At 35.8% G+C, this 72089-nt stretch overlaps 2 pseudogenes; both read right to left on the bottom strand.

Annotated features, from left to right (window-relative positions):
- Positions 1 to 38155: 38155 nt before the first annotated feature.
- On the bottom strand, positions 38156 to 38751 carry LOC149572800 (protein CIA1-like; annotated as a pseudogene).
- A 73-nt stretch (positions 38752 to 38824) lies between these two features.
- LOC149572799 (zinc finger protein ZOP1-like) lies at positions 38825 to 66097 on the bottom strand (annotated as a pseudogene).
- Between the last annotated feature and the right edge of the window lie 5992 nt (positions 66098 to 72089).

Below are 72089 nucleotides of genomic sequence, written 5' to 3'. Positions count from 1 at the left end.
GGAGCCTACAATAGTAAGTTGTAGTTTGAATTCATGATTAAATATGTTATAAATTTAGCATGCTATGAGTTATAATTTTATAGTTTAAATTGTAGATTCATCTGACAAAGGTATTTGAACATATACAGCCCACAATCACAGAGGTACCAGCATTGTCGAGGGCATACGAGAGGACTCCTGACCGGTGTAGGAGGTCGACGAGAGAGGTATTTATTATGAAATTTTGATAGTATTAATCTCCAATATGAAAAAGATCATTATGCATTTGAGTAATTCAATGTTAGATACGTAGAATCATATAAATTTAGTAGTCTAACTTTGGGTTTTCCTTTTTTGTTTACGTAGAGGCATCTGATCCACCTAGTGCAGCGAAGAGGCTGCATTTTGATCATCCACCAGCACCCTAGGACAGTATAGTTTTCATAGGATGCATCATGAGACATTTTGAGATGGCATATGCCACATTGTATACAGAAACATTGATATTATACACATTCTGATGGCAGGATCAACCACATTTTTTATATGGATCTATGTATTTTGATATATATATATATATATATATATATATATATATATATATATATATATATATATATATATATATATATATATATATATATATATATATATATTTGAGTTATTTTTCTATGGATACATGATCTTTGATATATATTTGTGTAAAATTTTTTCTATGGATACATGTATTTTGATATATATTTTTGTCATTTACGTGCACAATGATATACATATTAATTTAGTATCTAGTATTGTTCAATTTATCGTGGATCATGTGTCATGCCCTAAATTTTACTAGTAAAAACACAACATTTTTTTTTTTTTTTTTTTGTAGCTTATGAAGTCGCATAAGAAATTACATATTGTAAAACAAGGTTATCATTGAATAGGAGTTCAAGACTCATGTGAATAGTGTGAAGGTGTTAACATTTTAGTCACAGGTGGTTTTCAAATAGATTGGATGACAGTCTAGTTCAAGTTAGCGTCACGAGTCAAACGAGAAAGTTCAAGATACAACACGCATAAATTAGTGAGGTAATTCATATCCTAACAAGCCTCTGATACTAATATTCTATTAGGGTCTGTCAGTTGTATCATATGGACTAGGTCGTGATTCTAGCATGTAAGGGAAGGGGATCAGAATTACTTATTATCCTCATTACCAATGTACACACATTCATTAATCATTACAATATATATTAATGTGACAATTACTATATTACTATATCCTCATTATCTATCAACATTGCTTCCTCACCAAACTAGCACTCACTACAGTTTTCTAAACACAAAAATTACTATTTCAATACATAAATTAAACTCACTCTAACAAAAGACAATTACTAACTATCTAGCTCATCAACTACTAACTAATCTAGCTACATTGCCATGCTTTTACATTTACTATTTTAATTACTATAATTACTATACTATTACATTTACTTTTTACATTAAATTACATCTAACTATTCACCATAAGCTCACTTTCTCACTATCAATATTATTATTATCAAAGCATGTTAAGATTCAAAGTAGTTTCATAGTACGAATTAGTAAGCACATAAAATGAGGAACTCTTAGTAAGTCTAAGTGCCAATTCAAAATACTTAACTCAATAATAATTCACGATATGTATTTAAACACATCCTACTACACTATCGTATTGAGTGTGTCAATTTAAATTTGTTAGATGAATTGTTTATGCAAGGATTAGGTGCAAGCGTATAAATAAGTTTTGTATATAACATACCTTATCGTTCTGACATATATGTATCAATGTATCAATGTGCTTTATTGACTAGATAAAACTAGATTTGAGTTATTATTTTAATCCACCATCCATCCTTATCCTTGATTCTCCAATCCCATCATCCCGACAACTTACTTCATATTAAAACCCTATTATATGTACATCCAATCAATCTTGGCTTTTATTTTATTTTTGAGTTAAATATTTAAATTTTTCATATTCTCTAACATGCACACTAATATGCCTTTATTTATTTAATTACTAATTTATTATTTGAGTGTTGGATGTGACTTAGAGGTCACAAGATTGTATTGTGTACCATTCTGTCACTTAAAAAATATATTAGTCTAGGACACTCATTAGTCTCTATATGCTATTATTATTTTTATTTTTATTGGATAGCAGTCTAGAATCTGGGAATATTCTTTAATATTTTATTGCTCTGTATTAAGGAAGGGATTTATTTGCCTTTACCATACATTTTCTAGAGAGCAAAATGCATGCCTACAGCAATGTATCTCATAGATTTTATTATGTCTTCTCTTACAAAAAACTTCATTTTGTTATATCATAAAATTAATTTGATGATTTTCTTGCTTAGAATTGCATTAAGCTTGGTAATTAAAATCAATGTTATCCATGCATGTGATATGAACATAAAAATTTCCTTCCAAATTATTGATTGCACAACAAGATTGTAAGCAATCTACTAAGTTTTAAATTTATACAATCAATGGTATCACATAACATCTATGGATTGTTATTATCAACTAGTCATTTACAATACCACAAGGAGAAAACTTTCTTTCACATTTTCAAATGATAACAATGATGTCAAAGAAAATCTGTGACTCGTACCAATGCTTTCATAAAAATATAAACTCCAAATGAAACATGCATATACAACCTTATCAATTATTTCTTCTACACGTACATTAGGTAACAATGATACAATCTCCTTCCATCACAATGGGGAAACATAAGGGACTTTTCAAAATCATAAGGAACATGGACATTGAAAGATATGGACGATGAGTAGCATGAACATTGTCCAACATGATTGTTGAGAACATGAACAAGCTGGTGAATCCTCCTTCACAAATGAGGGCACAATGTCAAGTTTTCTCATCCAACATCAATCTACAAGATGATCATTCCAAGCCATTTCCATTTCTCCCTTGGACACAAATCTACATATGCAACACAACAAAATAACAAGGACCATGGGTGCTTTCCACCCAACCATAGGCCTCAAAGAGACCACCCCCGTGCTAGGGAACAAGGCTCAAATTGGGATACACATACAATCTTTCAATGCATAAACATTACATTTCAAACTTGAACAATTTCCCCCCAAGACTATTTCACAATGGCTTCATATATGGAATCATAAACATAGGGTGAAGGTTTGTTCTAAAATGGAGACTTGCCATACCAAACCATATTTGCAATAAACAATTTTCATGCCCTCTCGGGGCTATCATAATTCACCAAATTTGATGTCCTCTCGGGGCTATCATAAATGAACCATTTAATGCCCTCTCAGGGCCTCCACATTTCCTCCTCCAAACCCACTACCATCAGTTGTAACTCCTCAAACTTCCTTTCTACACCATACTTTCCTTATCACCCCCAGCAAGATATGAAATGTTATGGCATACAATGGAGCCCATACTCCAAGGTTCTCAATACATTTTTCGAACCCAACTTAAGCCCTTCACCCTAGACTTCTCTTCCCTTCCCACAAGGGTGAGTGTAATTCCCACGCCCATAACAATACTCAAGCACAAAAAAAGAAAACAAAACCAAGTAGAAATAAAACAAGAAATTTTCAAGAGCACATCAAATTTTCACAACACAATATCAACACCCATAATACAACAAGGAAATAGAAAAAATCCAAACCTCATACTCACAATACTCCACACAATACAACAAGATGCACAATGGTGTCACACTAATCTACATGGAATGAACACCATTGAAGCACTCACATGAATGCTACTCCACAATGCAATGCAATGCATACTCCATTGATAAACTCCACACTTGCATATTTTCTTAACCATGCTAAAAGAAAGAAATGGAAAAGAAGCAAGTTTGAGATACCAACCTTGGTCCAAGCTAGGGTAAGGATAGTTGTAGTAGAGCTCCCCTAATCTTCCTCCAAAACCTACGTGTCTCTAAAATTAGAGAGTGGGCAAACACCCCACTAGTTTGGCCAAGACCCTCTAATAAAGCCTTCCCACTAACTTATTTTAGCAAAAACACTAAGCCACTCCATCCTTACGAACTTGTCTCCTCTAACGGTTCATCGATAGCCCTCACAAGCTCTGAGTTATGACCCTCGAAGGATCGACCTCAAAATGCACTTAGAGCACCTTGAAGACTCCTCAGTACGAGGTGGCCGCAAATGATGGATGGTCTTCGTGGCCAGAACAAGGGTGTCACTAGGGTTCACCCGCCCATTCGGAGCTAATGGCACTAACGATTCGATGCCAAGATCAGCGGTTTCAAAGTTACGTTGTGGTGCACCTATGAACTGAGGCACATTGTGAGTTTTGGCATCGAGCGAGATCATTGTGCTGAATCCAAATGGAATGTGATCTCTCAAAAATGAGATAGGTTATTTTAGGCCTCAGGATCACCATCCTGTAGCATTTGATAGTTCATCGATAGGCCTCATGAGCTATGAGTTATGACCCTCGAAAGATCGACCTCCAAATGCACTTAGAGCACCTTGGAGACTCCTCGGTACGGGGTGGCCACAAATGATGGATGGTCTTTGTGGCCAGAAAAAGGGTGTGACTAGGGTTCACCCGCCCATATGGAGCTAATGGCACTGACGATTTGATGTCAAGATTAGCGATTTCAAAGTTACGTTGTGGTGCACCTATGAACTGAGGCACACTGCGAGTTTTGGCATCGAGCGAGATTGCTGTGCTAAATCCAAACGGAATGTGATCTCTCAAAAATGAGATAGGTTATTTTAGGCCTCTAGATCACCATCCTGTAGCATTTGATAGTTCATCAATAGCCCTCACGAGCTCTGAGTTATGACCCTCGAAAGATCGACCTCCAAATGCACTTAGAGCACCTTGGAGACTCCTCGGTACGGGGTGGCCGCAAATGATGGATGGTCTTCGTGGCCAGAACAAGGGTGTCACTAGGGTTCACCCACCCATCTGGAGCTAATGGCACTGACGATTTGATGCCAAGATCAGCGGTTTCAAAGTTACGTTGTGGTGCACCTATGAACTGAGGCACACTGCGAGTTTTGGCATCGAGCGAGATCGTTGTGCTGAATCCAAATGGAATGTGATCTCTCAAAAATGAGATAGGTTATTTTAGGCCTCAGGATCACCGTCCTGTAGCATTTGATAGTTCATCAATAGCCCTCATGAGCTCTGAGTTATGACCCTCGAAAGATCGACCTCCAAATGCACTTAGAGCACCTTGGAGACTCCTCAGTACGGGGTGGCCACAAATGATGGATGGTCTTCATGGCCAGAACAAGGGTGTCACTAGGGTTCACCCGCCCATTCAGAGCTAATGGCACTGATGATTCGATGCCAAGATCAGCGGTTTCAAAGTTACGCTGTGGTGCACCTATGAACTGAGGCACATTGCGAGTTTTGGCATGGAGCGAGATCGTTGTGCTGAATCCAAACGGAATGTGATCTCTCAAAAATGAGATAGGTTATTTTAGGCCTCAGGATCACCGTCCTGTAGCATTTGATAGTTCATCGATAGCCCTCACGAGCTCTGAGTTATGACCCTCGAAAGATCGACCTCCAAATGCACTTAGAGCACCTTGGAGACTCCTCGGTACGGGGTGGCCGCAAATGATGGATGATTGTTTGAAGACTACTCCATGTGTCACTATCTTTCTTGGAAAAAAAATTGCTTTTGAACATCAAGCTTGCAATATTATCAATTATTGTGAAACTTTTTCAACCAAGTCAAAAAGTCAAATGCAAATATTTGTTTGCATTTTTTGCTAAGGGGAGTTTCATAAATTGACTTTGATTTTCTATGTCTCTAGTGCTTGAACATGCTTAAAATGGCTCTTTGGTCTTAGAGCTATTGGTATTTTCTAACTTCATGGTCTATGATATGCATACTAAGAATTTCTTTCCCTAAATGGTTTCTTTGATCTATTGACTACACTTAAATTTGTTCACTTGTCATCTCTCTTTCTATATGTTCAATACAAAGAGCTAGAAGAGACAAATAATATTTCTTACCTTCATCTCTCTAAGCACATGATAGAAATCAATTCTAAACTTGAGAAAAGGTTAGAGGAGAATATTGCATTCTTAAATTAATCTCCCTTAAGACCTTTACATACACACGGGGCATTCTTAAATTAATCTCCATGGAAGAAAATTTCATAAAACTAAAGATTCCATAGTGTTGAAAGATAAAATCCAAGATCTCATTTATGATGGGATTGTTGATACCTCTAATGACTCATCCACTCATAGCCTTCATATCCAACTTCATATCATGTCATTATGCATGTGCTATCTTGCTTATTGGCTTTAATTGCTTATCCTACATGTTATCTTCTTTCATGGATTTCATGGCTTATCCCAAATGTGCTTCATACAACTTTTCAATATGAAAATCTTTCAAAACATTATACAATATTATGACTCTTTATGCTTTCAAATGCTATGATTGGTTGCAAAATAGAAGAAATCAAGTATTCTAATTGTTCATTCGTACTTTCTAGATTTTTCTTATTTGATTAGTTTAATAAAAATAGTTTTAATAATCATAATGTCAGCTTTATGTCAAATAAGGAAAAAACCAAATTTGTAATAAGATATCCGCATGCAATTATCTTTCATATAGTTATAAATGCTCTTAAAATTGTCGTTATAGCCTTGTATCACATGCAAATATGATTTGGAAGAACTTGTTCAATATCTTCCTCTTATAATTCCTTACAAAGAACCTACCAAAATACAAAAACCATATACAAAAAACTACACATTTTACATCATAATACATCATAAATTTTAGAAATTCTCCCCAATACCACCCCCCTCCAACTCTTCATGATGTACCTACATTCCAATATCATACAAAAATTAGTAACTTATTGTATTAAACAAGATAATCATCAATTCATTAAATCATTATGAAGAAAATAACATAAGAAGTATATATACCTAGTCGAGTATTCCAATAGGGTCCTCTCTTTGTTTTAGGGTCTCCAACAAGGCTTCATGATCAGCATTAGCAATAGTAAAAAGTTCTTTTACTTTTGGTCTTCCTTGATGTTTCAATAACTTTACATTTGTTGCTATAATAAGTTGCGAATATATGAGAATTACTTTGTGCTTCTGATAGTCTTCGAATGCAGAATTTTGTTCCTTCTAAGCATGTATGTTCGCAGCTATGTTCCAGCAACAACCACTGAACCAGTAGGATACGTGAATCCATCATCATCTGTGATCGGTTGTGCAAGTTTTTGTTTGCCTCTTACACAACGTGCTAACCAATAATCGGATTTCTCATCATTCCCCTATGGTGCAACCAATGCAAAGACATGTCCTGGCTGAAGTAGATCTGATAGATGGTTATGCTCAAGTGAACTTTCCATGTCATCATTTTTGATAGAGGGTATGATAGACAATGGAGTAAGATAATGTGGAGCCCATGTGTCCACCCACTCACTTGACTCACAGTGATCCCAATCACACTGAAAACAAGTACGACAAAAACAAGCTAGTTGTCGTGTCCAAATGGTCCATGTACTAGAATTAGAGCTCCGAAATGAATGCATTTTTTATGAGTCTCTCACTGTAGCACAATCTGATCTATCACCTATGGACCCTTCCTCAACCAACCAAAAGAACCTACGTACCACTGAATTAAGAGTCCCCCCCTGTGATAATGCTAAACTACACCAATCAACAATGCTACAAGCATCAAGAAGCTCTGTTGTTGAAATCTTCAGTTGCTCCTTAACTAGAGCTCTCTTCACACATGCCCCTGCTCCATCATGTTCCCCTTTTCCATGGCCGGACTCAAAAAAACCCCAAATATGAGGCACCCCTCTCTCTATGTGCATCCTACACAACCAATAAAACATGTGAGCATTCTTGAATTGACCTGTACAGTTATCTGACCAAATGATATGTCTATCCATATCAATTGCATGCTCGTGTAAGAAATCAAAAAAATTCTTGAAACAATGTTGCACAAACTTGTGAGAGTGAGATCTATCATCACTCATATAAAAATGATACTCTCTAATAATCTTTCGATTATCTTCCGCACAATCAAGGGCATGTCTATATGTTATGTGAACAAAAATTGCAATCTGAATAGAGTTGTAATATTGAGATTGTGTCTCATTTTGAGGTTGCAATGTGTAGTTCTCAGCAAAATCAACAACTAATATAATAGTGCCAATGGGAAAAGTCTCCTTACACGTTTTAAATTGTTTATCCAACCACTGAAACCTGTGACTATGTCTTGCATACTTGTAAAAAAGATTTGCCTTGAAATCTGAAATAAAATTAGCCACATTGATATCTTTTCCAACCAATTCACATTTAGAGCTCTCACTCCCACTCTTCAATATGTATTTCACCATTTCATAGACCCTTTTTTTCACTATTGTCTTTCCAAGATCTTGTTCACACCCCTCATGGAAACATGTGTCAAACTTGGATAAGCCACCACATTCTGAACACTTCTCATTTAAGCAAGCATTTTTATAAAATGAACAACCATCAACTTTACGACATAAGAGTTGATCTAACAAGTCTCTTGATGATTTTGGAAGTCCACTAGCCCCACAATCCTCCAACATTTCTTTACTATGCAAAGTAGAATGGATTGAGCGTAATAGTTCATGGTGCATAGAAAACTCAACGTGATATTTGCAACAACATGTATTTCAAATTTTGACTGGCACACAATAAAATGGCTTCAAAGATTCAAAAGCCCTTTGTGATATATGAACACTTGGATGACTCTCTCTAAATTGTTTGAACAACATAGTTTGACTTACCTCCAAATAGTGTTTAGGATGTGGCATGCGGTCTCTGATGCCAATTCTCAACTTTAAGACATCTTTAGCATCGTGATACTCGTGAGTTAGAGTGCCAAAATTGTATAATTTCTTCTTTCACATCATCGGATAGCTTCTTATCAAAATGTGGAAGTCTCCCACCAAATGCCCATGTTTCATTTTGAAGAGGATCATCAATTTTCTCTTTTCAACTAAGTGCTCTTCTCAAAGTAGTATGATTTAGATTCAAATCAATACAAGTTTGTCTCATATATCTAACCTTTCCCAAATGATGACTTACCAAAGAGGTTGTAATAACCCTTCGAGCAGCTCTATTATCCTTCTCTCTGCTATTTTTCCCAACGCTATTGAGAGCACTGAAAAGATTCTTCACAATAATGGCATTTCTTTTCAACTTTTTATTGACATGAATTTTCAATTTGTAAAGCATAGGTCTCATCTTTTGCATCTTTAATAAGTGCATGAAAAGCTGACATTGCTCTACCACTGTCTTGTTGCCGAAAAATATCTGATATAGTCTTGAAGCCCATAACCGAATGGTTCTTTCTGATTTTTTTCCTTCCAAACTAGTCATAATCGTTTCACCAATTTCAATTATCCATTTTGGTGTTTTAGAACCTTCATGTCGATTATAATTAGGAGATATGTAAGGTTCTTGTGCATTAGGTTCCTATGCATTGTCATCTTCGACATGGTCAATTATGCAATTTGGATTATGACTTGGTGGCATTTCTTCTTCAAAATTTTCAATCTCTACATTTTCAATTTCCGCATTATCATTTTCAATAGGTACATTTTCATTCCCCAACTATACATTTTCATTATCTGACTCTATGATTTCACCTTCTATTAATTCATCATCAACTTGATTGATATTTAGCATACCTTGTCTTTTTTTCGGTGTTTCATTTTGTCCTTTTCCCTATATGCCGCAATGTCTTCATTGGATATCTTCCTTTTACGTTTATTCTTTCGACGACTGCTGCTCCCCATTCAGATGAAAAATTTGAACACCTAAGGTTATATTTTCGAATCCTTTTCGATTGGTTGGGCCCCAAAACGCGACTTTTTACAAATCCTGTGAAAAAAGAGGTTAAAAAGTAATGTTGTTGGGTCTGTAGGGATAGCCAAATATTTGAAATTGATGCCAGTAAAATTGGATATCTGATATAGCAAAATGACTTTTGGGGGAAAAACTTGCTAAGGTTTCCCTCCTTTGCCACAATAATATTAATATTATGAAAATATTTGGAGGCAAACGACATTAATTTATAACTAGGTTCATAGTATATTAGTATTAGTATAAAATATCAATAATATTAATATATAATAGTATTAATATACCTATACTATCAATATTATTATTATACCTATAATAGTATTAATATTATTAATATAGATATAATAGTGTAAATATATAGTGTTTATTTATATTAAGCTACAATATATAGTATTAATATATATTATTATTATAGCTATAATAGTATTATTATTATTACTATACATATAATAATATTAATATTTAGCGTTTATTTATATTATAATTATTATCCTAAAATAGTATAAATAGTATATCCTAAAATATTACATTATATATACTAAAATATTACATTATTATATAGATATACTAATAACATACATATTAATATAATAATATTTATAATATATATTATATTTAATAAAAATATTACGTTTTTATATATATATTATATTATTATACATATCAATATAATAATATATAATACAAAGAGGGTCGTCATTTTATATTATTACTATATGACCGCCTTTGACCCATATTACCCATTCGAATATGTCCTTAGGGGTCCGAGGACCCCTAGCGACATATGTCGTCGATTAATGGGTCAAAGAGGGTCATAGGTCACCATATGACCCCCTTTGACCCATATTACCCATTCGAATATGTCCCTAGGGGTCCTAGGACCCCTAGAGACATATATCATCATTTAATGGCTCAGCGAGGGTCACAGGACACCCTATGACCCCCTTTGACCAATATTACCCATTCGAATATGTCCCTAGGGATCCTAAGACCCCTAGCGACATATATTATCGTTTAATGGGTCAGAGACCCCTAACAACATATATCTTCGTTTAATGGGTCAGAGAGGGTCATAGGTCACCCTATGACCCCCTTTGACCCATATTACCCATTCGAATATGTCCCTAGGGGTCTTAGGACCCCTAGAGACATATATCATTGTTTAATGGATCAAAGGGGGTCATAGGTCACCCTGACCTCCATTGACCCATATTAACGATTCGACTATGTCCCTAGGGGTCCTAGGACCCGTAGGGACATATATTATCATTTAATGGGTAAGAGAGGGTCATAGGTCACCCTATGACCCCCTTTGACCCATATTACCCATTCGAATATGTCCCTAGGGGTCCGAGGACCCATAGGGACATATGTCATCATTTAATGAGTCAAAGAGGGTCATAGGTCACCCTATGACCCCCTTTGACCCATATTACCAATTCAAATATGTCCCTAGGGGTCCTAGGACCCTTAGAGACATATATCATCGTTTAATGGGCCAGAGAGGGTCATAGGTCACCCTATGACCCCCTTTGACCCATATTACCCATTTGAATATGTCCCTAGGGGTCCTAGGACCCCTAGAGACATATATCGTCGTTTAATGGGTAAAAGAGGGACATAGGTCACCCTATGACCCCCTTTGACCCATATGAACAATTCGACTATGTCCCTAAGGGTCGTAGGACCTGTAGGGACATATGTCATCATTTAATGGGTCAAAGGGGGGTCATAGGTCACCCCATGACCCCCTTTGACCCATATGAACGATTGGAATATGTCCCTAGGGGTCCTAGGACCCCTAGGGACATATGTCATCGTTTAATGGGTCAAAGAGGGTCATAGGTCACCCTATGACCCCCTTTGACCCATATTACCCATTCGAATATGTCCCTAGGGGTCCTAGGACCCCTACGGACATATGTCATCATTTAATGGGTCAAAGGGGGTCATAGGGCACCCTATGACCCCCTTTGACCCATATGAACGATTCAACTGTCCCTGGGGGTCCTAGGACCCCTAGAGACATATGTCATCATTTAATGCGTCAAAGGGTGTCATAGGTCACCCTATGACCCCCTTTCACCCATATGAACGATTCGACTATGTCCATAGGGGTCCTCGGACCCCTAGGGACATATATCATCGTTTAATGGCTCAACCCCTTTAACCCATATTACCAATTCGAATATGTCCCTAGGGGTCCGAGGACCTGTAGCGACATATGTCGTCGTTTAATGGGTCAAAGAGGGTCATAGGTCACTTTATGACCCCCTTTGACCCATATTACCCATTTGAATATGTCCCTAGGGGTCCTAAGACCCCTAGAGACATATATCGTCGTTTAATGGGTCAAGAGGGACCTATGACCCCCTTTGACCTATATGAACGATTCGAATATGTCCCTAGTGGTCCTAAGACCACTAGGGACATATGTCATCGTTTAATGGGTCAAAGAGGGTCATAAGTTACCTTGTGACCCCATTTGACCCATATTACCCATTCGATTATGTCCATAGGGGTCCTAGGACCCTTAGGGACATATGTCATCATTTAATGGGTCAAAGGGGTTCATAGGTCACCCTATGACCCCCTTTAACCCATATGAACAATTCAAATATGTCCCAAGGGGTCCTAGGACCCCTCGAGACATATGTCGTCCTTTAATGGGTCAAAGGGGGTCATAGGTCACCCTATGACCTCTTTTGACCCATATGAACGATTCGACTATGTCACTAAGGGTTCAAGGACCCTTAGGGACATATGTCATCGTTTAATGTGACAGAGAGGGTCATAGGTAACCCTATGACCCCCTTTGACCCATAATACCCATTCGAATATGTCCCTAGGGGTCCTAGGACCCCTAGAGACATATATCGTCGTTCAATGGGTCAAAGAGGGTCATAGGTCACCCTATGACCCCCTTTGACCCATAGAAACAATTCGAATATGTCACTAGGGGTCCGAGGACCCCTAGGGACATATGTCGTCGTTTAATGGGTCAAAGAGGGTCATAGGTCACCCTTTGACCCATATTACCCATTCGAATATGTCCCTAGGGGTCCGAGGACCCCTAGGGACATATGTCATCGTTTAATGGGTCAAAGAGGGTCATAAATCACCCTATGACCAACTTTGACCCATATTACACATTCGAATATGTCCCTAGGGGTCCTAGGACCCCTAGAGACATACATCGTCGTTTAATGGGTCAAAGAGGGTCATAGGTCACCCTATGACCCCCTTTGACCCATATTACCCATTCAAATATGTCCCTAGGGGTCCTAAGACCCCTAGGGACATATGTTGTCATTTAATGGGTCAAAGAGGGCCATAGGTCACCCTATGATCCCCTTTGACCCATATGAACGATTCGACTATGTCCTTGGGGGTCCTAGGATCCCTAAGGACATATGTCATCATTTAATGGGTCAAAGGGTGTCATAGGTCAACCTATGACCCCCTTTGACCCATATGAACGATTTGACTATGTCCCTAGGGGTCCTAAGACCCCTAGGGACATATGTATTCATTTAATGGGTCAAAGAGGGTCATAGGGACCTATAATCCCCTTTGACCCATATTACCCATTCGAATATGTCCCTAAGCGTCTGAGGACTCGTAGGGACATATGTCATCGTTTAATGGGTCAAAGAGGGTCATAGGTCATCCTATGACCCCCTTTGACCCATATTACCCATTTGAATATGTCCCTAGGGGTCCTAGGACCCCTAGAAACATATATCGTCGTTTAATGGACCCATATGAACGATTCGATTAAGTCCCTAGGGGTCCTAGGACCCCTAAGGACATATGTCATCGTTTAATACGTCAAAGGGGGTCATAGTTCACCCTATGACCTCCTTTGGCACATATGAACGATTCGACCATGTCCATAGGGGTCCTAGGACCTCTAGGAACATATGTCATCGTTTAATGGGTCAGAGAGGGTCATAGGTCACTCTATGACCCCCTTTGACCCATATTACCCATTCGAATATGTCCCTAGGGGTCCTAAGACTTCTAGAGACATATATCGTCATTTAATGGGTCAAAGAGGGTCATAGATCACCTTATGACCCCCTTTGACCCATATGAACGATTTGAATATGTCACTAGGGGTCCTAGGACCCCTAGGGACATATGTCATCGTTTAATGGGTCAAAAGGGCTCATAGGTTACCCTATGACCTCTTTTGACTCATATGAACGATTCAACAATGTCCCTAGGGGCCTTAGGACCACTAGTGACATATGTCATCATTTAATGGGTCAAAAAGGGTCATAAGTCACCCTATGACCCCCTTTGACTCATATGAACGATTCAAATATGTCCCTAGGGGTCCTAGGATCCCTAAGGACATATGTCGTCATTTAATGGGTCAAAAGGGGTCATAGGTCACCCTATGACCCCCTTTGACCTATAGGAACGATTCGAATATGTCCCTACGGGTCCTAAGACACCTAGGGACATATGTCGTCATTTAATGAGTCAAAGAGGGTCAAAGGTCCTTTGACCCATGTTATCCATTCGAATATATCCCTTGGGGTCCAACGACCCCTAGGGACATATGTCGTCATTTAATAAGTCAAAGGGTGTCATAGGTCACCTTATGACCCCCTTTGACCCATATAAACGATTCGACTATGTCCCTAAGTGTCCTAGGACCCCTAGGGACATATGTCATTGTTTAATGGGTCAAAGGGGGTCATAGGTCACCCTATAACCTCATTTGACCCATATGAACGATTCGACTATGTTCCTAGGGGTCCATATGTCATCGTTTAATGGGTCAGAGAGGGTCATAGGTCACCCTATGACCCCCTTTGACCCATAATACCCATTCGAATATGTCCCTAGGGGTCCTAAGACCCCTAGAGACATATATCATCGTTTAATGGGTCAAACAGGGTCATAGGTCACCCTATGACCCCCTTTGACCTATATGAACGATTCAAATATGTCCCTAGGGGTCCGAGGACCCCTAGGCACATATGTCATCATTTAATGGGTCAAAGAGGGTCATACGTCACCATATGATCCCTTTTGACCCATATTACCTATTCAAATATGTCCCTAGGGGTTCGAGGACCCCTAGGGACATATGTCATCGTTTAATGGGTCAAAGAGGGTCATAAGTCACCCTATGACCCCCTTTGACCCATATTACCCATTCGAATATGTCCCTAGGGGTCCACCCCTAGGGACATATGTCGTCATTTAATGGGTCAAAGAGGGTCATAAGTCACCCTATGACTAACTTTGACCCATATTACACATTCGAATATGCCCCTAGGGGTCCCAGGACCCCTAGAGACATATATCGTCATTTAATGGGTCAAAGAGGGTCATAAGTCACCCTATGACCCCCTTTGACCTATATTACCCATTCGAATATGTCCCTAGGGGTCCTAGGACCCCTAGGGACATATGTTCTCATTTAATGGGTCAGAGAGGGTCATAGGTCACCCTATGACCCCCTTTGACCCATATGAACGATTCGACTATGTCCCTAGGGGTCCTAAGATCCCTAGGGACATATGTCGTCATTTAATGGGTCAAAGGGTGTCATAGGTCAACCTATGACCCCCTTTGACCCATATGAATTATTTGACTATGTCACTAGGGGTCCTAAGACCCCTAGGGACATATGTATTCATTTAATGGGTCAAAGAGGGTCATAGGGACCTATAACCCCCTTTGACCCATATTACCCATTCGAATATGTCCCTAGGGGTCCAAGGATCCCTAGGGACATATGTTGTCGTTTAATGGGACAAATAGGGTTATGACCAACTTTGACCCATATTACACATTCGAATATGTCCCTAGGGGTCCCAATACCCCTAGAGACATATATCTTCATTTAATGGGTCAAAGAGGGTCATAAATCACCCTATGACCCCCTTTGACCCATATTACCCATTCGAATATGTCCCTAGGGGTCCTAGAACCCCTAGGGACATATGTTGTCATTTAATGGGTCAAAGAGGGTCATAGGGTGACCCTATGACCCCCTTTGACCCATATGAATGATTCGATTATGTGCCTAGGGGTCTTAGGATCCTTAGGGACATATGTCATCATTTAATGGGTCAAAGGGTGTCATAGGTCAACCTATGACCCCCTTTAACCCATATGAACGATTTGACTATGTCCCTAGGGGTCCTAAGACCCCTAGGGATATATGTATTCATTTAATTGGTCAAAGAGGGTCATAGGGACCTATGACCCCCTTTGACCCATATTACCCATTCAAATATGTCCCTAGGGGTCCAAGGACCCCTAGGGACATATGTCGTCGTTTAATGGGTCAAAGAGGGTCATAAGTCACCCTATGACCAACTTTGACCCATATTACACGTTCGAATATGTCCCTAGGGGTCCCAGGACCCCTAGAGACATATATCATCGTTTAATGGGTCAAAGAGGATCATAAGTCACCCTATGACCCCCTTTGACCCATATTACCCATTCGAATATGTCCCTAGGGGTCCTAGGACCCCTAGGGACATATGTTGTCATTTAATAGGTCAAAGAGGGTCATAGGTCACCCTATGACCCCTTTTGACCCATATGAACGATTCGACTATGTCCCTAGGGGTCCTAGGATCCCTAGGGACATATGTCATCATTTAATGAGTCAAAGGGTGTCATAGGTCAACCTATGACCCCCTTTGACCCATATGAACAATTTGACTATGTCCGTAGGGGTCCTAAGACACTTAGGGATATATGTATTCATTTAATGGGTCAAAGAGGGTCATAGGGACCTATAACCCCCTTGGACTCATATTACCCATTCGAATATGTCCTTGGGGGTCCAAGGACCCCTAGGGACATATGTCGTCGTTTAATGGGTCAAAGAGGGTCATAAGTCACCTTGTGACCAACTTTGACCCATATTACACATTCGAATATGTCCCTATGGGTCCTAGGACCCTTAGAGACATATATCATCGTTTAATTGGTCAAAGAGGGTCATAAGTCACCCTATGACCCCCTTTGACCCATATTACCCATTCGAATATGTCCCTAGGGGTCCTAGGACCCCTAGGGACATATGTTGTCATTTAATGGGTCAAAGAGGGTCATAGGTCACCCTATGACCCCCTTTGACCCATATGAACGATTCGACTATGTCCCTAGGGGTCCTAAGACCCTTAGGGACATATGTATTCATTTAATGGGTCAAAGGGGGTCATAGGGACCTATAACCCCCTTTGACGCATATTACCCATTCGAATATGTCCCTAGGGGTCCAAGGACCCCTAGGGACATATGTCGTCATTTAATGGGTCAAAGAGGGTCATAAGTCACCTTATGACCAACTTTGACCCATATTACAAATTCGAATATGTCCCTATGGGTCCTAGGACCCTTAGAGACATATATTGCCATTTAATGGGTCAAAGAGGGTCATAAGTCACCCTATGACCCCCTTTGACCCATATTACCCATTCAAATATGTCCCTAGGGGTCCTAGGACCCCTAGGGACATATGTTGTCATTTAATGGATCAAAGAGGGTCATAGTTCACCCTATGACCCTCTTTGACCCATATGAACGATTCGACTATGTCCCCAGGGGTCCTAGGATCCCTAAGGACATATGTCATCATTTAATGGGTCAAAGGGTGTCATAGGTCAACCTATGACCCCCTTTGACCCATATGAATGATTTGACTATGTCCCTAGGGGTCCTAAGACCCCTAGGGACATATGTATTCATTTGATGGGTTAAAGAGGGTCATAGGGACCTATAACCCACTTTGACCCATATTACCCATTCGAATATGTCCCTAGGGGACCCTTAGGGACATATGTCATTGTTTAATGGGTCAAACAGGGTCATAAGTCACCCTATGAGCAACTTTGACCCATATTACACATTCAAATATGTCCCTAGGGGTCCCAGGACCCCTAGAGACATATATCGTCGTTTAATGGGTCAAAGAGGGTCATAAGTCACCCTATGACCCCCTTTGACCCCTATTACCCATTCGAATATGTCTCTAGGGGTCCTAGGACCCCTAGGGACATATGTTGTCATTTAATGGGTCAAAGAGGGTCATAGGTCACCCTATGACCCCCTTTGACCCATATAAACGATTTGATTATGTCCCCAGGGGTCCTAGGATCCCTAGGGACATGTCGTCATTTAATGGGTCAAAAGGTGTCATAGGTCAACTTATGACCCCCTTTGACCCATATGAACGATTTTACTATGTCCCTAGGGGTCTTAGGGACATATGTATTCATTTAATGGGTCAAAGAGGGTCATAGGGACCTATAACCCCCTTTGACCCATATTACTCATTTGAATATGTCCCTAAGAGTCTAAGGACCCGTAAGGACATATGTCGTCGTTTAATGGGTCAAAGAGGGTCATAGGTCACCCTATGACCCCCTTTGATCCATATTACCTATTTGAATATGTCCCTAGGGTTCCTAGGACCCCTACAAACATATATCATCATTTAATGGACCCATATGAACGATTTGATTATGTCCCTAGGGGTCCTAGGACCCCTAAGGACATATGTCATCGTTTAATACGTCAAAAGGGTAATAGGTCACCCTATGACCTCCTTTGACCCATATGAATGATTCGACCATGTTCGTAGGGGTCCTAGGACCCCTAGGAACATATGTCATCGTTTAATGGGTCAGAGAGGGTCATAGGTCACTCTATGACCCCCATTGACCCATATTACCCATTCAAATATGTCCCTAGGGGTCCTAAGACTCCTAGAGACATATATCGTCGTTTAATGGGTCAAAGAGGTTCATAGATCACCTTATGACACCCTTTGACCCATATGAACGATTTCAATATGTCCCTAGGGGTCCTAGGACCCCTAGGGACATATGTCGTCGTTTAATGGGTCAAAAGGGCTCATAGGTCACCCTATGACCTCCTTTGACCCATATGAACGATTCAACTATGTCCCTAGGGGTCTTAGAACCCCTAGTGACATATGTCATCATTTAATAGGTCAAAAAGGGTCATAGGTCACCCTATGACCCCCTTTGACTCATATGAACGATTCAAATATGTCCCTAGGGGTCCTAGGAACCCTAAGGACATATGTCATCATTTAATGGGTCAAAGGGGGTCATAGGTCACCCTATGACCCCCTTTGACCCATAGGAATGATTCGAATATGTCCCTACGGGTCCTAAGACACCTAGGGACATATGTCGTCATTTAATGGGTCAAAGAGGGTCATAGGCCCTTTGACCCATATTATCCATTCGAATATATCCCTTAGGGTTCGAGGACCCCTAGGGACATATGTCGTCATTTAATGGGTCAAAGGGGGTCATAGGTCACCTTATGACCCCCTTTGACCCATATGAACGATTCGACTATGTCCCTAGGGGTCCTATGACCCCTAGGGACACATGTCATCGTTTAATGGGTCAAAGGGGGTCATAGGTCACCCTATAACCTCATTTGACCCATATGAACGATTCGACTATGTTCCCCTAGGGACATATATCATCGTTTAATGGGTCAGAGAGGGTCATAGGTCACCCTATGACCCCCTTCGACCCATAATACCCTTTCGAATATGTCCCTAGGGGTCCTAAGACCCCTAGAGACATATATCATTGTTTAATGGGTCAAAGGGGGTTATAGGTAACCCTATATCCTCCTTTGACCCATAGGAATGATTCGACTATGTCCCTAGGGGTCTTAGGACCCTTAGTGACATATGTCATCGTTTAATGGGTCAAAAAGGGTCATAGGTCACCCTATGACCGCCTTTGACTCATATGAACGATTCAAATATGTCCCTAGGGGTCCTAGCACCTCTAGGGACATATGTCGTCATTTAATGGGTCAAAAGGGGTCATAGGTCACCCTGTGACCCCCTATGACCCATATGAACGATTCGAATATGTCCTTACAGGTCCTAGGACCCCTAGGGACATATGTCGTCGTTTAATGGGTGAATCAGGGTCATAGGTCACCCTATGACCCCCTTTGACCCATATTACCTATTCGAATATGTCCCTTGGGGTCTGAGGACCCCTAGGGACATATGTCCTCATTTAATGGGTCAAAGGGGGTCATAGGTCACCCTATGACCCCCTTTGACCCATATGAACGATTCGACTATGTCCCTAGGGGTCCTAGGACCCTTAGGCACATATGTCATCGTTTAATGGGTCAAAGCGGGTCATAGGTCACCCTATAACCTCTTTTGACCTATATGAACGATTCGACTATGTCCCTAGGGGTCCTAGGTCGTCTAGGGACATATGTCATCATTTAATGGGTCAGAGACCTATGACCCCCTTTGACCCATAATACCCATTTGAATATGTCCCTAGGGGTCTTAGGACCCCTAGAGACATATATCGTCGTTTAATGGGTCAACGAGGGCCATAGGTCACCCTATGACTCCCTTTGACCCATATGAATGATTTGAATATGTCCCTAGGGGTCCAAGGACCCCTAGGGACAAATGTCATCGTTTAATTGGTCAAAGAGAGTCATAGGTCACCCTATGACCCCCTTTGACCCATATTACCTATTCGAATATGTCCCTAGGTGTCTAAGGACCCCTAAGGACATATATCGTCGTTTAATGGGTCAAAGAGGGTCATAGGTCACCCTATGACCCCCTTTGACCCATATTACCCATTCGAATATGTCCCTAGGGGTCCTAAGACCCCTAGAGACATATATCGTCATTTAATGGGTCAAAGTGGGTCATAGGGTGACCCATATGAACTACTCAACTATGTCCCTAGGGGTCGTAGGACCCGTAGGGACATATGTCATCGTTTAATGGGTCAAAGGGGGTCATAGGTCACATTATGACCCCCTTTGACCCATATGAATGATTGGAATATGTCCCTAGGGGTCCTACGACCCTTAGGGACATATGTCATCATTTAATGGGTCAAAGACGGTCATAGGTCACCCTATGACCCCCTTTGACCCATATTACCTATTCGAATATGTCCGTAGGGGTCCTAAGACCCCTAGGGACATATATCGTCATTTAATGGGTCAAAGGGGGTCATAGCTCACCCTATTACCCCTTTTGACCCGTATGAACGATTCAAATATGTCCCTAGGGGTCCTACGACCCCTAAAGACATATGTCGTCGTTTAATGGGTCAAAGGGGGTCATAGGTCACCCTATGACCTACTTTGACCCATATGAACAATTCGACTATGTCCCTAGGGGTCCTAGGACCCCTAGGGACATATGTTGTCGTTTAGTGAGTCAAAGTGGGTCATAGGTCACCCTATGACCCCTTTTGACCCATATGAATGATTCGAATATGTTCCTACGAGTCCTAAGACCCCTAGGGACATATGTCGTCATTTAATGGGTCAAAGAGGGTCATAGGTCACCATATATTGCCCATTCGAATATGTCCCTTGGGGTCCAAGGACCCCTAGGAACATATGTCGTCGTTTAATATGTCAAAGGGGGTCATAGATCACCCAATGACCCCCTTTGACCCATATGAACGATTCGACTATGTCCCTAGGGGTCCTAGGACCCCTAGGGACATATTTCGTCATTTAATGGGTCAAACGGGGTCATAGGTCACCCTATGACCTCCTTTTACCCATATGAATGATTCGACTATGTCCCTAAGGGTCCTATGACCCCTAGGGACATATGTCATCGTTTAATGGGTCAGAGAGGGTCATAGGTCACCCTATGACCCCCTTTGACCCATAATACCCATTCTAATATGTCCTTAGGGGTCCTAGGACCCCTAGAGACATATATCATCGTTTAATGGGTCAAAGAGGGTCATAGGTCACCCTATGACCCCCTTTGACCCATATGAACGATTCGAATATGTCCCTAGGGGTTCGAGGACCCCTAGGGACATATGTTGTTGTTTAATGGGTCAAAGAGGGTCATAGGTCACCCTATGACCCCCTTTGACCCATATTACCCATTTGAGTATGTCCCTAGGGGTCTGAGGGCCCCTAGGGACATATGTCATCGTTTAATTTGTCAAAGAGGGTCATAGGTCACCCTGTGACCCTCTTTGACTCATATTACCCCATTCGAATATGTCCCTAGGGGTCTTAGGACCCCTAGAGACATATATCGTTGTTTACTCGGTCAGAGAGGGTCATAGTTCACCCTATGACCCCCTTTGACCCATATTACTCATTTGAATATGTCCCTAGGGGTCCTAGGACCCCTAGAGACATATATCGTCGTTTAATGGGTCAAAGAGGGTCATAGGTCACCCTATGACTCCCTTTGACCCATATGAACGATTCGACTATGTCCCTAGGGGTCATAGGACTTGTAGAGACATATGTCGTCGTTTAATGGGTCAAAGGGGGTCATAAGTCACCTTATGACCCCCTTTGACCCATATGAACGATTGGAATATGTCCCTATGGGTCCTAGGACCCCTAGGGACATATGTCATTGTTTAATGGGTCAAATAACCCATATTACACATTCGAATATATCCCTAGGGTTCCTTGGACCCCTAGAGACATATGTCGTCATTTAATGGGTCAAACAAGGTCATAGGTCACCCTATGACCCCATTTGACCCATATGAACGATTCGACTATGTCCCTAAGGGTCCTAGGACCCGTAGGGACATATTTAATCATTTAATGGGTCAAAGGGTGTCATAGGTCACCCTATGACCCCTTTTGACCCATATGAACGATTAGACTATGTCCCTAGGGGTCCTAGGACCCCTAGGGACATATGTCATCATTTAATGGGTCAAAGAGGGTCATAAGTCACCCTATGACCCCCTTTGACCTATATGAATGATTCGAATATGTCCCTAGGGGTCTGAGGACCCCTAGGGACATATGTCATCTTTTAATGGGTCAAAGAGGGTCATAGGTCACCCTATGACCTCCTTTGACTCTTATATATTAATAATATACATATATATTAATAATATACAAATTAATATAATAATATATATATGTATACATATACATATTACATGATTATATTTAATGAAAATATTACATTATTATATAGATATATTAATAACATACATATTAATATAATAATATTTATAATATATATATTATATTTAATAAAAATATTACGTTGTTATATATATATTATATTATTATACATATTAATATAATAATATATAATGTGTATTATATATATATATATAAATTACGTTATTATATTTAGTAAAAATAATTATAATATATATTATATTTATAGATTGTAATAAGATTAACATAAGATATTATTATATATTACTAAATTATATCTTGTATGTTTACAGTACGTTATTATATATATATATATATATATATATATATATATATATATATATATATATATATATATATATATATATATATATATATAATATTAAAATATGCCTTTACAAGTTAATATAAGTGAAATAATTTAAAAATAAAAAACTAGAACGTTTAAATCGAATTTCCCTCCAAAATTTGAAGATTTTTTGAATTTGACTACCGAGCCATATCCGATATCCGATATCAAATCGGATATTTGATTTCAAATCGGATATCCGATTAGGGTTGGTATTTACCAAGCTTGCCCGATCAACCCCAAAGACGTGTTTATAGAGAGTTTTAGTGATACTCAGACTTCGGGTAGCCATCTGACAATGTTATTTTGATCGAAATTGAATGAAACAAAATGGGTTTTTTAACATCGCTATCTAGATTCCATCAATATAATTTCTGTCAAATTCTGAGTTCGATAAGTATTTATTAGTTAATTATCAATGAAGATTATTGTAAAGTGTTGATTGACATACTGAATGAAAAATAGCTATAACTTTCAAATGGTATAACATTTTTTAAATCTAAAAGTTGTGTCACATTCTATACTTCGCCTAGTATAAGAAAAAAAAAAAAATTGATTAAATTTTCTATTAGTTAGGGTGGTCAGACACTGGACTTTTTTTAATCCAAAAAAGTTTTGGTAGAAAATTAATATTTAATTATTTATTTGGAATAAAAATATCAAAAAATATGCGTCACATCCGGGCATGAGTCTAGTTTTCATATCTATAATTATATTAAAAAAAATTATGATTTGATTTTGATTAAGGTGGTCAGACATACACCTACTTTTTATTTTCTCTCTGAAATTTTCTTAGTACTGCATTAAAATTCAAACTTTTGACCAATCAATGGTTTTTTTCTCCTGATAAGGCCTAGTAGTTTAGAAACTACATTTAATTTTCTAAAAATTATTTTCTTACAACTTTTTGATATAAAGTTCATAACCACTTCAAAATTATGTGTCAAGTTGACATAAACCTGATTTACTAATTTTTCACTGCCACTTACGGCCATAGTTTGGTACACCATGATATTGCACATACCCATATTTTAGGTTTGTTTTTGGAGTCATACATAGCGGATTTGGAAGACATCATTGATGATATACATCTTCTCTTTGATGGAGAAGATCCTTCTTTAGTTGTTATGAGGGCTCACTCTGACCCTCATGTCCATTCTCTACATGATCGATCTTCACAAGTTGATGTGATTGTGGATACTTATGTATAGTAGTTGTAGGAGGTCTCTTTATCATTTGAGGAGGTAGTATGTTCTTTGAGACAGGTTCTACATTCATCATTGATAGGGACATTTGAGCAAGTTTCAAAGACATCATCAATCATCGAGATTCTTTCCACACACAGTAGAAGCATCTCATTTGTACCTATAGTATTAGTTCTTCTAAAGGGGAGGAACATTATTCAGTAGTCCTGGATCAGCTTCTACATCGAAGTAGCTATCATTGATCGACACTCTTCATTTGGAGGGGGAGACTACCCTGTCCCTCTTCTTCTTTCTTATGGGGGGACCTTTTCCTCTTTTGGGATAGCATTCTTCTCACATTTCTCTATTGTATATACTTGATGTATGTCGTAATTGGGGGGGGTGTCTTGATTACTCCATCCATCCATGCATCTAGTCTTTTCATCTCCCTTTTTCGAGGAGGGTTTTTCCAATGAGGTTTTCCCTCTTTCTCCATTTTATGAGAGATTGTATTTCATTATGTACATGGGTACCTAACATGGCCTAGTAGTCGGGACCCATCTTGCATTTCATCTTAGCTTTCATAAGCTTAAGTGCATTCCCCTACGTTGCACTTAAGGAGGGGTATTGGTGTAAATAAGTATTTACTATTTATGCTTTACTTAAGTTTATTTAGGTTAATGCATTATTTTATTATATTGCATTATGTTATTATTTATTCAGGTGAGACACTTAGGAGTTTGCGTACTCTTATGAGTGGTCATGTTGACAATACTAGAGTAAGCAACTCTAATTTAGCACATGGTGTCTACAACATTGTAGTTTGCATAATTAACTGAGTTTTCATGTAGACAACACAGTTATTCACACTCCTAATTTAGCACATGGTGTCTATAACATAATTTTGCATGCTAAACCAGTGTAGGCTTATCCTCTCATCGTTGCACTTACTCCTATGCTTAATGGAGGATAACCCATATCTAGTGGACATGTGACTGGTTGTATGACTTATCATGTTGTTGACTTTTATTCATTCTAGAAGCATTCTAGAGGCCTTTATATACAAGCACTCCTAGTGCACTTTTACACATATTGAATGAATATATTGTCATTCTGATCATACTCTCTTTGGTCTATTGTTGTGCTTGTGTTTGAGTTCCTTGGTCTTGGGTGAATTTTTCCCTAAGGAAAATTCTTACAGGTACATTGTAACAGCTTAATGCATGCATGGCTGAGTGCAATAGTACTTCTGATAAGCTTGTGAAGAGGACTACTTTGTTCGAGAAGTAGAGGGTTTCTCTTTCAATAGATGGTTGTGGTTTTTGGGTACCCAAGGGTGCTCTATCTATTGAATCAAAGTTATCTATAGAAAAGACTATGTTATGGCACCGGAGACTTGGCCACATAGGTGAGAAAGGTCTATGAACCTTAAACAAAAAAAAACATTGTTGATGGGTTGACTGACTGCAATCTTGATTTTGATTTTGGTGAGCATAGTATCTATGGTAAACAAAACTGCATTTAGTTTTACTCAATTTATCATAAGTCCTTATGTATTTTGGATCTAATCCATTTAAATGCATTTGGTCCAGTTGATGTTCCTTCTATTGGTAGATCAGTTTATTATGTTTCTTTCATTAATGATTTTAGTAGAAGAACATGGGTTTATTTTCTTAGAAGTAAAGCTGAAGTTTTTAGTTATTTCAAAAAATTTAAAGCAATGGTTGAGTTGTAGACTAGAAAGAAGATAAAGTGTTTGACAACTAATAATGGCATTGAATATTGCTCCAATGATTTTGACACATTTTGTAAAGATTTTGGTATTAAAAGAGAGAAGATAACTTTGTATTCTCCATAGTATAGTGGAGTTGTAGAAAGAATGAATAGGACCTTGATGAAGAAGGCTAGGAGTATGTTGAGTGGAGTTGGACTGGAACAAAAGTTTTGGGTCAAAACTATAGCCACTACCTACTACCTGATAAATAGGTCTCCTACATCAACTCTTGTTGATAAGATGCCAATGGAAGCGTGGTCAAGACACAAGCCTTCACTTAGACATCTAAGAGTTTTTTGTTGTGAGGCATATGCTCATGTGCCAAAGGAGAAGAGGAAAAAATTGGACAACAAAGTTGTCAAATGTATCTTCATCAGATATAGTTATGGTGTGAAAGGATACAAGCCTTGGGATCCTATTGCACAAAAGGTATTTTACTCCAAAAGTGTTATTTTTAGAGAAACTGAGCCTTCTTCTATTATAGTGTAGCTAGAACAGATAAAAGAAAAAAAAGATGTGATTCAACTTCCTACTACACTTGAAAAAGTTAAATCGAGGCCCTTAGAAAGACAAGATGTTGAAGAGAGCTCTATGAGTTATGAATCATCAGAGGAAGAGGGAGAACCTAATCATGAACTTGAACTTGAGCCAGATCTTGTTCAAAGGTCTAGTAGACAAAGGAAAGAACTAGAAAGGTATGGATATTCTCTTTATGATTGGAGGTGTATATTTTCTTTGAATGTTAATATTGATGAACTGAAATTTGTAGAAGAGGCTCTTGGTATGAATGATTCAGAGTCCTAGAAGATAGCCATGGAAGAAGAGATGGCAACTCTTAATAAGAATGACACATGGGACCTTGTACCATTTCCTAAAGGATGAAAGACTATTGGTTGCAAATGGGTGTTCAAAAGGAAGATGGGTTTAGATGGAAGCATTGAGAAGTATAAAGCACATTTGGTTGTAGGAATTCATGAAATTTTTTCTCCTATATAGCAAAAATGACATCCATTCAATTTTTACTTTCTATTGTAGTAGCTTATGATCTAGAAGTTGAGTAGATGGATGTGAAGACAGCTTTCCTTCATAGAGATTTAGAGGAAGAAATTTATATGACATGGCCAGAGCACTTTTTGTTGAAAGGTAAAAGTCATTTGGTCTGTAAATTGAAGAAATCCTTGTATAGGTTAAAACAAAGTCCTAGGATCTGGTACCAAAAGTTTGATACATATGTATTGAGTTTAGGATTTGTGTGATCCAAATCTAGCCACTATATATACTACATGTTTGATGGTGATTATTTCCTGGTTATTGCCTTATATGTTGATGATATGTTGTTTATTGGCAAAGGAAAAGGTTTGATTGCAGAATTAAAATCTCAGCTTTTAGCAAAGTTTGAAATGAAAGATCTTGGTGCTGCAAAGTACATTCTAGGAATGGAGATTATAAGAGATAGACAAAATAGAAAGCTTTGGCTAGGTCAGAGTAAATATGTTGGTAATAATCTAAAAATATTCAATATGCAAGATTCCAGACCATTGAGTGTTCTTGTTACTACGGGAACAAAGCTTTCTAGCTCACAGTGTCCATCCCCATTGTAGATGGAAGAGATGAGTTGAGTACCATAATAGAGTCATGTTGGAGGTTTGATATATGCTATGGTCTATATAAGACTAGACATTGTCCAAGTAGTGGGAGTACTTTCCAGTTATATGTATAATCCAGGAAGAGCACATTGAGATGTAGTAAAAAGAGTTTTCAGACACTTTCAGGGTACCTTAGAGTATTCTATATGTTTTCATGGAATAGGAAATGAGCATTCCTTGGATATTTGAGGCTATGTAGATTTAGACTTGGCCTATGATGTTGATAGTAGAAGATCCACTAGTGCATATGTGTTTACATTAGTCAGTGGTGCAATCAGTTGGATGAGCAAGTGACAAGATATGGTTGCTTTGTCCATTGTTAAGTTTCAAGATTTGCACCCTATTGAACTGGCAATGTTCAGTAACCCTTACTTAACATGGGAGTCATTTCATTATGTGAGACTGGATAATGAAATGAAACCTCTAAATTCTAGGCCGACTCCTATTATATCTTTCAGTCAAAAACTCTAAAACTTAAAGAAAACTTAGAGGGAAAAGGTAAGAAAGAGCAAAAAATAAACGTAAAACCTAAAGCTTAAACTAAGAAAAGAGGTGATAAACTAGAAGTTACTACGAAGACATAATAAAGAGGATTATAGTTCTATGAAATACAGATAAAGCACATTTTTCTTTAAAGGCTTGCACAAGTGATTTATGATAAGGTTTCAATACTGAAACTACAAAAAGAGGATAAATTACTATCTCACTTTGACTAATTTCACCTATAAACACATATCATAACCTGCAAGAAGACTTACTTTTCCACAAAAAGGTGTTGGAATGAGACAGAAAACAAGGAATAATGTAAACATTCATAGGTTAACTTATCAAATCATTCAAAGCACACACAGAGTTTGTAGAAAGGAAAAGAACTTAACAATTTACTTATAAGGCATAATCACACTACTGTCACTAGCATTATTTCTTCAAAATGTTGAATTACAGACCCTGTAAAAAAGCTTAGGACTCAAACGATGTCTCAAAACTCAGTCATAAAATCAAAACTCCTCAAAAATGAGTTAGAAAAATCATTAAGTACAATGCCCAACTGTTTGGGTCGTATGCAGAAAGATAGCCTGGAAAACAGGGCTTAGAACCTTTTGAAATAATGATCTTTTGCTCAAAAAGCTCCACTCAGTCATAAAGAACCCTATGACTCACCTTCCACTATCCACAAAATGCTCAAACTAGTCATAAAGACCTCCAAACTGATGTAGCAAAGTCAAAATTTGACCTCATATATTCCATGCATATGTTTCCTAACTAACTTATGACTCCAAATATCCATTGAATAACATAATACACATGGCTTTAGTCTTTTAGATGCATAAAAAAAAACATATTCAGTGATTTATAAACACCATTAAATAGTTTATTTTTACAACATAACACAATAACAAAATAAGAAAGCCATTACTCACTTAAACTTCTATCTACACTTTTCCCCCCCACGACATTAGACATAGCAAAATATTTTTTGAAATACAGTAAAAATCCCATCAAAATGTCGGATTTCAAAAACTTTATGAAATCCGACATGGGGCCTGCTTTATGAACAATTTTATTTGCAAACCTAAAATCACCTGCAAATTGCAAATTCTTGGAGAGATGCAAGTTAGGGTGTCAGATAGGGTTTGCTGAAGGAATATTTGCCATCTCACCATGATAATGCTTGAGAGAGCATTCAGATTGTTAAGTTGCAATCATATTGTTGACTGTGATATGACTTAGTGCTGGAAGCATGATTTTCCTTTTGTCATTGTCCTTTGGAGTCACCATGATCTTTTATGGTCTGCCTGCTGAAGGTAATGTTTTTCGTCTTTTGTTGTTTCCAATCATTTTGAAAAAAAATGCCATTTATTTCTGTTATGAGATCTTGTTGTTTGGCATTTTCTAGGAATACAAATTTAATACTGTAACTGGGTATCATGAAACCCAAATGGGGTTTTCTCTCTCTGAGCAAATTTGCAATTATTTCTTGTGGCCTAGTTGATGAGTGGCTATATCTTGCACAATACTACCTAAAACCCACAACATGAACTCCTTCAGAGCCTCTGATAACTGTTGATTGAGCCCATCCGTTGAAGTCTTATAAATAGCTTCAAGAATGTAACAAAGATGAGTTTCTGCAAACTTGACCACAGTCAACTCTTTCAGTATTTGATTGATAAGAAACTTGTTAGAATTCTTTAGAATAACTGAGAGGAGGGGGTGAATCAGTTATTCAAGGTCCAAATTCCCTAATAATATTTTTTCACAACTTATAATGAGTCTATAAACTTTTCATCCATCCAAACTTAAATCAACCATCTTAGCAAGTTGCAACAAATCAACATGTAGGAATAAAACATGCAAGATCAACACATGACACAGTGATTTATGTGGAAACCCAATTTGGAAAAAACCACCAGTAACATGCTACTTGATTTCACTCTCCTAAAGTGATGCCCTGTTAAAAGCCTGCCCTGTTAAAGGCTTACAACACACTGTTAAATGTGACCTTGTTAGAGGATTTCACCATACTATTAAGAATGGGCCTGATCAAAGGACTTTAAAACATTTACTTGGAATGTCACCCTGTTAAAGGATTTACAATATGGCTATTAAACCAACCTAAGTCCATAGGATTTAAACTATTTGTTACAATTGCTAGAGAGTAACAATAATGGATTGTTGATCTAATACAACTTACAACATACTTAGCAGATTTTAGATCACTCTTCAGCTCAATCCTTTTGCTTGGCTTTTAATCACTTCAGTTCTTACAGCTTGTCATCTCAAGCTTCGTCTCCTTGAGTCTTCTTACTCATCATACCAATGCATCCATATTTGTGGTCATCTGTTGAAGCAGAGTAACTATGCTTTCTTCCTCCTTAGCACCTCCTTCAACACTTTATGCTTTCATGCTTGACCTCTTCTCTATCTCTTCATGACCTTATGATTCCTTAGATAGAAATCTATTTTGCCTTTGCCGCTCGATTCTCCCTTTCCAACTTTAGGGTTTCAAATGGATTAGGTAGGATACAATGTATCTACCCCATATCTTGTTTTTATCTAGAAAACTTCATCTAGAGTCTAGTTGTATTCTCCAAAAATGTTCTACATGGTGTTTTGTGCCACTAGCTCATCATTCTTATCTTCCATTTAATTCATATATTTCTAGATAACAACCTTGTCGGCTTAGATTTGGCAAATCTTTGATTTTCAAAATAATGTAGCAACTCGGCACTATTGGTTTACTGATGCTCAGCATCTCTGTGTTACTTGACACTTGTATCTGCTCGGCACTTGATTCTGCTCGGCACTCAACACTTGATTTTGCTCGGCATTTGATTTTGCTCAGCACTTGATTCTGCTCAGCACTTGATTCTGTTCGGCACTTGACACTTGATTCTACTCGGCATCTGAAGTTCACTTGACACTTGCTCGGCTTCAACTAGGAAACTATTCGGCTCTTTAATGATCTCAGTTAGTCTTTACAAATGACTTAGCTAAAACCTTACATCTTTGATATGTTTCAATGTGCCTATTCTCTGTGTCTTAGAGTATGTCATCAATACACTTTTTCATCAATGACTTAGCTGATCCTTGGACTTCATTACAACATCATAACTTCAACCTTTCTCTAGGTGTTCTAGTTACATCTTATTGATTGCCTCCTCCTTGTCAATCAACCAATTGATAGTATTTGGATCACTAAAGCAATTGTCATTCTTACAAGTAGAAAATTTGACATCAATGACAAAAAAATGATTGAGAACATTCTTTACGAGTTCCATATGATCATTCCAACAATTTTCCTCATGATCTTTTCAATCATTTCCAACAATCTCCCTCTTTGGCATTGATGGCAAAACCAAACTGATCAATTGATCAACTTAGTTACCATCAAGATTATATACGTTGTCTTCTACTTTTCTTGGTTGCTTGCATCTTTACTACTGATCTCATATATCTCCCTCTTTCATATATATCTCCCTCTTTTATATATATCTCCCTCTTGCTTTGTATTGATTAGGTTTCTGCATATTTCTCCCTCTTTGACATAAATGCCAAAGATGTAACATCTTTAACATGTGAAGTATAAGCTTTGGCTTCTTGATGTCTTCTCCCTCTGTCACCATGCTTTTGACTGATTTGGAGTTTCTGCTCCTACTATCATCCTCTGCATCATTCTTCTAATATTTCAATGATTTGTTCCTGTTGATGTAGGGTAGCATCCTTGTTGCTTTAAATTGCTTGAGTTAGGGGTATTACCCCCAACTTGCCTCTAAGATATTCATAAGCATCTTTGGGCAATGGTTTGGTGAAGATATATGTAGTTTGTTCCTTTGTGTGAATGTATTCCAACTTCACTTGTTTGTCTTCTACCAATTCTCTGACATAATGATACTTGATTGCAATATGCTTAGTTTTTGCATGCATTACTAGATTTTTGGATATGTTTATAGCACTTGTATTATCACAATACAATATCACAAGTTTTGTTACCTGTTCTTTCATTCCTATCAATAGATGTGTGAGCCACACAATGTTTGTGCAATTGACTACAGCTTCCACATACTTTGATTCTGTAGTGGACTGGGATGTGCATGTTTGTTTCTTGCTAGTCCAAGTAACTACCCTTTTACCTAAAAATAATGCACCTCCACTTGTGCTTTTTCTATCATCAATGTTGCCTCCCCAATCTGCATTTGTATATGCATTGAGTTCAAAATTTCCATTCTTTTTGTAGTATAGACCAAAGTTATTAGTTCCTTTAAGATATCTCATTATTCTTTTTACTACTATGAGATGATTTTCTTTGGGATTAGCAGAGAATCTAGCCATTACTCCAACTGCTAATGCTATGTCTGGTCTGCTATGTACAACATATTATAGTTTTCCAATCATGGATCTGTACATTGTTTGATTGACTTTAGCTGATTCATCATTTTTGGATAGCTTATTTCCTATTGCCATTGGTGTGCTGACTAGTTTGGACTCCTCCAATCCAAACATTTTAAGTATCTCTTTGATGTACTTTGATTGTGTCACAAATATACCATGTTTTAGTTGATGTACTTGCAATCCAACAAAAAATTTGATCTCTCCAAACATAGACATTTCAAACTCATGTTTCATTTTGTCAGCAAAGCCTTTGCAAAGAACTTCCTTTCCTCCAAACACTATGTCATCCACAAAGATTTTAGATACAATAATATCCTTACCTTTGTCTGATTTGATGTACATGTTTTTGTTATCATCAGTTCTTTCAAATCCTATTTGCACTAGATACTTGTGAAGTCTCTCATACCATGCTCTGGGTTCTTGTTTTAGACCATAGAGTTCTTTATGTAGTTTACAAACCATATCCCTGTTGTTCTTATCAACAAATCCCTTTGGTTGTTCAATGTAGACTTCTTCTTCCAGTATACCATTTAAAAAAGCAGACTTTACATTCATCTGATAAACTTTGAAATCTTTATATGCAGCATATGCAAGTAAAGTTCTTACTCCTTCCATTCTAGCAATAGGGGCAAATGTTTCCCCATAGTCTAGTCCTTCTTCTTGAGCATAACCCTTGCATACTAGTCTAGCTTTGTTTCTAGTAATCTCACCATTCTCTTCCAGCTTGTTTTTGAATACCCACTTGGTGCCAATCACATTCTTGTCAACTGGTCTAGGAACCAAACTCCAGGTTTTGTTCTTCTTTATTTGATCAATTTCTTCTTCCATAGCTTTATACCAGTCATCATCTAGTAATGCACCATATACTATTTTAGGTTCAGATTTTTTGATCAGACATGATTCATGTCTTAGTCTATTCCTTGTTATTGGTCTTGCATCTTTGTCACCAATAATCTATTCAACAGGGTGATGTCTTTTTACATATTTGGATAATCTTGGTTCTGTCCTTGTTTCCATGTTTGATTTTTCTGATTCAGGGTCACTATGCACTGAGTTGTCAGGTTGTTCTTCATTTATTTCATGTGTATTAACTTTAGTATTAGATTGTGCATTTCCTTCATTCTACAACTCGACTTTTAAATGTAACTCGGCAACTGGTTGTGACTCGACTGAGACTAAAATTTGTTGTTGAGTTTCAATTTGATTGATAGCATCCTCATCAACAGGCATTCCTTCATAAGAATACACAAAGGTTCTATATTCATTTTTTCTCTTTGGTTCTTCAGCTTGGACTTCTGTATGCTCATCAAAGTTTACATTTGCACTTTCCACAATTTTGTTAGTGTTAGTATTCAAACACTTATATGCTTTACTTCTAGTGGAGTAACCAAGGAATATGCCTTCATCACTTTTTGCATCAAATTTTCCATTTCTAGCATCTTTAAGGATAAAGCATTTGCAACCAAATACTTTGAAATGTTTTACATTGGGTGAATGACCATACCATAATTCAAAAGGTGTTGTATTTGTACCTTTCTTGACTTGTACTCGGTTTAGTGTATGAACAGCTACACTTATGGATTCTCTCCAGTATTTTAGAACAACAGTCTTTTCCATCATTAATGTTCTGGCACAGTCAATCACAGATCTATTTCTTCTTTCAACAATTCCATTCTATGGGGGAGTTCTAGGAGTTGACGTTTGTCTTTTGATTCCTTTGTCACTACAAAATATCTCGAATTCATTTGATGTGAATTCACCACCTCTGTCTGATCTCAGGCATTTCAAGCTTTTTCATGTTTCCTTTTCAACTCTAGCCACATACCACTTAAACATTTGAAAAGCATCAGATTTTTGTTTTAAGAACATAACAGTCATCATCAAACAACATTATTTATTTATCTCCTTTATAGCTTTGTACTTCCATTGGACCACATAAGTCAGTATGAACTAACTCAAGTACTTCTTTAGATGTATAGTTTTTATTTTTGAAACTTGACTTTGTCATCTTTCTTAGCCGACATTGTTTGCACATGATATTATCAGGCTTCTTTAATTTTGGTAAACTTTTGACTTTCTTCATTTTACTAAGATTGACTAGATTGTCAAAGTTGACATGACATAGCCTTCTATGCCATAACCATTCATCATCAAATTTTGCAAAAAAACAAGAAACATCATCCATATCAAGGTAAAATAGATTACTTCTTGTTTGATCTCCTTTTCCTATCAATTTACCATTGGTACCATAGATTTTTGCAGTTTTGTTTCCAAATTCTACTTTGCATCCTATATTGCCTAACTGTGAGACACTTAGCAAATTGTAGTTTAATCCTTCAACATAGTATGCATTATCACATGAAATTTGTTCTATAAGCTTAATGGAACCTTTTCCTTTTATTTGACATGGAGCATCATTACCAAATCTAACACTATTTCCATCGTACTGAGTAAAGTTAACAAACTTACTTTTGTCTCATGTCATGTGATGTGAGCATCCACTATCTATGATCCATCTATCATTTTTGTTCATACATGTTACCAGTATTGTAGGTTCTTCTTCATCAAATTGGTCCTTCATGGCTACATAAACAACTTCATCATCATTATCATCAGAATTCTCTTCAGCAATATGACACTTCTTGCCTTTGTCTTTGTAATCTCTCTTATCATCTTCTCTTCTATATTTGTATTTGTTGCCATCCTTGTAATCCTTTTTCTATGTAGACCTTGCAGCAATATGTCCTACTTCATTACAATTGAAACAAATGATATGCATCTTACCTTTGACTTTTCCTTTGCCTCTGTGAAATCTTCTAGCTAGCAAAGCTTCCAATTGTTCCACATCTTCCTCATCAGTGCTACTGTCGCTGGATACATATTTCATCTTTCTTCCCTTCTTTGATTTCACCTATTCAACATCTTTCAGTGATAGCTTGGCTTTGAAAGCAGAATCAACATTCTCAGGTCTATAGTTGTCAAAGTTAGATAGCTCAAATGTAGTGAGTCTACCCACTATTCCTTCAAAACTTAGATTGTTTCCCAGTACACATCTTAGTTCTTGTATTACTGATACTCTAATAGCATAGATAAGGAGCAATGTTCTTAAGAACCTACTATTAATAGTATCTTCATCCAATTGACCACTCAAACATCTTATTGCACTTACCACTTCCTTTATTCTTGTGCCATTCTGAGCAACATTCTCATTTTCCTCCATTTTCATATCATCAAACTTTCCTCTGAGGCTTTCTCTTTTTGCTCTTTGGACATTCTGATCTCCTCCATAGATGTCTGATAGGGCTTTCCACATTTTGAATACAATGTCACATCCTTTGATATCATCAAATTCAGCATAGTTGAGTGCAGAGGCAATTTCCAGCATTGTCTGATTGTGTTCCTGTTTATTTTTCAAATCTTCTACAGTAAGAGTACCAGTTGGATCAACATGTTTAGTAACAATTGAATTTTGGGCATAATCTCCTATGGATCCAAGATGTAGCTTCATCAAACTTTGCCATGCAATAAAGTTGTCTTTGTTGAGCTTGGGGACTTCTCTCTTAGGCATTTTGATCTTTCATACTTATAGTCCCTTTAAACTGAATCAGCAGTTTGGCTCTGATACCAATTGTTAAAATTCTTTAGAATAACTGAGAGAGGGGGTGGGGGGGGTGTGAATTAGTTATTCAAAGTCCAAGTGCCCTAATAATACTTTTTCACAACTTATAATGAGTCTATAAACTTTTCATCCATCCAAACTTAAATCAACCATCTTAGCAAGTTACAGCAAATCAACATGCAGGAATAAAACATGCAAGATCAACACATGACACAGTGATTTACATGGAAATCCAATTTGGGAAAAACCACCAGTAACATGCTACTTGATTTTCACTCTCCTAAAGTGTTTCCTTGTTAAAAGCCTGCCCTGTTAAAGGCTTACAATAGACTGTTAAATGTGACCTTATTAGAGGATTTCACCATACTATTAGGAATGGGCCTGATCAAAGGACTTTAGAACATTCATTTGGAATGTCACCCTATTAAAGGATTTACAATATGGCTATTAAACCAACCTAAGTCCATAGGATTTAAACTATTTGTTACAATTGCTAGAGAGTAACAATAATGGATTGTTGATCTGATACAACTTACAACATACTTTGCAGATTTTAGACCACTCTTCAGTTCAGTCCTTTTTCTTGGCTTTTAATCACTTCAGTTCTTACAGCTTGTCATCTCAAGCTTCATCTCCTTGAGTCTTCTTACTCATCATACCAATGCATACATATCTGTGGTCATCTGTTGAAGCAGAGTAACTATGCTTTCTTCCTCCTTAGCACATCCTTCAACACTTTATGCTTTCATGCTTGACCTCTTCTCTGTCTCTTCATGACCTTATGATTCCTTAAATAGAAATCTAGTTTGCCTTTGCCACTCGATTCTCCCTTTCCAACTTTAGGGTTTCAAATGGATTAGGTAGGATACAATGTATGTACCCCATATCTTGCTCTTATCTAGAAAACTTCATCTAGAGTCTAGTTGTATTCTCCAAAAATGTTCTACATGGTGTTCTGTGCCACCAGCTCATCATTCTTATCTTCCATTTAATTCATAGATTTCTAGATAACAAACTTGTCGGCTTAGATCTAGCGAATCTTCGATTTTTGAAATAATGCAGCAACTCAGCACTATGGTTTACTGATGCTCGGCATCTCTGTGTTACTCGGCACTTGTATCTGCTTGGCACTTGATTCTGCTCGGCACTCGGCACTTGATTCTACTCGACACTTGATTCTACTTGGCACTTGATAATGCTCGACACTTGATTCTGCTCGGCATCTGAAGTTCACCGGCACTTGCTCAGCTTCAACTAGGAATCTGTTCGGCTCCTTAATGATCTCAGTTAGTCTTTACAAATGACTTAGCTAAAACTTTACATCTTTGATATGTTTCAATGTGCCTATTCTCTGTGTCTTAGATTATGTCATCAATACACTTTTTCATCAATGACTTAGTTGATCCTTGGACTTCATTACAACATCATAACTTCAACCTTTCTCTAGGTGTTCTAGTTGCATCTTATTGATTGCCTCCTCCTTGTCAATCAACCAATTGATAGTATTTGGATCACTAAAGCAATTGTCATTCTTGCAAGTAGAAATTTTGACATCAATGACAAAAAAATGATTGAGAACATTCTTTACCAGTTCCATATGATCATTCCAACAATTTTCCTCATGATCTTTTCAATCATTTCCAACAAAACTGTGCAGGGGTAATAGCAACAAATGTGCTTGCAAAGTAATCCGCAAATCACTTTAATTGAACATTAGGTGCATTTCCAAATGATTCCATAACTTTCGTAAGAAAATTAGCAAGATTTCCAGGATTAATTTTTGTTGTTGCTTCAGACAGAGTCACCTTTAGCTTCTTATACTTCTTCTGTTTAGGTATTTTCCTCTTCCCTAACCTTTATAGAATTATCATAGCTTGCAGAAATCAAAATCTCATGGACAAGATGCCATTGTATCATCTTCACATCTTGAGTATGGCCTTGTAGTACAGAGACACACTCAAACTCATTCCCGGGTTGGACTTCCCAGATCCAAATAGACTTGTCACAACCACACATAGCAAGTAATGACCCAGATGTACTCCAAGAAACACTTTTGACTTCATTCTCATATCCCTCTAAGGATCGAACACATTCAAATTCACCACCAACATTTTTCCAAATAGTAGTTGTTGCATCAAAACTTGTTGTTGCGAGTAACTTCCATTAAGCAACCATGCACATGACCTAACAATTCTTGTATGTGTCTTCCAAAATAGCCTTGCAAAACCAAGAAGAAGAAGCACTGGAAGGAGCTGGAGTGTTTCCCCATATTCTAACAGTTTTATCACCACTGTAAGAGGTGAGCAAAAGGGAGCTTCCCCACTTCTACTGATAGGATTTCATGCTACACCCCACACCCTGTATGTGTGCCCTTCCATCACCTCACCCTCACTTAAATGTACCGCTTCAATATCTTCTGATATCATATCTGCCTTTATATTTCAACAATATAGGTATTCTACCAAATCCCTTCTTCAGTTGACTACAGTTGCAGCAAGTTCAGTCCTTCCTTGTCTCTTGATGTAGTTTGCAACAACCTTCATTAGATAATAGTGAATTACTAGCACCAACCTCTCTTCTTGCTAGTTGAGATGAAGAACAAACTACTTCCTCGGTGACCCATTTCCCGAGGGCATCACTATAGTAAAGGCTAGAGTTCGGATCATAATAATATTTTGTAGATTCATTGAAATAGTAACCAGAGGATTCAATATATGACCATTACACTAAATTTTTCATTGATGACATTCTAGGTGCTTGCTCAAATACATGTAAACTTGCCAAGGACACTGCATTCCTGTCATATTCCGGATGAGATTTTGAAGCCCCATATTTTTCTTCCGTAAACATAAATTTAGTCTCTTTCATAGCTGCTAAATCTTTCTTTTAGCTGCACATAGCTTTAGTTTCAATTTGTTGAAGATCTTTGATAGCTTTCTGTTTTTCTTTCTCCTTTGCAACATTCTCTTTTCGCATTGCAGAAAGCCTTTTTGTAACATTTTCCTTGTGACGTTGTCCAAGTTTATGAATTCGATTACTTATAGGGTTGTTGGAAATAAATATCTTGCATTGGTCGCACCATTTGTTCCCTTGGCTCACCCAATACTATCACTTGTTAGCTTTGATTCATTATGTTGCATCTGGACCTCAAGTAGTGTATGAATTACATTCGATTTTCCTTCACTTGGAAAGAAGAGATTCTCTGCTTGATCCTCATAAACATTTCCTTTTCTATGGGTATTTATTTCAACTAGAAAAACATTCTTCATTTTGAATGCTGCATTTATAACTTCATGTTTTTTTCCCTTTTTGTGCTTGTACTTCTTATTGCAATCTTCAAAAATAGGGAAGCTTCAAGAATTAAAGTACCATTCTCTAATCAAAGTGCATTTAGCATATTAACACTACATGTTGTCCGATTTCTTCAGTACTCTATAAATGACAGTGTTTTCCTGAATTTAGTGAATGATCTTTAATTTGAAGAAAAATCATAACAACAGTCTATTTGCTTCATGAAATTTATTTGCATATGATCTTTCAGCTATTACTTCTTCCTCTTGCCTATACAGTACATCACTTCAATAATATGATGAAGGCATAGTTTTGTTCGCATTATAGCACAGTCTTAAACTTTGAATGTGCATTCTTCTTTCAACTTTTATCTCATGTGTTACAGATCCAAATTTTGTAATCAACATTGTGATGGCAATCATTATTTAGTTGATTTAATCCTGTAGCATCTCATTCTATGAGGTTTGATCACGGGCTCGTGACACTCACAATGACTTTTCTTTCTTTCTTTTTAGTTTACATTCTTTGGAAATGCATCAACAGATAGAATATGTCGTTGTAGAGATAGTCAGTCATTGCTTAGATCCTTCAGGATCTAACATCAGTTACTTCCATGTTTTTGCAGATGTTGGATATCATGGAGCTTGGAGCTAGATTAGTGCACCAGAAAAGAGGGTTTGTAACTAGTCAAAGCAACAAGCAGTGACTGGTTATCTCTACTACTCTTTTCTTTCATTCATATGTATCTGTTTGTATATTTTCTTATGAAAGAAATTCAATACAGTGAGCTATACTCACAGCTTGTGTGAGATCTTTTTCCGTTCATCATATTAATTCATTTCATTGTTTGAAAACATCAATGTATATTTGAAAGTAAATAAATGCAAATACATTTCTATTGTTTGAATGAAATGAATGGCACTTCTGTATTTTTATTGCATGTATGCTTAAAATTTTACACATGTGCAAAATTTCAGTAACATCCACTACATAGGCAAAGTATATGGTAGCTACTCATGTCTATATGGAATCCATCTACCTTAAGAGACTATGTTCAGATATAGAGTTCAAACAAGGTACAGTGACAATTTATAGTGACAGTCAAAGTGCAATCTGCCTAGCAAAAAACCCAACATTTCATGCTAGGACCAAGCAAATTGATGTACAATATCATTTTGTGAGAGATGTGGTTGAGGTTGGCAAGGTGAAGTTGGAGAAGGTAGAGACCTTGGTGAATGTTTCTCATGCATTAACTAAGCCTGTGAGCATAGAGAAGTTTAAATGGTGTTCAGAGTCTATAGGCCTCTTGGCCCCTAGTAATTAAGTCCATGACACTACGAATCCCCTAACTAATGCGAGGTGTTCAAAAAGTGAGAGAATGTTGAGAATTGTATCTCAACCTTGTAAGCTTTTTCCACAAAACTCTACAAAATTTTAGCCAAAAAACTCTAGATTTTTTTTAGAAAATTCTACAATTTATTTGTGGTAGTTTTCCACATGTTTATGAGTTGGAAAGAGGTGTATGAGTTGTTATAAATGTGTCTAGTCTCTAGAAAAATTTAGAAGGGCTATTTTTAGAGAATAAACAACTCATTATATGACTTTTATGGGGGTCTAAACTAGAGGACAAAATTATGGACAAAAATGGTATTCTTGGAGTTATAAATTACAAGTGGGTAACATGTGGCATGGTTGTTTTGCCCATGATTTTGGCCCATGGTTTTGTAAAACCACAAATGGTTTCCAAGTGGCAAATCACTATAAAAGGAGGGCTTGGGGAGGTGTTTGAATCATCGAGTTCTATTTGCAAGACTAGTGCTAGAAGGAGTCTCTCTAAGTCTGAGTCTGAGTTTGAGTTGTGGTGATGCGCTCTTGTAAGAACTTGCATTGCAAGTGTATTTTAATCTTCCAGATTTGATAATACATTGTGTGACTTTTAGAGGGTGGGGTTTTTCTCCTTGAAGGGTTTTCCCATGGTAATCATTGTGTTATGCGTTCATTGTTTTTTTTTTTTTTTTTAAATGTTATTATGTATTTCTTGAGATCTTTGCAATAGTTAGTTGAATTTGCATAATTGTCCTCTCAAAGATTAGTGTAGGAAGTGATTCTGTGCACCTTAGCTTCCTTACAATATTGCATACTCGCACATGAGAACAAATGAGCATAAATTTTAGAAACACTAAATCAAAGATGAAATTTATTATAAAATTATATAAAGGAAACATGCAATAAATAGGAGGAAATAGGTGAATGAAGAATATATATAAAAGGTATCCACTTGTGAAATAAAAATTCCAATGCTGAGAGGCATAGTAGTATAAAGCATTTCAATTTTCAACTGTGCTACATTCCAAAGGTTGCACTTTCTTAGTAATAATAATAAAGAGAATGCACTTCCACATAAACATGAAAAATGCAAAACAAAAATTTTGATTTGCTGACAGGTGAAAATCCAACCTAATGGTAAAATAGCTTGAAGGTCATTAAAAAAAAGCATTACCACAAGAAAACACTACAAAACTCCAAATATATATTTCTATAAAAACTTTTCGAACCTATGATGCAAAACATGAGTGGTTGATGCATGGCATATCAACTTACAACCTATCAATTAAGGAGCACACTAAAGTGACAATAATATTGACAAATGTTTTTAAAAAAAAAATTCACATTTGTTTACAACTTCATCTTTGGGGTATAGGTAGATTTCTTATTTCATGTCAAACCCTGAGGCTTGGCTTTTAGAATAGAAGTCAGAAAGGATTGAATTTCACCATGAAGCATGATTCTTGAGTCTCAAAGAAGTTCTTGTATACAAAATTTATATAAAAAGATTTCAAATTTGTCACAAAAATTTCATTGGATGTTGTTGCAAATTATTTGTTCCAACATAAAAATGATGTGAGAAGCTTCTATTGTGTGAAGGGTATATATACTTTGTCAGTGATCTATGAGCCAAATTGATACATGAAAATCAATATATTTATTTGTGTTAAGACATTTTAGCTTCAGTCAAATATTCAGGTAATCAATTGTATAAAGATAATTCTATCACCTTATATCAGAATCAAAACTCTATGCATTCTGGAATCTGTACTAACATATTCTAATTATATCTATCCTCTCTTAACATGATTTTATGAGCAGATCAAATCATGACCAAAATTTCCATTCATGAGCCTCTATGTGGATCGAGCAAATGATTTATATAGCTATATCAGATCAGTGATTTGCCTAAAACTATATTAGGCAATGTATTAACTAAAAAAACTAAAGATTACATTAATCAAGTTATTAAATATAAATTCATATCATGAGCGGACATGAGAAATGTCCACTCATGACATGCCCTTTGTAATCTTACCCCTTTGAGGTAATATTAATATCTAATCAATCAGACCAAGAGAGCATATTGAAATCAATTAATAATCTATCTTTGGAAAGTTTGGCATATACAGACTTGTAGATATAATGTCACAACCTGCCTTCCATCAAACCAAATAAAACGAAAAATGTAGTTAATTACAACCCTATTAATTCGCACCACTAATAGAAATTGGGAAGTCAGTTAATAAATTATTTATGATTGGGAAGTTTGCGGAAGAGAAATGGTTGCAGGCTACAAAAATTACGTTAAGTGTTCGTCATAAGTTGGACATACTACGGAGAATGCAATATAACTTGTCATCACTCGCAACATCAAAAAAAAAAAAAACTTCAAAGATAGTCGAGAAGCCTCTTATTCTCTGCATTGCAGCATTTTGAATATTTCTACTGGTTTTATATTACTCTGGCCGCCATATTCTTGAATCCAACCAGCAGTTTATTATGGGTATTGAGAAAGAATACCGCAACTATGTACTATATAATATTTCTCTGATTGCTGGAACTGTGGGAGTTGCTTCAATGTTCTCTGGTTCGTATCACTTGAGGGCATGGAGAAATGATAGCTTGGCAGCCACAACTTCCTCTACACTCATTGCTTGGGTTTTGACGGCTTTGGCTTTTGGAATGATCCTAAGGAAGAGGCTAAAGTGAATGGCAATTGGAGACTGTCTTAGACCTCAGTCCAATTTGTCAAGTGTGGCTCTTCAATGGGCCTCTTCTCAAAAGCTCTCACTATATTCTTGAGGGGACTTTGAATGCCTTCATGGCAATGGGAAGACCTACTTGGAAGGAGGCTAAATCAACAATCCAGAAGCTTTATCAGAAGAAAGATTGAAATTAAGTTCAGAAGTTTTGGATTTAAGGGCGTGGAGGAAGAACAAATTCGAGGCAACACAGGAAAAAGAAAACTTAGCCATCACATTCTAGGTTCTTTCTTTCAAAGCGTTACACAAATTAATGATTAAATTGTTTCTTTAAGACAATGTAAATCTGTGGAAGTGAAGTTGGGAAATGTCTTCTTGTATCTCTTGAAATTGTTGGTTGTAAATAGGGTAAACCCTTGCATTTTATTTGAAGGTTTATAGAAAATGCAACTAAGATTGACTATGATTTAGAGGATTGGTGGGTCTTTACATGCTAGAGTAAGATAGCATACCAAAACCCTATACATTTGAAACAAGCATGAAACGAGTACCAAGTTTAAAATTTTGAAAATATTTTTCTACTTCTCCTTATTGTATTTGGAATACATGCTCTCCTTTATTCTGAAGGTACTGGTTGAAAATCTGATTTGTTGGGACACCTCATCTACACCCTTACCTAGCTACACATCCTCTTAGTCATATTTTATTGCTTGAACCAAAATGTCGAGCTTCTTTGAAAAACACTATCGCTTCAAACTCAGGCCTTGATTATGTGTATTGCTTAATGTGTCCTGTCATTATTGTTAACATCCTGACCCATATTAGGGTAGAATATCCATTGAGATCTCTTCCTCTAGAAGATTTCATTTGTGATTTATTCCTTTACCTAAGAATGAACAGAATCAAAGATTACACATGTGGGTCTGTGGATTATTTTTCACCATTCATCAAGCTTAAGTGGTAGATATTTATCAGTTATGGAACTAGCTTCTTCTCTTATAGGGCTATGTGCACTAGTGGGATGTACTTGCATCTTACTACATATTGTTAGCCACATCTTGGCACCAACACCGCAGCCATCTACCTGACCATGAGGACAAAGATAGAAAGAGGATGTTTTGGTTTCCTTAAGTTTATTTTGTTCATAGTGTACATGCTATGTATTGAGTATAGATGTTACCGTTAGCCAAGAAGAGTGAGTATTTTACTATGTTTTCATACTTGGAATTTCTAAAGTGAATGGCATATCAAACTATATGAAGAAATAAAGGAATTATTATGAAATTGACCCGTTTGTTTATTAAGTGGATGTTTATTTTTCTTTATATGTTAGAATGTCAAAGAAAATCATGCTTTTTTGATGATAGACTGATAAAGTCATCTAATAATTTTATGATGATTTTACATGGCTTGTTGAGGATGCCATATTATGGATTTGCTTATGATTCCTATTCTTCATGTATCTTTACACATAAATGATGATTATGAAGTGAGTTGGAAATAAGGATAAGTTCTTTTAATTATGTTAAGATGGAAGCTGACCTAATTATGTGGTTAATGTAGATATGACTATTTGTTACTACACAATTCCATTACTCTTCTAAGTTTTACTTGTTTAGACTACTTTGTTGTTGGGTTGGGTATCTTTCATGTCAGGAAAGATTTCGGGGAAGCTTAACAACTTCGTGGTAGGGTGGAAAAGCAGTCCTACAATATTCTCGCCTTGTGTATTTAGACAGGTTCAAGAGCTCTTTTCAACTTGGTCGTCATGGTTTAGTACCTGGTATCTGGTATTTGGTATTAGTAATCTGGTAACGAATTTATAGTTTTTTTAAAATTTGAGCATATATGTAAAGTTAATGATAGTTAATCGACTAATGTTGACTAGTCAATATTCAAAAGACTTTGACTCTCGTTGATTTTTTCACATATTATGGAGATTGTTGGTGTGGCATTTGTTTTGCAGGGGCAGATATTACATATGGTATCAGAGCTCTTGGTTCCACACTTGGGCCTTGAGTTCACTATGCTAGACATAGAACTATAAGTCAAATTGTTTACATTCTATAAGTATGACTTGATGACATGGGTTACATAATGTGTCTCTTAGCTATGATTACATTAGACATAGAAGGATTTGATGTTCCTTATGCATGTCATGATTGTGAGTTTAAAATTTCATTCCTTAAAAGATTGTCAAAATGGAAAGTTTATGGAATGACTAGTAACTTGCTTACCTCATTAATTTATGATTATATGTATTTTAAACCATGTGATGATATAATGAGTATATTGGAATTGAACTATTGAGATAGTCAAAGGATGGTTTACTTTTGCACTAAGTTATGAGAGCCTACCAAACAAAGATTCAGCTTGTGATAAAAATGAAAAATGTTTTTTATTATATAAATGACATGTGATGCACATGCGGTGCAAGAATTTATAGAACTATTTTATGCAGGTTCATGAGGATCATTGAGTAACTTAAAATGCTAAGTAGGAAGAAGATGGATTTCATTTGCAAAAGTATTGTATGTTCCATTATGCATTTAGAAATATGTGACTAACAAGATAAATTTCATGTGATGCATGAGAAGTTTGGTTATGTTCTTGGTGATCCTTGGACGCAAGGTGTCATTAAACATCTACTCCCTCTTGGTGACTAGTGAGAGTCATTGTGCTTTAAGTGAATTGGGTTTCATTTTATTATGTTCGATTTCATGAACTTGGATGTGATGAAGGACTAGCTTGATATTTTATGTTCTTTGTGACCACCAAGCCACCAATTTCTTATGTGAGCTATTTACTTGACTCTTGTTCAATTTTATTTTGGTTTGTATCTCCTTTTTTGACTTTTACTTAAGAATTATGAATGTTATTTTTAAGATTTCTTTGATCTTGAGGTGGCTAGGGTGTGTGCGCGTATTTTTTATGTTGCTAGTCCTATGATTTGGAAGTGATTTCATCTATGTTGTTCATTGTGGAGCATTGATAGGATGTACAAGGGAGTAGATTGTGAATAACATGCCATTCTTCCTTTTGCATTTATCTTATGCTATTTTTATTATTATTATTATTTTGGAAAGCTTACCTTCCACTATGGTCGTCGAATGTGGACAAACAAGGAAGGTTAGATGTTGTGTACTTTCCTCCATGGAAGGGTGTAATGTAGCAATTATGGGACAGATAGGTGGATATCTTCATGTTTAGTTTCCCTATCTACCAGTTCTATAGAATGGATACATGTCTGTTCTTGTTTCTTCTACAGGTAATTCTAGATTTTGAAAGTGCTTGGCCAAGCCATTTTAATTTTTCCAAATACAGTATATGTGACACATGGTTATACCTATTTGGAATTCTTTTTCTTTTACTGCATATGTGTAGATATGTAGTTATTTATTTCCCAGCTACATTTCATGTTTAGACTACTAGGCACATGGTTGCAATGTAGAAATGTTACACGGTCACACCAGATCCATTCGATCCATCTTGTTCCGAGAAGCTAGGCTTCTCGTGTTAGGGTCGGGGTATTCTTCGAGTTAGGAAGAATCCTGAGGAAAGTATCCACTCTGTGTTTGGCAAGGTTAAAGTGCCTAGGCCATACTTCTGTCTCAAGAAGCAAGTGGGAGACGTCCTACAACTTTGGAGACTGAAGACCAAAATGGAAATGTCATCTCAGTTTGATTGTCTTGCTCGTCATTTGAGATGTACTTAATTACACCATTATGTGATGATTTAATGGCGTAAAGGTCATACATCACAACATGTGCTTATATGTTGGTTAAGCACACTATGGCGACAAAATGGGCGTGGGGGCCTAAGGTCACTCACTTGATAAAAATTGGATTACTAATCCTTGCAGGTGATTGGCGAGTATACCTAGATGATATACTTAATGGTGCTAAACATATGATAGATGACATTGTGTCTTCATGATGTGCTTATTGTTCCATGTTCAACGTGTAGGTTGACATTTTCTATGATGCCCATTGAGGTATGATGCTTTACATTATACTTTGTATATTTAGTAAATCATGCTTTTGATGGATGGATTCCTTGGATAATGTCATGTGTTACATTTGTAAATGGATAATTATTGTTAACCCTTGATTATGGTAGTGAAACAAGTGTTAACTCATTAAACTATAGTTTACTTATTTATGTGAACCTTGAAAATGATAATGTATACTTAACAAGACATGGTCAACTTCTTCTAACATTTTCATTTATGGCATAGTCATGTGATGGTATGTTGTGTTCGACAATTTGGTCGATAATAGGTTATGAAATGTAACTTTAATTGCACCTATCATTTCGACATGTATGTTGGAAAATAGAATGAAGTTGCAACTTAATTGGAAGATATTGTATCTACTTGTTGACTCAACTAATTGTAGAGGACCTTTGACTAACCTGATTTGATTTTTGGCCTATGTGGCAAGTCTATAAAAATATGGTCTTCCTATGAGGATGCAGACAGGTATGTATAGATCCCTTTTTTATCTATTTTGATAATATTTTTGCATTGGTTTTATGTATATGTGCTGATCCACCATGCATGTGACTTTTACTTTATAGAAAGTTGTTAACCCCTTTTATTTAGTCAATTGGTCAATGAATAAAGATCAATGATGTAGTCATCTTGAGTTATCTGTTTGACTCCTAGTCGATATGGTGTTCAACATAGACTTAGACCCTTTGGTTGACTTTGTGTTTGGGATTTATCTATTGGTATAAAACTTGGGTTAATGTTATTTGACACATTTAATTGTGCGACTTTCTATCCTTGATCTATCTATGATAACGGTTAAACACATGTTAATTTGGAGCTATATGCGAATTAAGATGCATAATGATGATTAAATGTTAATGATTACATTAATGAAATTTTTATGTGCATGTCATTATTTCTCTTAATGATCTAACGAGGATGACTTAGATGTAATGATATTTCATTACTTGATTACATTTCATGGACACTAGTCTATTTATGTGGACAATTACTCACTTAGTGAACACATGTTAAATGGTATGTATGGTACATATCGCTTGTGATTAAAAGATGAATTAAGAGGTCATTTTGACTGCTAATATTTGAGTTGATCTCCTTGAGATACTAATTAGTATGGCAAGATGTGGATAAGAAGTACCTACTAGCACGAAAAAAATCCATAGGCGATGCCAAGGTATGGTAATTGCATAGGTATGTGTGTGATATCATGTGATTTTAAGTCAATATGTTACAAAATTTGAGACTTCTTGAGATAAGGAAGTATAAGATTTTATATTTCATTGGAAGGTCAATTTGATTTCTAATATATGGTGGACTGACATTGGGTGTTGTTCCTATACTATAACAGAGGGAACGACACATTCACAGAAAGGGGGAATATTGTCAGAGAGAGGTAGCCTAACCCTGTAAAACTATAGATTGGTAATGGAATTCACACACTCACATAGCAAATTTCTTCAAATGATTAAATAATTCTAAATATGTATGTTTCTCCATGAATTGTGTTACTTCAATTATGTGTTATGAAAGGTTGTATGTTAATATATCTAATCATAATTACCTTCCATTCAAGTGATAAGTTTGACAATTTTGTTGAAGTAGATGGTACACAATCTTGTTGATTCTTATAGTACTTTAATTAGAATATATGCATACTTTTAAGCCTTGAAAAAAATGGAAGTTAAAATGTGAAAAATTGTTCTCTTTGGTTATGAATGCAATATTCATCAAGCATCGAGGACGATGCATCTCCTAAGGGGGAAGGGATGTCACAACCTGCCTTCCATCAAACCAAATAAAACGAAAATGTAGTTAATTACAACCCTATTAATTCGCACCACTAATAGAAATTGGGAAGTCAGTTAATAAATTAGTTATGATTGGGAAGTTTGTGGAAGAGAAATGGCCGCAGGCTATAGAAATTACGTTAAGCGTTCTTCATAAGTTGGACATACTACGGAGAATGCAATATAACTTGTCATCACTTGCAACATCAAAAAAAAAAAAACTTCAAAGATAGTTGAGAAGCCTCTTATTCTCTGCATTACAGCATTTTGAATATTTCTATTGGTTTTATATTACTCTGGCCGCCATATTCTTGAATCCAAGCAGCAGTTTATTATGGGTATTGAGAAAGAATACCACAACTATGTACTATATAATATTTCTCTGATTGTTGGAACCGTGGGAGTTGCTTCAACATTCTTTGGTTCATATCACTTGAGGGCATGGAGAACTGATAGCTTGGCAGCCGCAACTTCCTCTGCACTCATTGCTTGGGTTTTGACGGCTTTGGCTTTTGGAATGATCCTAAGGAAGAGGCTAAAGTGAATGGAAATTGGAGACTATCTTAGAACTCAATGCAATTTGTCAAGTGCAGCTCTTCAATGGGCCTCTTCTCAAAAGCTCTCACTATATTCTTGAGGGGACTTTGAATGCCTTCATGGCAATGGGAAGACCTGCTTGGAAGGAGGCTAAATCAACAATCTAGAAGCTTTATCAAAAGAAAGATTGAAGTTAAGTTCAAAAGTTTTGGATTTAAGGGCGTGGAGGAAGAATAAATCCAAGGAGGCAACACAGGAAAAAGAAAACTTAGCCATCACATTCCAGGTTCTTTCTTTCTAAGCTTTACATAAATTAATGATTAAATTGTTGCTTTAAGACAATGTAAATCTATGGAAGTGAAGTTGGGAAATGTCTTCTTGTATCTCTTGAAATTGTTGGTTGTAAATAGGGTAAACCCTTGCATTTTATTTGAAGGTTTATAGCAAATGCAACTGAGATTGACTATGATTTAGAGGATTGGTGGGTCTTTACATGCTAGAGTAAGATAGCATACCAAAACCCTATACATTTGAAACAAGCATGAAACGAGTACCAAGTTTAAAATTTTGAAAAGCTTTTTCTACTTCTCATTATTGTATTTGGAATACATGCTCTCCTTTATTTTGAAGGTACTAGTTGAAAATCTAATTTATTGGGACACCTCATCTACACCCTTACCCAGCTACACATCCTCTTAGTCATATTTTGTTGCTTGAACCAAAATGTCGAGCTTCTTTGAAAAACACTATCGCATCGCTTCAAACTCAGGCCTTGATTATGCGTATTGGTTAATGTGTCCTGTCATTATTGTTAACATCCTAACCCATATTAGGGTAGAATATCCATTGAGATCTCTTCCTCTAGAAGATTTCATTTGTGATTTATTCCTTTACCTAAGAATGAACAGAATCACAAATTACACCTGTGGGTTTGTGGATTATTTTTTACCATTCATCAAGCTTAAGTGGTAGATATTTATCAGTTATGGAACTAGCTTCTTCTCTTATAGGGCTATGTGCACTGGTGGGATGTACTTGCATCTTACTACATCTTGTTAGCCACATCTTGGCACCAACACCGCAGCCATCTACCTGACCATGAGGACAAAGATAGAAAGAGGATGTTTTGGTTTCCTTAAGTTTATTTTGTTCATAGTGTACATGCTATGTATTGAGTATAGATGTTATTGTTAGCCAAGAAGAGTGAGTATTTTACTATGTTTTCATACTTGGAATTTCTAAAGTGAGTGGCATATCAAACTATATGAAGAAATAAAGGAATTATTATGAAATTGACCTATTTGTTTATTAAGTGGATGTTTATTTTTCTTTATATGTTAGAATGTCAAAGAAAATCATGCTTTTTTGATGATAGACTGATAAAGTCATATAATAATTTTATGATGATTTTACATGGCTTGTTGAGGATGCCATATTATGGATTTGCTTATGATTCCTATTCTTCCTGTATCTTTACACATAAATGATGATTATGAAGTGAGTTGAAAATAAGGATAAGTTCTTTTAATTATGTTAAGATGGAAGCTGACCTAATTATGTGGTTAATGTAGATACGAATATTTATTACTACATAATTCCATTACTCTTCTAAGTTTTACTTGTTTAGACTACCTTGTTGTCGGGCTGGGTATCTTTCATGTGAAGAAAGATTCTGGGGAAGCTTAACAGCTTCGTGGTAGGGTGGAAAAGCACTCCTACAATATTCTCGACTTGTGTTTTTAGTCAGGTTCAGGAGCTCTTTTCAACTTGGTTGTCATGGTTTAGCACCTGGTATCTGGTATCTGGTATTAGTAATCTGGTAACGAATTTATAGTTTTTTTAAAATTTGAGCATATATGTAAAGTTAATGATAGTTAATCGACTAATGTTGACTAGTCAATATTCAAAAGACTTTGACTCTCGTTGATTTTTTCACATATTATGGAGATTGCTGATGTGGCATTTGTTTTGCAGGGGCAATTATTACACATAATTACATTCTCACATAGAAATCAGTATTTCATATAATACTCCAAATTGATTCCCTCAAAAGTATATAATCTGATTATAACCTTCCTGAAAGGAAGTCAATGAATTAAAATCTGCACATAATACCAGTATGATTAAGAAGTTTAATATAAATTTACAATTTGAGTAGTCAAGGCTCAAGCTAATCGAGAAATTCAAAAAATATTGATCTACATATAAAAATATGCTTAGCCACCAGCATCAAACTTGGCTTCCAATGACTTCTTGATAAGCATTAAATCAATAATGATAGGGAGATGCCCTACTAAAGTTTCTTTACAATCAAATTTTACCTTTGGTTTAATCAAATAAAACCCCTCTTATTTCTATGGCATAAATTGTTTCCCTTTAAAATTATTGAGACTAAATCTTCAAAGTGCAGAATATAATTCTAAGTACCAGAGGTAGCAACATCTAGAACTTGTCAAAATTATGAATGAATAAGAAAAGAAACTTACAAGAAACTTCCTCCCTTGCTTTTGATATGAACTCAAAATTGTCCTTTGAAGGAAATACCATCAGTAGAAGTATTCTATGTGCCATCAAGTTATATGCGATCAAAACAAAACAAGAAAGATTCATACAACTTTTTCTTCATTTATGAAGCCTTGTTCCAATTAATAAAAGAAAGAGACTAACTGCCAATGCACATTTTGAATATCAAAACTGAGGGATCTTATTTGAGTGACAATTCCCATATACGAAGACTTGTCAAATGATTTAGATTTGTTCCTCGACATACCAGTATACTAAAGGTTAAACCCAATAAAAAACTATAACATGACAAGGACATTGCATTTAGCATTTTCTTTATAAAAAATGCAATCATATTTCTAAGTACACATGAAATAATGTCAAACATAAATTTTGAAATGTATTCTCAGGTTGGTTGTACCTCACTAATGGATTTTTGAGCTTTGAATAATTCATGATGAGAATTGCATTTGATGCAAATAATATCTAAGGATATAGAAATCTAATGGAAAGTTTCATTTTTAAAAATGAACAAAAGAATTAAATTATAGCAAGATCTATAACCAAAAAAAAAGTTTTGGCAATGATATATCTTGTTCCACTGGATATTTATCAATGCACTACTCATTCAAGAGTTGTGCCTTCCAAGTAAAGCTAAGAAAAATGATGAGAAAGAACTCCAATCTTGAAATATTGACAATCAACTTAGAAATGATTAGGAAGACAAACAAATAAAATTTTCAGCTCCAACACTTTTATAAACCTTCAATATGTGTCACATGAAAGTTTTGGATTGAAGTATTGCACATGCACCCAATGCAACATGTTCAGGTGTTCCTAGTTTCCCTAAGCTTCTTGTGAGTTTTGGCATACAATATTTGATGAGAGATGGGAAACTCTTTAGAAATTTTTTGAGAGACCATCTCATCATCCTATAAATATCTATTCCATTAGAATAAGATAAGATGTATTAATTATTAGTAGATTCTAGTTTCAACCCAAATGTTATAATTCATGAAGTTTTCAAATTGATTTGAAATAGGTACTCTCTTTAGGATGGATCTCAATTAACATAAAAAGTAAGGCATTGAGAGTAATTTTTTACTAGAACAAAAGGCAAATTACTCATCACACAAATAATGACTCAGAAGATCACCAAAATAGGCCAATTTAAATAGAGACGTTTAGTTTTCAATTTATGAAATCAAGTGATGCAAGTAGTGCCCATCTTAGAACAACAGAGGAGGTAGTTGTAAGATTGAGGAATATCATTGCAAATATAGTGTCAAACAATAAATTTAACACAAGTGAAATCATATAAACATGATTCGAGTATTGTCGGCTAGTTGGAAGCAACTGTTGGATTTTTTGTGAGAGAAATTACCAATGTGGATATGCATGACCAATAATTCTTGTGTATCAGTGTCTATTTTGACTCTCATGCAATAAGTCATTCATTTGGGATTTTAGTAACTTCTCATTGCATATTATCATTTTTTTAGAGATTCATGGACTAGTGGTACAACTCATAACTCTTGCATTGAGTTTCATGTTCTCTTGGGAAACTCTAAACTAGGACCTAGTAATTCTTCTAATCATCTTCCCTATTTTTAAACCCAACACAAGACTGTTTGACTTCATGATGGATTTCAATAGTGATATGACTTCCTATCTTGGTCTCCCTTTCTTATTGTGCCCTCTTTATGCAAGGTAGAATAGGGTGACTTTGGGTAATGTCCCCTATCACTCAAACTTTTTATGCATATCCATGAGATTCAAATTGAGGATTCTTTCCATGGGAATGAGAAGTCTTTGAAATGTCATGCTCTCATGTGAAAACTTGTCTTATTGTACCCAAATCCAAACATTTTTTGCAATTAGATCACATCTAATTGGAAAGGTGAATTAGAGGAAGAGATTGTCATTTTACCCCATGTAATCTAAGCTTTTCATACTTGAGTATGAATGTGTAAAAGATAAATAAAATGTGTTAAAAGGTAAAGTAAAACAAGGGACCACTATAGGGTATTCACTTAATAATAAGGCAAAGAAAAAAAATAATAATAAGGGACTAAAAGAGATAAATAATCAAATCTTGAAGGTGCCTTGAAGGAATAATTCCAGCAATAACTCACTATAATGATTACTCTTCTCAAACAAGAGACAAGTGAAGGCAATAGAATATTCAACCCATGGATGTTTTACACCATGAGCACAATAGGAAAAGGGAAATTTACAAAGATTAGGCCAATATTATCAATGAGTGTATTCACAAGAAGTCTATTATTCACATTCAAAAATTTCACATGTCACCTTATTTGGTTTGTGCATTCAACAACTTGTAGTAAATTGTGATATCCCAACATCCTAAAATTAGTTTGACAAGTAGATATATAGTTTGTCTCTTATACATAATCTACATTTTTATAGCAAAATAATAAATATGTGGTGATTGATGGAGCTTGGTAATCAACATTATATCCATCATCATGTAGGAAACATGACTATGATTCTATTTATATGTGACCATAAATGATCACTTGTAAATCCCACCATAACTATTGGCTATATGACAGACTGATGATTTGATGATCATTTGTAGTAACCATAATCTTGTAATCACCATCATAATATGCATTTCATTTAGTAATCCAACTACATATGCAAAAGCCATCACCCTGGATACATACATCCATGATATATAATACCATCAGCATCCTATCATATAAATATGCACCACAATCATCATTGTCATGCCTACATATACAATAGTAGTATAATAATATCATACATACATGCATCCAAAATTATGCAATTGCATTCATCATTCAACCAATAACATTCTTTGTCATACAGTCATGCCACCACATCAATATTGAGCATCGGCCTTCTATATGATCACATCACATCATATTAGTAATACATCATAATCATGCTTACCATTTCTGTGATTATCTTTACATAGCATAGCTACACATTATGGCATGATTAGTATGGTAATAAGGAATGACCAATTATTATGATAATCATTGCATGATTACTAGGGTAACCATTTAGAATAATAGTGTTTTTATATGTGTCTCTTCCTTTCATTATGCACATATATTATGAGAATCATATCATTTGATGGAAACATGATTTGGAGAAGATATTATATTTTGTGTCCTTTGAGGATCACTCTACATCAGAGCATATTTCCTTTGGAAACCATTGGTGCAAGCATATAAGGATCAGCCAAAGAGGGAATCACCATTGAAGTATATAAATATTGTTATATTAGAGACAACTTTAGTATTATTTAACAACATAATAATATTGTCATTTTAGAAAACTTGCCACAATATTCAAAGTATATTATTATTGTTATAATGGTGTGCATATTATCAATTCTATATCAGACACAAAAAGCAATACTTGGTACCTAGACCACTCTCAATTGTGTATATAATTATATGTATATTAGAAACAAAATATATTTTTATTTTGACTTTTATGAAATCATTATCATTTTGTATCAATGAATGCATTTGGAATTAAGCATAATTCAAATACTTACTTAATTATCATTAATTTTTTACCCATTCATTGAATTGTAAATATTACAAGTAATGTCTCGGTATATACAAAAAAGGGAATTACATAAACATTAAGTGCACTCACAACTTTCACATCCCATCTTCTTTTGGTTATCAAGTAAAGCCTATGGCTCTTAACATAAGCTAAAGGTGACATCTCTTTTGTGTACCTTTTTTGATGAGAATGGCATACAAATTGAACATGATGAAGTGCAAGATGAATTTCAAAGGTTAGCTAAGGAAACACTCTCAAGAGCTCATTTACAAACTATTGGCTTGCTAGATATATTCAAGATGGTGAAGATTGACACATTAGTCACACAAAGTAGTTTGAGCTACAATGTGCAAATATATTTGATGTACCCATATAAAGGACAAGTACAAAGTTTCTTTCAGGGATTCTAGAGGACACAAGTTACAAAGGATCATACTAGTGTAATTGTTGCAAAACTAAGGAAATAAAAGAATTTCTTGACAATTACATTTGGAGCTCAAGTAAAAGGAGTGGGAAGTTTTCAATAAGGGGCGGATTGGAAATACATAATTGTTTGATAATTTTGTAGTTTTGCAAATTGGTTCAGCTTCTAGAGAATGAAGACTTTTCCAAGTGACATTATCTTCAGAGTAGGAAGATACTCTCATAATAATTCAATGTTTGTCAATTTTCTTGTGAGAATTATAAACTTGGTATTGAATCTCTGAATTAAATAATTGAAGGAATCAAGGAACATAAGTAAATGAGTTTTTACCATCAAATTCCAAGAGAGTTCATGCTACTGTATTCAATATTTCCTTCAAGATTTGGTGGGTGATTTTTAACAATTGGAAAGTTCTAAGTTGATATGATGCGTGCTCTAATTTTGGTAACAAGGTTGCAACTAGATTTACAATAAGATTCAAGGAGGAAGATTGTTACTGTAAGTTTATATTGTTTGAAGACTACTTTGAAAATGTCATATGGTGAGAGTATTGTGTGGAGGAATTCAAAATATAATGGTTGGTGTACATGTGTAATAAATAGTAATACCAAATTCAAGATTTCTTTGAAAATGCCATTGTGATCGGGTAGTGGAAGTGTCATTGTTAACAAAAAGTATCTGAAGAAGTGGTGTTGTTGAGTGTTGTGTAAATAACTGTTGGTGGTGACATTTAAGTTCAATTCTGGAGACTGTGAGTGCAACATAGAGATTGGGGTATGATCTTTGGAAATGGGAGATATTCATGATAGAATCAATCAAAGGTTTTTGTAGTGTGTAGAACCTTTGGACATTTGAGATAGGTCATAGACAAGAGTTTAGGGAGTGTTTTTAATCTACAAAGTCATGATAATAGCAACACCAATGTGAGACATAGTGTTAGTTTGTGATAGTTTTATGCCTTGTCAATTGCAAATGCATGGTGGCTGACATTCATATTGAGAGTGTTCTAGCATGTTGATTTCCTGATATGATGTGTAATGTTGGGGAGTGATGTGTAAAGAATGACAAATACTCGGAGTTGAGAATATCATTTCAAGGTACACAAGAATTATAAACTCTTCTTAGTTGAAATAGTTAGTATTATTTGCTGAAGAATCTCTAGATCAAATTGAACACACTACTAAGGACAGTTTTGGCCTTTTAATCTTTCTCTACATTCTTTTCAAATAAAAGACATGGATGTGTTTGTATGTACTGTGTAGTAGCAATTTTTTTCTTAGTAAGGTGAATGAGATAAACTAAACATTATGGAATGAAATAATTTCTAGTTATGTTGGATTGTAATTTTTTCACTTAGTGTTGATTGATCGTCATATGTAAGAAATTACTCAAAATCTGAGCATCAATTAGATATATAGTCAACATATTTGAGACTGAGACAATGAAGGTATAAGAGGGATTTTATTAATTAAAAAAGTCATTAAAAGGGGTGTCATCTTACACTGTTTTGAGACAGAATTGGTCTACAGGACCTATTTGAATGTGCACATAAGTTACCAATGTAACATTCCATTTAATTTGGTTGCAAAAGTCACATTGGAGTTGCCCTACTTTCTATTTCCATCCCCACATCTAACCATATCATGGAATTCCTCATACATGAAGGTGACTTTGTTGTGGATTGTCACAATACTACAATCCTTATCTTTCTCCATGTTCATTTAAACAAAACACACCTCTAGTAATGGGGGAGTATCACTTACATTTAAAGACATAATTTTAAGTATTTTTACATATTGTAGAAGGTGGAGAAACATTAGTTAATAGTAAGTGTATCTTCTTATCATACGGAACTTTTATCTATTTTGTATCTAATGTTTAGACGATACATGGGATTATCAGTGCTACAAGGGTAGCAAGTTGTAAGTGAACCTCTTTATCTATTTCATAGTTTGCTAACTATGTGATTACTCTTTGAGTTGCTGAGTACTCTCAATTTTTAGTGCTAGGTGAGTACTCATAAGTTTAACTCTAAGGTAAATGTAGGTTAAGATGCATTTGTTACATGTTGTTAGTACTATAAAACTATGCATTTTCTTTATTGAGGTGTTAATTTCTAATTAAATACATTTTGTAGTTGAGTTTGACAAAAAAAAAATGTTTGTTTAAGATATCTTAATTTTTAGTACTTTCTCTGTTACCAAGTTGAAAATTTTGGGCTTGCCGAGTCCTCTGCAAGTCTGATTCTGCAAACTATGAGCCATTTGAATGAATATTCCCCTTGGCATCTCTAGTAAAGTTTTATTTTCCATGCTAGATCTTATGAGTTATCTGGTTCCAATCACTCTTGTATATATTTTGTTGTGGATTTATGAAATTACAAATGATTAAGAGGTTAAGCTTAGGTCTATTGATAGGCACATATTTTCTAATTGGATGATATATGTATAATCCTTTGGAATGCCTTACTTTATATTTTTCATAAGGTCATCTACATAATATCATTTTGAATGTAATAAAAAGGAGTAAAAAACAATTGTTTTTGTTGTTTGCTAGGTTAGTATGGATATGATGTTGAGAAGGTACTTTAATCAAATGATTTGTGACCCAATTCATCTACTAATTTCAGCTTTTCACCTTCTATTAAAATAATATATACAAAAATATAGAATTTATATAGCCTATAAGATAATTGTACATGTGGAATTTATATAGCCTATAAGATAATTAGCACTCTTTCTCTCTCTCTCATACACACATGAAATTTCTCAGCACACAACTCTACAATCTTTAATAGTTATAGGCACTTTATCATATGAAACTTTTTCTCAACAAAACATTAAAAACTCTAGAACTAAAGACTCAGATGCCTAACATGTCAATATTAACTTCACAATTTTTACTACAAACAACTTTAAAAAAAATTCTCACTAGAAAAAAGAAATATGACATTGCTAGCTTGAAGCTTCTAGTTATTATAAAACTGTTATTAAGGAAGCTTGATTTCTTAAATACTGGTCAATATGTCTCCTCCAAGATGCTCGAGCATTACATATTTGTGTCCTTTCTTGGATGGATCTACATGATGTGGAGTAGGGATGATTTCTTCTATACTTTCCTTTAATGAACAAATTATCAGATTACTAGTGCAAAGATTCCCTTAGACAAATTGATTTGATGAAACCCTTGCCAAATAAATTATATGATAAGAAAATTTTCAGATTTCTACGACTTAGCGATATCACTTGAAAGGGCCAAAGTTTTAATCCCAAGCAAGTCTTCTAGTTGAACAATGAAGGAAGCACCCAATCAAGTTGTTGGAAACTTGTTCAATGCTCCCCTTAGGATTCGTGACAAGGGCTTAACTACCTCCTGTGTACTATAAGTTGAGTGGTTGTATCAAGTGAAGGATTTGAGCAATACGCAAAATAAATCCATGAAACCCAAATACTTACATGTAAAAACCTATCACATAGAAGAAAAAGACAAGAAGAGGCAAGGGTTTGCTCTAAAAAATAAGAAAATATATTCTTAGACAAAGAAAAGATGCAAGATAATTACAAATGATATATCCTTATAGTAGGAGATCGAAACCTAAGAAGGGTAACCTAAAAGGTAAATGCTATTTAATAATTACTAATTAATTATTAAATGAAAATGCATAAGTGCATAAAGTGAAATCTTAAGAAGGGAGAAAAGGTAATTTAATTAATGAAAAAAAATTAACCTTTTTCTCTAACACCCCCTTAAGATGAGCAACAATGCAACTACAAATAATATAGAAAGAGCAAGGAAACTACAATGCAATGAGGAAAGAAAACTTGGGTCCTAATAACAAGGGCTAATGAGGTACCCAATCATAATCAAATCTCTATGAAATGGAGAAATAGAGAAAAACCATTGTGAAAAACTCTACTCTAAAAAAGAGATAGAAATGAATGCACAAATGAAACATCTCAAGAGAATCTCTCAAGATCATAAGTACAATGAAAGCCTCCATGATAGAAGCTCGAGACTCCATAGCCCCCTCCAAAATGGCAGAACTCCTGTGTTGATGAACATACCAATGTGGCTCCAATCTAAAGGAAACAAAGGAAATGGACAAGGATGATAAAACCCATGCATGTAAGGTGCGGCTAGAAGTCCTAGCTGATGCTCAAAGGAGAAAGCATGAGAATCTTGAAATGAAATCTCTAATGGAGGTGAAATAACACATGTGTTGAATTCATCATTTGAGAGAAGATGTGTGTCATCTGTTATATCCTCAAAAACTATTTGGTGGCTTGATGACTAGAGCTTCAATAGTAGGCAATACTAAAGAGTAATAATGTGCAAGAGATGGAATCTGAACATGAGGTGGAGGTGTAGAAGTCACAACACTGGTCTTAGGAACAACACATAAGTTCAAGTGACCTAACTTCACCTCAGTAGACTCTCTTGAAAAAACAAAAGTGAGTCTCCAATAGTGGAGATGGTGGACCAAAATGTGAGAAGGAATATAGGTGGGAAGAATGATCAACAATCCCTATATCAATAATATTGCCTATCTCACTATCTCTGATGTGCATTGAATCATGTGCAAACTCAATTATCTTCCATGTCACACTGTGTGTAATCTAATAAATAGAGAGAAGGTTAGAGGAAAATGGAACACAAAGTACATCATAAAATATACCATCATTAATGTCGATAAAACCTTTCCCACATACAATCATAATAGTGTTGTTCCCCATCAAAATGAATGGAGTAGGAGAAGCCTCAAAAGAAGAGAACAAATCCTAAGAAGATGCCATATGTTGTGAAGCACTTGAATCTAGTAACCATCTAGAAGAATGAGGAATAGTACTTGCACATAATGCATGACCCTTTCTTATATCTTTACCATCTTACTAAAATGATGATGATGAAGAAGGTATGTAAGAAGTAGAAGGAATATCAATGTTGCTCTTCTGAAGGAGAGCTATCAACTCTAAAACCTATTTGGCATAGCCATCTAACTTCTTCTCATAACAATGTGAATCATCATGATTAGGCTTATTACAATAAGCACATTTCAATCTTTCTGGCTTTGATTTACCCCCTTTAGGAGGAGGTGGTCCATATGAACTGTGAGTGGTGGAATTAATATATCTATATAATGATATTTTTGAGTCTTTTCCTTTGTCCCTAAAGATGGGTGAGATACCAATGCATGACTCTGTGAGCCTGTGAGACAATCCAACTAAGAGAGCTTAGCTTTCTCTAGAGTCAACCAATCACAAAAAACCTCAAAGGATGGCATGGTAAATCTATTACCCAAAGCATTTTTTTTTGAATAGAAGGTAGAAGAAAAAATATGAAAGTTTCCATGAAGCTTAGAAAGAATCAGGTAAGTACACTCAATGTTAGTCTTCATTTTCCCAAAACCTTGCAATAAAGATCTCAATTGCTTGAATTTCATCAAGAAGTCCTCAACAGAGGGAAAAGAATTTGGTATAAGTGAGGTAAGATCTACTTCAATTTGAAATTCCCTACACTCATTCACTATACCAAACAAGCCTTCAAGCTTGGTCTATATAGCTAGAGGGGTATTGAACCCATCAAAATGAAACTATAAACTGTTGGAGACCTATAAAGCAATCAATCCTATTGCCTCATCCATCTTGTTCCTGTGTTGCATGACCTCAAAAGGCCTCTATAAAACTGGCTACACTGCATCTAAACAAGACCACAACCCTTTTGATTGAAGAAGCCATGTCATCAAGATCTTCCATGTGTGATAATTATGAGGGGTCAGGAATTCTAATCAAGAAGAGGTCTTGGCCATTATTTTAGAAGGTGTTGAATTATTTTTTAATGTAGTTTTAGTTAACATAAGTAAATAACAAAAACAATATGACAAAACACCCCCACAATGCAAAATACCGAACCCCAATTGCTAGAAGGAATGCGTAAATGAGAGAAGAGCAAAAAAGCTTCAAATATGAATCATAAATACCTATTTTTTGTAGACCAAATGTTGAAAGTACTATGTCAACTCAATATTATTCCAAACTAATACCAGATCTAGAAAGTAGATAATAAATTTAGAAATAGAGATTACAAACAACCTGTACCAATGTGTAAATCATGAAATTTTACCCCAAAACAAAAAAATTGCTCAAAAAAAGGAGTCTATATGAGTGAGATATCATTGTTTGAAAATCACCTTTGTAATTATTTTTTCTAAATTGTCATCATCACACCTCCAAAAATCAAAGAAAAATGCCCGAAAAATGTCAAATATATTCTATCAAACCCTCTTTCTCATTTCTTTCCAAATACTAAACAAACTATAGTAGTTCTAGCTCTAATACCATGAAGGATTTGAGCAATATGCAAAGAAAATCCATGAATCTCTCGAATACTTGCATGTAAAAACCTATCAAAAAAGAGAAAAAGACAAGAGGAGGCAAGGGTTTGCTCTAAAATATATGAAAATATATTCATAGATAAGGAAAATACACAAGATAGTTGTAAATGATTTATCCTTATAGTAGGAGATCAAAACCCAAAAAGGGTAACCTAAAAGGTAAATGCTATTTAACAATTACTAATTAATTATAAAATGAGAATGCATAAGTGCATAAAGTGAAATTTTAAGAAGGAAGAAAAGGTAATTTAATTAATGAAATTAAATTAACCTTTTTCTCTAACATCGAGCATTGACAAATTGATCTTTTGGTGCAATGAAAACCCCACTCTAACAATTAGTTTCAGAGCCTTGAGTCATGAGTTTGAATCTCGGGAGGTCTCCTTCATTCTGTCAGTGTGAAACCCTTAGTTGGTGCTGAGGGGGAGATTGTTGACTTGGTGGTTAGCACCTCCTTTAAGGTTCAAGACATGGCTTAACCACATCTCATGGATCTAGGTAAGTCTAGTGTTTGTGACATTCGTTGATAGCTCAAGCTTTTGGAAAAATGACAAACATACCAACACAAGCTTCATTCAGTATTTTGATATCTTCTCCCTTCCCCACTAGACTAGTGAAAGCTACAAAATTCATGAAATTTAGGTAGTCAATTCCTCCATGAGAAATTTAAAAAAAACACAAGAGATATAAATGGCAAGGATATCTCAAAGCAGTATCATTCACAACAATACAAAAAAATACCTTCAAAAGTTTTTAATATAACACAATGGTTAGAAATAAAATTACTAAGAAAACTTGAACTCTAGTGTCATTAGATGACAAGAAAATAATTACGATAGCATTGGTGGTTCAAAGTGTGAAAATAATTAAAAGTTCATAAGTAGTAGTTGTATATATATATATATATATATATATATATACATATATATATATATATATATACATATATATATATATATGTATATATATATATATATACATATATGTACATATATATATATATACATATATATATATATATATGTATATATATATATATATATACATATACATATATGTACATATATACATATATACATATATGTATATATATATATATACATATATGTATATATATATATATATATATGTATACATATATGTATATATATATATATATGTATATATGTATATATGTACATATATGTATATATGTATATATGTATATATGTATATATGTATATATGTATATATGTATATATATATATATATGTATATATGTATATATATATATATACATATATGTACATATATATATATATACATATATGTATATATATATATATGTACATATATGTATATATATATATATATACATATATACATATATATATATATATACATATATACATATATACATATATACATATATACATATATATATATACACATATGTATATATATACATATATGTATATGTATATATGTATATATGTATATATATATATATATGTATACATATATATATATATATATATATATATATATGTATACATATATACATATATCTATCTATATATATACATATATATATGTATATATGTATACATATGTATATGTATATATGTATATAGATATATGTATATATATATACATATATGTATACATATATACATATATATATGTATATATATAGATAGATATATGTATATATGTATACATATATGTATACATATATACATATATGTGTATATATATATATATATACATATATACATATATGTATATATATATGGTGAAGTCCTTATCAAAATTTGGAGTATGAAATAAACAACATCATTCATCTACTAGGTTAGTGATGAAAGAGTACAAAAAAGATTGGCATTACAAATGAACAAACTAAATTTCTCAATCATCTTTCATTGATGGAGGTGTCATGTGAGGTGTAGATACACTTGGATAGGTCATTCAATTCATATATGGAATGGCTTTAGCCTTAAAATAGGTGTAAAACATGAAGGAATCATATAGTAATCATCACTCTGTTGGGATTGATAGAAAGGGAATATATTGTTAAAACCTCCATGAAGGGAGAGAAAGACAAGGGGAAGACTCATATTCATAGTTGAATCTAGATTTGGAATGACATAAGATTTTAAATGCATAGATTCATGAATCCACACATAATTAGTCCTCCAGATATTTGTGGTGCACATAGCTATTCCATACCACCATTAACAAAATTCCTTCCATAAGGCCATTGGCAAACTTAGGTCTTGCTTAAAAGATTTGATAGAATTCACAGTGTTGTAATAAATCTTACCAAACTATACAAACAACCATAATAGAGTCAAACAAAAGGCAACTAAGGAAAGGAGTGAAAATGAGATCATAGAGCTTTTCTAAAATAGGAAAGAATTAGGATGCTAACTTAATACAATAATAAAAAGAACATTTCAATCATGAGAGAAGATTTCCCCTGTCAAAGGAGGGATCACACTAAGAAAATGCAAATGATAGAATCCCCATAAAAGAACACCAATGTGTCTAGTTTATCATTCCATATGTATAGGAAACAAGATCACTTGCATGGCCAAAAATTAATCCTTTTAAGAAATCCTTAAGAAATCAACTTTTAATTTTACATCACATTTATAGCTTAGTTTCCTAGATTGATAATTTGGGGAGAAACTTTAATGTTTCAACATCTATATATGCAAGTATAATGTAACACCATTCTAGGTAAAATTGTTTTGGAAACACACACCATCATTTACACAAACAAATTGCAATGAATGAGAATATGAGAACATAATTTACCATACATGCATCATGAGGTAAATTTGGACTCACGTGACATCTCCAACTATTGAAGGAAATCCATACTCATCAAATAAGTGCACTAAATCACCAAATTGTCCATGTAGATCCCCAAATATTTTGATTGGAGCCTTTAATTGCAAAATTATCCACTCTTGCATAAAAAATTGTTCTACAGTATAACAAAGCTCACCCACTTCATAGGAGTCCAAGAAGAATCGCTTGTTTGGAGGAGGCCTCCAATTACAATGTTTAACCAATGAAGCAATTATCTAAACCATAAGAGGGTCCCCAATTAGATCATTCTATGGTAGTCTCATGTTAAGTACACATCAACATGATTCATAGTCTACAATTACCTTTTTATGTAAACCAATAGGAGATTTATGTCTGTTAAACAGTCTTTTAGCACCCTGTGCTTGGTCCATATTCCAAGGGCTCATTCTCCTACCTTCATTCTCAAACTAATCCAAAGATAGTTGTTGTACAAGATTATCAAGTTTTCCTACTGGATCTATCACAACCACAACCTTGATCCACATGGTATTCAATCAATCATATTCATGTTAAAAGATAATCAATATGTTAGGTAATTGACAACATAACATATGAAGCTATAAAAAAAAGTCAGTACTACTCTGTGGTGAAGGTAGACATCTGATTCAAGAGATTCATGAGACATCGAGGTAGAACATAGTTGGTAAAATATATCAATTGTAAGAGATATCTTACTGAAAACACATTTCATTTATACCTAGCATATCAATAGAGAATAATAGTTATTATGAAATTTTATCCTCTTATGCATGAGAGCATGAGAGAGAGAGGGGTTTATGATGAAAATAATCTAGAGTACCTTTCCCATCCTGACAAGGAGAGTAGAGGTGGAGGAAGGCCGACATAGTGATTTTCCAAAATAGGAGTACCTTTCTAATGGCTCCCATGCTAGCTCTTACCTCAGATGGCTCCCATGCATGCAGACTACTCAAACTAGCTCCTCTAACCAAAATAAAAATTTGATGCCATTTTTTTTCTTTTTTTTTATGTTGAATCCAATTTGGTCAAAGTTTTACCAAATTTGGAAACCCTAATTTGGTTGAAATTTTGACCAAATCAGGAAAAAGAAGAAGAAGAAGAAGAATTCATAGGCCAATATGGCCTTTGGTTGAAAAAAAAGTGGAAATATACTAGTGCTAGTGGAAGAATAGTGAAACCATCTAATTCTTTGCCCAATTTTTTGATTTTCCCTCCTCATGAGAAGCAAGGTTTGAAGGGTCCTCCTCCATAAAATTATTGTCTTCATCTATATATGTTATGAGAAATAAGGTGTTGAAGTTGATGAACGATGAACCCCATAGCTCCCAAGAATCACTTGCATGTAAACACCTATTACAGAAGAGAGAGGCAAAAAGCAATGGAGATAGGAATTGCTAGATCCATAGATGAGACATTCTTGATGATCAAATAAAAGATTGCTATAATCAAAACTGAATGAATGTTTACAATGAGAGATCATCCTTATAAAGGAGATCAAAACCCTAAAAAGGTCTAAACTAGGTTGCACATAATAATTAATAAAAGAAATTAATTATTAGATGCCTAAAGTTTAGCCTAAGCAACTAGAGTTAATCAAGAAATATCTAATTACTCTAACACCCCCCCCCCCCAAAGATAAACTTAGGGAGTAGCTAAAAACCTAGAAACAACTACTAAAAGTAGAAATGGGTCCCAAAAAAAAAAGTCTGATAAGGTACCCAAGCACAACAAAATCTCTGAAAAGAGGAGAAATAGAGAAAACCACATGGGAAAAACCCTACTCCAAAAAGAGATGGAAAAAATGCTGAAAAGAACTAGTGAAGGATTGAAGAAGCCTTCAAACCAGGGAATGTTTCAAAAGATAGGAAAAAAGATGATCATGTAGAACACCATTGAAGCATGTAGAAGTTGTAAAGCTCTATCAAAAGTAACTATTGATCTGAAGAACCTCCACTGAAATAGAACCTGACTAGGTAGAGAAGACTATAATCTGCATCAAATAAGGAGGCACACAAAGGCAAACAACTGAACTCAAAGATATATATGGTATGAAATACCCAAGCCTAAAGAGCTGATCAATCGAACCAAGGAAGCATGAGAAACAATAGAAGAACCCCCCTTCATGCAGACAAGGGTGAGGTGATAGGCAACTGGAAAAGTGGGCCAAAAGAATTACATGTCAAGGAACCATGATCAAGATGCACAATAGAGTACATATGTGTGTATGGAGGTGATCAATCTCAGACACATCATGAGCCTAATGTCATGAAAGGGACACTCACTGGACAAAGGAAGATGGCAAATAAAGGCAAAACATCAGCCCCCCCCCCATGGCACTTTATCACAATAAGGCACAAGACATAGTGAATCCCAAGAATACAATAATCTACATGAGTGTCCTCAGATGACATTTCTTGAATAAGAAGGAAAATAAAGGCAAACAACTAAAACAAAAATACAGATGTAGATAAGCACTTTATCTCAGTGTGTTTGCAAGAATGCATACAAAAGATGTCTAAATAGATTAGAAGAGACATAAGACTAATACAAAAGATAGTACAAGTCATGATGAATCATCTGAAGCAAATAAATCGATCCCCAAACCTTAAACAACCAAGTTATCCACCAGAATACAAAAATGCAAAACATTGAATAGAATGTGCTTGGAGAAGAATCTGAAAAAACAACCAAAATCACTAGAAAGAGCTTAGAAGGACCTTTCCAATGATATTCCCAAATTGGAGATCGAATGCTCAAGATATGTCCCTTAGAGTGAAAAATTGAACTCCTAACTTTGACAAAAAAAAAAGCCATTAAAAATGTATCAAAATTGAAAACTAAGTATACCATTATGATGGGCTTGGAACTAGCTTTCTAGCGATATCTTGTTTTTAGAAAAAGGAGTTTGTATGCTAGACATATGAGAAAAAATGTGAAGGTAGGTCCAAACAAAGGTTGAGAAGGTGACAATAAGTGGTGATGTAGTGCTGATATGGTGCTAACATCAACAAGTGACGAGCCCAAATTTGATGGGTAAATGATTGTCGAGGCAAAAAAAAGCCTGAAAAATGATCCCTATCAAAAAAAAAAATTTGACCACTAGAAACATAGACTTGAGCAAAGGGCCAATGCCGAATTAAAAATTGGTGGCCAAAAATCATATGGAAAAAAGTCAAACGTGTCGAAATATTATCCTCTATTGAGAATAAACTTGCTGGTGCTAGAAACAAAGCCAGTGCCAAATAAAGCATGTTGATTTTCTTGGAAAAAATGCCAAATCACCACAATCAAATGCCAAGGCCTCAAATATCTATTGAAAAGTCAAACACACAGAAAAAGGGGGCTTTAAATAATAAGAAGGGGGAACAATAGAGCCAGAAGATAAATTCCAAAAAGAAATGTTGTAGGCCATTAAAGATCTCTGTGCTTCCTTCGATGAACTCACAATGCCTAAATTGCTGAATAAATTCCACTTTTGACCATGCCAATGCCACATATGTAGGTTGGTGACTTCCAAGTGCATGACATGGCACTTGTAATCCCAAAAATTTTCTTGAATGCAAAATAAGGCACGGGCATAATTGATGGTTTGATAGGCAAGGGACAACCAAACTCTAAGGAGCAGATCATGGAGTCATGCAAAGCTCCCAAAAATAGCATGTAGGCATGCCACACATAATGGGAAGAGCACATATTTAATCCATTGAAGAAAGGATATATTCCCAAAAGAGTGTCGCTGACTTGGACTGATTTTGGTGAAGAGGCAACACTTTCCCATCAAATTCCACTGACACGAGTGCTCCATGGTCAAGTCCAAAAAGGAATTACAAATTGTGAGCTTTATTAAGCGCATAGAGGACATATGCATAGAAACCAAACATTATTGTGTGCTTTGTCATAAACAAAATCCACTCCATCAATCGTAGGTAATGTCAAACCACTCAAAGGGGAAATCTCCCAAGATGTAGGGTAAGCCTATGGTGGGCCCATAAACAATTTGTAGGGATATGAAGAGACAGACCACCGTGGATGAAGGTTGGTGAGCCCAAAATTTGTGGCTCATCTAAAAAATTGCCCATAAACAATTTGCTAGCTCCAAAAAAATTGATATCCTCTGATTATGCACACTTGAATTGCTCTACAAGGGAGATATCGCTGATTTTTTGCCTCTCCTTCCAAACATATCGATGAAAATCTGACAGATGGCCTGCATAGGGATGTTATTTCCATGAACTGTGGACGTCTGAAGGAATTTTTCCTGTCAAGTCTTCCAAACAAGGCTACATCTAGATTGACATTGAGGAAAATGATTCGACAATAGTGGAAAGTAGACCAAACTATAGCAATTGCGAAGCGGGGGCCACCATACAACTTTCCAATAAAATGATCGACTTGATATGAGCTTGACGCAAGTGGATAAATACCCATTGCATCAAGTTGAATAAAAAACACTATTCAAAGAAATTTCACTCCATCCAAAGTAAGACCATTAGTTCACTCCCAAAGTCATTAAGATTCTAAAGAAGCTCCAAAATAAGGCATCCCAAAAAAGGTTGCTTCACCATAAAATCTTTTCCAAGCTTGGGTCAAAAACCAAAGGCCTCGCAAAGTGTGCCCAAGTCAATACAACCTTAGTCCTGGTTGTGAATTTTTTTGCCTCAGAATTCAACAACGTCCAAACTGGACGTATTTTATATGGAAATGGGGTTTTTGAGTGCTCTAAGCCCAACTGTGATTTTTTTTTTTCGCTCAAAGTGCCTCAAAAATCAGTGACCCCCCAGATCCAATAAAAAATGTTGAAAGCTCAGATTTGGAAAACCAATGTCAGATCCAATGCCAAATCTTTCATGAACAGAAAAAGGGCATGAAGATTTGAAGCTCTACTACCATGTTGAAGTTGATGAATGATCAACCCCATAGCTCCCAAGAATCACCTGCATGCAAACACCTGTTACATAAGAGAGAGGCAAAAAGCTATGGAGGCAAGAATTGCCAAATCCATATACGAGACATTCTTGATGAGCAAATAAAAGATTGCCATAATCAAAATTAAATGAATGTTTACAATGAGAGATCATCCTTATAAAGGAGATTGAAACCCTAAAATGGTGTAACCTAGGTTGCATCATAATAATTAATAAAAGAAATTAATTATTAGATGCCTAAAGTTTAGCTTAAGCAACTAGAGTTAATTAGGAAATATCTAATTACTCTAACATAAGGTGCATAGATTTTTAACAAAAGGACAATGGTAGTAGGAATTCACAAACAAAATTGTGCATCATAAAGAAAAATTCCACTTCCTCTTCTAGCAACCCCGAAGCATGAAATTGAATAAGGTGGATGTTTTGGAATGGTTGCATATTGAATTTTTTTTTTAAAACATTATAGTAAGTTGTCACAATTGTGACAACTTGGCCAAAATGGAACACCATCACACCAGTGGTATTGTCATCTCATACTTGTTACAACTATGGTGGATAAATTCAATGGGTAGTCATTGCACCCACAACACTATTAGAGTAATTATTTGTTTACACTTATTAATTAAATCACTTTGATTTAATTAATTAAGTTGCCTATTACTCTAGTTTTCTTAAGCTATCTTGTAGGTGCATATAATTAATATTTTATTAATTATATTGTGCAACCCTAGCTTTTTTAGGCTTTAGTTTCCCTTTTCGGGTTTCGTGATTCCTTTATAAGGATTCACCTCTTTGTATTTTATTCATTCACTTATTGGATTATATGAGATATTGCTCTTTGCATGTCCATAAGATGGATCTGGCTTTTTGGCCTCCTTGATTTTTCCTTGCCTCTGTTCTTTGCTTCATCCATGTGACAAATTTATGCATGCAGGAGTTCTTGGGAGATTAGTTTTTCACCTAATCTAACATGGTATCAGAGCCAGCTTGCTGCTTGCTGTTTGTGGTTTGTTGAAGCGTAAATTTTTTTTGGAGCACTTTGAGCTCAAACAGACGCTTCCATTGGATTCGAAAGGCCGTTTGCAGTCAAAATTCATATAAAATTTGTCCATTTTGGACACTGTTGGTCTCGGAGGCAAATTTTTTGTCCAACAGGGTCGTACGGCCCCCTGCACGCAGTACGAGGCAAAAATCAAAAAAATTGTAAAAAAAACATTCTGCGGCTTGTTTTTTGCCGCCGCGGTTATCTAACCGCTAGCGGCTCCGCTGCGGTTACCGCAGCGGTCACCACTGGCGGTCACCGTTGGCGGCCTGCTTAGCGGCCACCGCTAGCGGCTCCACCGGTGGCTCCGCCAGCGGCCCGCAGCGGCTCCGCCGCAGCTCCGCCCTGAGGCGGCCCTCCACCCTCTCGCCACCCGGCCGCCGCTCCGCCGGCAGTGGAGGGATTTTTTTGGAGTTT

This window comes from Cupressus sempervirens, chromosome 2, assembly GCF_028749045.1.
Source record: "Cupressus sempervirens isolate cs-2001-9-10 chromosome 2, ASM2874904v1, whole genome shotgun sequence".
In the NCBI taxonomy this organism is placed as follows: Eukaryota; Viridiplantae; Streptophyta; class Pinopsida; order Cupressales; family Cupressaceae; genus Cupressus; species Cupressus sempervirens.
The sequence above is the reverse complement of the archived record's forward strand: the minus strand, read 5'-3'. Positions and strand labels throughout refer to the sequence as shown.